Source organism: Pinus tabuliformis, chromosome Q (genome assembly GCF_031772625.1).
Source record: "Pinus tabuliformis cultivar Carrire ecotype Pingquan chromosome Q, CPIR1, whole genome shotgun sequence".
NCBI lineage: Eukaryota > Viridiplantae > Streptophyta > Pinopsida > Pinales > Pinaceae > Pinus > Pinus tabuliformis.
Window position 1 is genome coordinate 453,401,281 of NC_142296.1, and position 72,089 is coordinate 453,473,369.

General features: G+C 39.2%; 1 protein-coding gene and 1 pseudogene across 2 annotated transcripts; one reads left to right on the forward strand and one right to left on the reverse strand.

Annotated features, from left to right (window-relative positions):
- Positions 1-23,083: 23,083 nt before the first annotated feature.
- Positions 23,084-24,671, reverse strand: LOC149220158 (SWI/SNF complex component SNF12 homolog pseudogene; annotated as a pseudogene).
- LOC149220159 (uncharacterized) lies at positions 24,637-45,508 on the forward strand. 2 transcript variants are annotated; one of them, XM_089384683.1, is made up of 2 exons: positions 24,637-25,517; positions 45,247-45,508. In XM_089384683.1, exons 1-2 carry the CDS (start codon positions 24,679-24,681, stop codon positions 45,263-45,265), a joined length of 858 nt encoding a protein of 285 aa, XP_089240809.1. In that variant the 5' UTR covers positions 24,637-24,678; the 3' UTR covers positions 45,266-45,508. The 2 variants fall into 2 exon arrangements, with proteins under 2 accessions (XP_089240809.1, XP_089240810.1); XM_089384684.1 differs by lacking the exon at positions 45,247-45,508 and adding an exon at positions 25,639-25,955 and having other exon boundaries at positions 24,638-25,517.
- The last annotated feature ends 26,581 nt before the right edge of the window (positions 45,509-72,089 follow it).

Below are 72,089 nucleotides of genomic sequence, written 5' to 3' on the forward strand. Positions count from 1 at the left end.
ACATTGATTTTAAGCATGTTGATGAGACACACATGGGGCAAAGATATTATTAGGCCTGCCATCACTAAATTTGCAACTCATTTTTTGACATTGCAATCTATGCTTTCACAACATAGAAACTTGTAAAAGATGTTTTCCACTGATGATTGGAATCAAAGCCGGTGATGTCTCAAGTAAGAAGGAAAATAATTGAAAAATAAAGTTAATGAAGAAATATTTTGGAGAAAGACAACAGAGATTGCGAAGGTTTCCAAGCTACTAGTTAAGGTGTTGCGGTTGGTGGATGGGGAAAGATTGGCTATGGTCTTCATTTATGAGGCTATGGATCAAGAAAATGAGAAAATAAAGACGGCATACAAGGATAGAGTGGCTAAGTATGGGCCCATTTGGGCAATCATTGATGAAAGATGGAACAATCAACTGCATTACCCTATACATGCAACTAAGTATTTTTTGAACCCACGATATCATTATAAAGCTTCGGCGGCAGGAGCTTTGAGTGGGGAGGTTAGAGATGGATTGATTGATTGCATGATCCCATTGGAGTGTAATCAGCTAAAAATACACCGACATGTCACAACCTTCAACAAAGGCATAGGTACCTTTGGGAAGAACCTAGCAAAGATTGAAAGGGAAGTAGATGAGCCAGGTAAACAAAAATTTCAATTTTCAAATTCTTAATACTTATTTTGTTAATTTGTTGATAATTTGAAAGTTGGATATAATTTGTTGAAACTTGAGCTAACTCATTACACTACTATGGTTTTTACAGCACAATGGTGGGAGGCTTTTGGTAGCCATTGTCCTCAATTGCAGAAGTTTGCAATTCATATTTTGAGTCAAACTTGCAGTGCTACTAGGTGTGTGTGGAATCGGTTTGTCTTTGAGAGGATTCACACGAAGAAGAGAAACCATTTGGATAAAAAATGGTTAAATGATCTAGTTTATGTCCAATACAACCTCCGGTTCAAACACAACCAATTGCTGAACAAAAGACCTGATTCAGATCCCATTGTGTTGGAAGATGTTGATCCAACATCAGATTGGGTAGTGGAGAGTCATCCAACAGTGTTTGATTCTGATGAGGATCTTGATTTGGATTTACAAGTGGAGGCATCAGTCGAACATAATGTTCAGTTGAATGTAGATCCACTTGTACCAGCCTCAGGCCCAACCCCAAGTCCTCCAGTTGCAGGCACTTCCTCTACTCAAACATGACGGAAGCACATATCTCGTCTATCTTAACGTGCAACTGCTGCACAGCCTACTAGTGCTACCACCACTGCAGTTGCAATTGGAGATGATGTTGAGGAGGAGCCATTGTTTTCCTCATATGACTCTGATTCAGAGGTTGAGCCAGGTGATGTTGTCTCCTCTAGTAGTAGCCAGTAGTACTGGTCAGTGGTGACTAGTGATGTTTCACAGTTTACTTTTGTTAGAGAGGCCATTTAGAGTCTCCTTGGTTATGTGTTTTTATTTTGGTCTCTATATCATCATCATGTATGTATTGGACAACGCACTGGGTGCCATTTTTATATAATGGATATATTCATGAGCTGATTTTGATCATATGTTGTCTTTGGAAACATGAATCAAAATCTTTAAAATTATGTTTTTTTGTTTTTTGTTTTGTTTTTTGTTTTTTTTTGTTTTGTTTTGTTTTGTTTTTGTTTTTGTTTTTTTGTTGTTGTTGTTGTTGTTGTTTTTTTTTTTTTTTTTAAGAAATAAATATTTAATGTATCTTTTACAACAACCGAGTCATTGAAATAAAACCGGTCGAGTCGATACCGAGTTAGAGTTGGAATCGGAGCCAACCCTCGACCGTTTCCGAACCGGAGTCAGAGTTTTAAAACATTGGACTCACCTAATACCTTGACGATAAATTCCACCCTAGCTTTAGGGTGAGGCTGGAGGGAAAAGCTTTGTCGATCATCCGTGTTTAGAAACACAAATAAATTAGTGAGATGAAAAGCCTCCTAGGATGAAATTCATTGCCAAAATAATAGACTTATCTAGGTTGTTACATACATATATGGTCTTACTAGCATCATTTACATTAAAATTTTGTAGGATGGGTTTACAACTCTCATAAACTGATGACTGATGATGATGAATCTAGGATATTTGACTACTCGAACATGATGGAATCCTTTGCAAAAATGTGTATTGTTATAGGGTAGTTGACACGGAGTGGTCAACATGAGGCAATTCGACCTTGTTGAAGCAATATAAATAAAGACAACTCGACTCATTTGGAAGCACACACTCACAATTTCGATCTGCAATAGAAAGAAGTCAGAAAAGAGAAAGAATTGCAGGAGAAGAAGACCTAATTCAAGGAGAAAAGAAAATCATAGTTTGGAACATCTCTCTATCTCTCTCTTACGCGCAATATTTCTAAGGTTTTTGGGCAAGTTGCAAGGGCCGACATTTCTGTAGTAAGTGCAGGTCCGAATTTTTAAAGCTAAGGGGCCGAAATTTTGGATTGAAGTAATATTTGAGGAGCTAACACTTGAAAGATTTGGCAGAGTTTACCTACTTGCAGAAAGGGTTGGCTTGGTGACTGGAGGAGGTCATTGTTTAGGCCAAAAAGGTCTTGGATTGTCTCATTTTGGTTTGAATCTACTAGAGGAAGAGATTGATTGGGCTTTCCCCTTCATATGGGTTTTGCCCTGGCTGGGTGCCTACATCTTGTGTCCCTTGTTTTGTGATCTTCATGCATTTTTTATTATTATTGATAATTGCTTGATGAAAGATAATATAATAAAGAAGTAAAAGAAGCGAACACACATCATAGGTAATTATCAAGAAAGAGGAATCAAAACCCTATTTACTACAAGCATTGATTTATCAACAACATCCACTCGCTCTGCTCTGGTGGCATCCACCTTCCTCTAGTTTGTGACTAGATGCATGGTCATGGTCCTGCAATTTGACATATGATACCTCCTAAAGGTCTATGTAGTGTAATTCCCTTGTCCCAAGAAGATTTCCCCACTACCCTGGCATACTCCTAGCCTAAGGAAATAGTGCATAAGCCCTATATGCTTCATCTCAAACTCCCTTGCTAGGTCTGGCGTGCAATCCTGAATTAAGCTGTATGATCCAGTAAATATAAGATCATCAACATAGAGCACTAGAATGAGCGGAAGCCCTCCAACTGTGATGTAGTACAGGTTGGCATCCACCTCACTCTTAGTGAAGCCCAATCCTCGAAGGTAACTATCAATGCAAGTGTACCATGCTCTTGGTGCCTGCTTGAGCCCATAAAGAGCTCTCTTCGACAAACAAACATGTATGTGTATGCTGAAAGTCTCAAACCCCTTTGGTTGCTCCATATATATCTCCTCCTCAACCACTTCATTAAGGAATGTTTTCTTCACGTCCATCTGTTGGATCTTCCACCCCATCTATGTTGCAAGTGCCAAAATAGTCTTGATGGATGAATAACGTGTCGTTGGGGCAAACGTTTCATCATAGTCAACGCCCTCAACCCTGCGAGAATCCCTTGGCCATAAACCTGGCCGGGTACTTCTCCATACCCCCATCTGCTGCATGGTTCACCTTGTACACCTAACATGAGCCTACCACTGATTTGCACTCTAGGCGTGTTACAATCTCCAAGACATCATTCTTCATGATGGGGGAATATTCCTCCACCATGGCATCCTGCCAAACTTGCTGAGATGCTGACTTCTCATAACGATAAGGCTTTGTGTCCAATAACTTTGTCATCAATGCCATATACCCAATGTACCTATGTGGTTGCTTACTCTTCATGAACAGTACTAGGAGCCTCAACTCGCTCTTGGGGCTCTTGAATCAACTTGTTGTCCCATTTGGGTCTCTTGCTCCTTGTGTTGGGGGTCACTAATTTATTGATTACCTCCACTCATCCTAGTCTCTCCTCCTCATCCTGCAATGAATCTTGGTCATCCTGCTGTGTGGCCTGCTTGCCACCTAGTTGAGTCTCAATCTGTGACATTGGCTGACACTCCCGCTTGGGAGCGAGTAGCTACTCCCTCAAAGCTTTGTCCTCTTGAAATCTCACATATCGCCTAATTAATGTCTTCTTCAGTGATGGTATATACACCTTGTATGCCTAAGATGTCTCACCATAAGCCATGAAAATTCCCTTTTTAGTTGTGGGCTCCAAGTTCTTCTTGATCTCTTTGGACACATGGCAGTAAACTTGTGTTCCAAAGATGCGGAAGTGAGAAACATTAGGCTTCTTACCTATGAAAACCTCCTTTTGGAGTAACTCATTCAAGCACCCTATGTGGACTCATGTTCTACATAAATACTGCAGTGTTGCATGCCACTGCCCACAAGAACATAGGAAACCCTTGATCATGCAACATGGCCTTTACCACTCCAACTATGTTGTGGTTCTTCCTCTCATCCACCCCATTCTGTTGAGGATTATAGGTGTTGTCTCCTAATGCCCTCCTTGGCACACACGTCCCTAAAATCATTGGAGACATATTCCCCGCCATTGTCACTCCTCAATACTTTGATCTTCTCCCTGATCTAGTTTTCTACCAAGGCCTTAAACTCCATGAACTTGAAGAAGACCTCCTCCTTCTTCTTAAATAAGATCCACATTTTCTGAGAATAATCATCTATGAAAGTGACAAAGTACCTGTCTCATGAGTGATGGAGAAGAGAAGGGCCGAGATATGTCTCAATATACGAGCTCCAAAATCCTTTTGGCTCTAATGTCTCGACCATGAAAAGACGGCTTGGCATACTTGCCAAGTGTGCACCCCTTGCACACATAATGTTGATAAAATATGCACTGTGTTAGTCTTGTGGCTATCTGCTGAAGGATCATCACTGCCCCATGATGCAAGTGCCCCATGCATCTGTGCCAAAGTTCTCCCATGTCTCTGCTTTACGCACTTCATTCCTTATTGCTCAAGGCTACGCATGACAACTTGTAACTTGTAAAAGTTCTTCATTCTCACCCTTATCTGCTTCATGGATCCAAAAGCTAAGTGCTTCAAGTAAGTCTTACCTCTGCTGAAGATGACATCATAACCCTTGTCCTCTAGGCCTGGAACATAAAGGAAATCCCTAAGATGGAGAGAGCTACCAGACTACCTCTCAAAGCTGACAATACCAACTCCCCTAGTCAAGTACTTGTCATCATCCCCTAGCTCAATGTGAAAGTGCATGTCCTCCTTTAGCTGGTTGAAATTCTCCCTTTTTCCAGTCATGTGGAAGGATGCTCCAAAATCAATGTACCATACATTATTGCCTACTGATCTTGCCATGCAAGCTATCAATGAGAAATCTTTGTCGAACTAAGAAGAAAACTCATCTACCTCAATTGATGTAGCCACATGATCCTTACTAGATCCCTTCTTCCGATTAGAAGACTTAGTAGCAATGCAAGCACTTGATTTTGCTAAGATCTTTCTTCTTCTTCTCACCCTTCTAACTGGACACAACCTTTCCTTGGCCCTTCTTTCCCTTGGCTTTGCTATGTTTGCATGCGAGGGCAAAGTTCTCCTCGTCCTCTGTCTTCACTAATCTACTAACTCTTGTCCCTCTTCAGATTTCTTCTTGCACACAATCACTCCATATCCTTTCCCAACTAGGAAGATTCTCTTTGCCACTGATTTCATCTTGGAAATTCTCCCACGACTTATGAAGTCCCAGCGCGCAAGACTCACAAGGTCATTGTCCACTACAGTCTCGCCCACTCTAGCTAGCTCATCCCAGACTTTGTTGAACTTGGAAAGGTATGTGATGATGGGTTCTCGTTTTCTCATTCATATGTTTCTTAACTTGTCCTTCATAGCAAGCTTCCTGACATCATTAGAACCTTGATACAAATCTAAGATGGATTTCCACATCTCATATGTTATCTTCTTCCCATGGAGATGAGGGATATATGGTATTTGACCCCCTCAAGAATGATCATCCTAGCCTTGGCGTCATTCTTGTTATGTTGGATCAACTGTTGGGAATCTTGAAGTGGAGCTATTTGTTGCTTCAAAAATTGTCGCACCCCATTATCTTCCAACACCACTAAGATCCACTCCTTCCATGAGCAGAAGCTAGAGGCTCCCTCTAAACAGTGATATGCACTTAGTCCTTGGAACGATGTCTTGCTTATCCACAGAAATTATCTTCAAAATTCTAGCGCAAGCCTTCCTGACTGATCTACACTCTTCACTGATTAATCAATTTGATGTTGGTCTTTATGTTGAACTATGCTTTGATACCATGTTAAATTTCCTTGAAACTTTGCAACTTCTTCGATGAATTACTGAAAACTGAAGCCAAATTTACTTTCACCAAGATACGGAGTTCCTTAACAATTTATTAGCAATGGAAAAATAATCGAGATAAAAACACATGCACACAAATTGACACACATGTTTCTCCAGGAAACTCAAATGGGAAAACTTGCTTTATTTGTTGTGGTATTTTATTGATTTTTCTTGAGCAATTGTATCTATTATAAATCACATTTCTCCTGCAACTAGCAATCTGTCTCCGAGAACACACTTGTTCTTCGGTTGAATAGCCTTGACTTGCCCTTCCAATCCCTGATCCTTGCCCTTGTTTGCTTGTGCATTGGTATCCCTATTTCCTTGTGCACTTCCTCCTAATGGGACCAAATTGATTGCCATTGTTGAATTATTCAAAATCACGAGCCAATTTGAGTTGGAGAATCTAGATCTGTTGAGGTCATCGGCCAAGATGTTAGGGAAGGGAAGTTTTGGGTAAGGATCGTAGAGCAGAGAGAAATAGCGAACGGAAAGCGGGATGAGAAGGAGTATTGATCTATTCTATGAGGAAACCAAACATAGTAACCCGACGATAGGAAATCATACGAAAGCAGGCATGGCTTTCTGTGAGAAGTTGCAGAACAATGATAGGAACATCTTGATCTCTGATGGATGAAGACTCTTCTCAAAATTAAAGCATTAATGGTTGGTTTTCATTTTCATTTATCTTCAACTTTGGCACCACAAAGTCCAAGTATGCTACTTTCTCCTGGTCTTCCCTCAGGTTATCCTTCGTTTTGTCATCGAATCAATCATGCTACCAAAAGATCAAGCAATGAATATGAACCAATAACCGAAGCAAATTCTCAGTGGAAACCAAAATCTAAGCTAATCTTTAGAGTTTCGTTGGTGGAAAAGCATAATTGTACATTAAGAGACCGTTATGGTTAAAGAAGCTAATAGGATGCGATTGTTGGGACTTCGAAGAGAGATAGCAGGATTTTCATATGTCGAGAATCATGGGGTTACTACAGCAATGATTCGGATCCATACCTTGAATGCTTGTTCGTCGATGGACTATACTCTATCAAACATGCCCAAAGCCTCCGGTTGTCATGGCACCGATTTTCACCATTGTTGCCTCTGTGTACATCAAGCGGACTTAAAGACAACGGATCAAGGTTTCCATCCTCCACATTTGATACACTCACGCCGTTGTGGCCCTTGCTAAAGAATCCATTTATATCCGCAGGTCTTTCGGATTGAGAGAACTAGAATTTCCAAAAGAATTCGAACTTTCGTGAGAAGTAGAGAGACGTCTCCAATTCCAAATTCATCGTGTTAACACCTGGACTGTAAATGGTGTGAAGTTCTGCATTCAACAATGGTGTAATATATGTCTTCTCCCATTCCTCCATCACAAATGGATCATTCACACACTTATGCAGATAGTTTCATCGATCCCTTTTTCTTTTAGCTCCCCCGTCTTCTCAAAAAACCCCAGAACATGCTTCACACTGCAAGTGGGAGTGAAAGCCTACTTTTAGCAATGAAGGGTGTTGTCGCTACCTGAGAAGAGGATAAGCTGCACATCATTAGCATGATGAGCAGAAGTAGAGCCCATGCATGAATATTCACAACCCTTATCATCGCGATATTTTTCACAAGGATTTGATTTTAGAGGCTATTTTATAAGCATTTGCGCTTTGATTTTCCATCAATCTTTAGATGAGGGGACATTTCAATGCAACTGAATGAGAAGCACCCAACACCATGCATTATGCATCTTGGCATGCATTTCGATTCGATACAATAGGCGTTGAAGCTGAATCAAGTGTATTATATTAGTATCCAAAACTTAACCTCTTGATCTATCGCATTGTTTCAGTCATCGTGGTTGACGGGGAAGAGATAGATGAATGAATGTCCTTTTATGAGAATGATGAATAACATTGTTAGCCGAAGATAAGAACTCATACTGATCAGAAGGATTTCCAAACGACATTAGCGTGTGTTAGCCGATGAGACGAGAATGAATCACATGCTATTGGAGCCACAGTATTATAGAGAGCAATCAAATCAAGCACATAGAAATAAATCCACACAGTCCATGGAATCAAAACGGTAAGCATCGACATTGTTATAATCTTTGAAATTTTCCATTTTCATTGTGTAATCATTGATAATTCACCACATATTTGTTGGTAAGTTCTCTATGTTGTCATCGCAGGAGCAATCCAAATCTTGCACGATCTCTTCCATATTCTGCGAACAGAAGCCCGCCTTTCCTCATGGATTTTTGAGGATTTTGTTCCTGCTAAACTTAGCAAATGCACACAATTTTCGGCAACTGTCTGACATTAGAATCCTCTTCCTTGATTGCATTCTTAAATTCCGTTATCGAACTGATAAAATAATGGGGGTAGCAGTTGGGTTTTCCATCCTTGTATCTGGGCCACCAACCAATTTTAATTGCAAAGGTAGGACCACACCTACGCATCTAAATCCATACCCCATTGAATTCTAAATATATCGCTCATCCCAACTTATTCATGCTCTGGTTCGAGCAGATTCACTCGTTTTAGTCAGCATTTGGAGTTGAATCAGATCTTTGAATGAATAGTGGATTGGGGCAATCGAGATCCTCGAGAGAGAGCACACACTAAATCGTGTGAAGATAGGATAGCTTTTAATTCAAACAGAAAGGCCGACTTTTCATGGATTTCGAGGATTCCGAATTTAGCATATGCTGAGGAGTGAAGTTTGTTTTTAGATAAGAATTTTTTTTTATCATCGGGATTAGTGGTATTGGTGCACTTTTATCAGTAGCCAGGCCGGCTCTGCTTCCAGGCAAAAAGACTTGGGAAATGGTGGTGGAAGATCTGCACTCATGGACAGATGGGTGTTTCATCCTCGCATTTGGGCCCACTCACCAAGCAGTAAGAGCGCATAAAATACCTCTCCCCATTGTCCAACATTTTTCAGAAGGTAGTAGCTATAAATTGGCCACATTCAATCAGAAGGAGTGGCTCATATGATTGCGATAGTAGCAGGTTTATACAATAGTATTTGTTGAGAGTAGTGTGGCATCTTTATATGGCTTGGAGTAATATTGGTGATAGCGGTGTTGTGAGAGGTTTCTTTGGGTTATGTTTTCATTTTGAAAACTTTTTTTTTCATTAAAAACTAAAATTTTAAAAAGAAATTAAATTTTATTCTATCTCTAAATAAACTACAAAATTTATTGATTTAGGATGAAGTTTTTAGTTTTATTTTTTATTTTTTAGCAAATGGAGAAAAACTGATTTGCAGGTGAAATTGATTAAGTATATTGCAAATCCTTGATTTATTCATTCCTAAAAACGTTTATAGACATCCTACTTTCTGATCCTCGAGATCGTGCGAAAACGTGGGAGGAGAGCATACTTATTCAAAACTAAAAACAACATCCTATCTACTCTATGCTAATTGGAAATTACAAATCATTACGTGTAATTAAATTTCCAATGTAACCATTCACGCAATAGTAATAAAAATATATTCATTTCCAATTTCGCGAATTTAAAATGAAAATATACAAGAATAATTGAATTTAATTGTTGTGATTGTGATTTAGTGAAAAAATAAAAGAAAATAAAAAATAAAAATTGATCTAACCTATTATTTTCTTGAAACCATCGAAACCATCTTTCGATAAGGCTTTCATAGGGGTGATTTCCACTTTGTTTAAGATCATGCTGTAACTTCTATTTGTCCTCCTCAATCTCCTGTTCAAATAATTGTTCCCCATCAGATGTGCAGGATTCTTCGAATGTTGATTCGTTGTTTGCTTATGGAGGAGTAGTTAAGCTTTTGGCTGTCGTCAAGATTTCTTCTTCAAAAGAAGAGGAGATCCCAACTCTTGCTAGGATCTGAGTGAGTTGTTCCAAACTTATACTCATCGTTAAATCATCTTACTGATACACATATGGATTAGTTGGAGATGGGTTCTTACAACACCCAAAACTTAAAATCTGAATGTAAAACTAAATGAAAATAAACTGGTTGCGTAAACAACTCTTGCGAAAAATCACACTTTGCAAAAATTAAACACTCTTTGCAAGAAAAGTAAACATACTTGCGGTTATCAAGCAAGCAGACTATGAGAACTAGTAAGCAAGAGATTTAATGATAACTAAAGTGCAAATCTATTAGAAGCAAACTATGATAATCTAGAAAGCAGTAAATAACAACTAGTGATTCAGTTGTCAAGTAAGAAAACTAGGATAGCTGGTAAGCAAGCAGTTTAATGACAATCAAATCAAATCTAGGAAATGAAATCACTCTTGTAGAAAAGTAAACTAAACTTCAATTCATCGTGCCTCCCCAACAACGATGCCAAAATGTTGGGCGAAAATATTGTCGTTTAATAATTTCCCAATCATTAATTGTCAACCCGAGGATTTCGTAGACTTACGAGGCACATGCACAATATATGTAGAATTGAAGCCAAATTAACCTAATCTAATGCTTGAAATTGAAGCACACAATTGAAATTGAATTGCATAAATTAAATTGATTTAGAAATATGAAATTGCATGGAAGAAAAACAACAAAGGATAAATAACAAATAGCAAAAACAAACACATGTGAGCTCGCATTAACAATAAAGAAATTACATCATAATGACTTACAATCCTCTCCAACCATAACATAACATATTCAAATAGAGAGAGAGCACTCATATTTATACATGAGTTGCTTTGAAAAGGAGATAAGCAACTCATAAATACAACTCCACTTTTCTCTCAACCAATTTGACACATATCCCTTTATCCATGATTTTTCTCCCATGAGATATGTTTGACTCCTATCCCAAATCTTCTTCCAATCTTGAAGAGAATTCGAAATTGAACTTTGGAGGCCACATAAGAGTGTCTTGGAAGCTTCCAAATCACCTACACATGTCACCAAACTTATTCCACCTTTAGGTATAAGTAAATACATGTTATTTTTCTAACTTTTAATCATAAATTCACTTAAAATGCATGAAAATAAATAAATTGGAAAATAATAAGGGAGACCCATATTTAACATGAAAATGGTATGATAAATGGTGAATGGAGAAATATAATATGGATAACTTTGAGGAATAACAAAAGGAAAAGAGGATGAAAATACGACAATTCAAAGACTCAACAAGTGGCCAACCAAGGTCTCCCTAGGATGAGAGGGTAACCATTAAACTTGGTTTTGTGTTGGGGGACAAGGAAATATGTGGGATACTCCCAGGAATCGATAAATACCATCACATCCTCAATAACTCCTTCAGGGGATATTGTGGATCTATTTGCAAGATGCAACACTGTAATGGTCTTCCTCAAGGCTCCTTGGAGGTTGAGCTTTAACATGGTTTCCTTGGTCATAACATTGATTGCAGCCCCAAGGTCAATCAAGGTGTTAGGGACCACAATGTTATTAATGTGCATGTCCACTACTCAACTACCAAGATCCAAATACTTTAGGGGGATCACCCTCCCAAGCATTAGATCAGACAACTGCCCAACAACATTGATAGTGGGGGCATCTCTTTTTATCCTCCCAGGCCTCTTGAAACACTCTTCCCTGATAAGCTTGTTGTAAATAGGGACATCATTAATGGCACAAAGAAGGGGTATTTTAACACAAATTCTTCAATTCTCCTAGAATTTAGGCCTCTTATGGGGTGTGTTGTTTAGGTTGGGCCAACCTTTCAGGATAGGGAGGTACAATGGCTTGAGGGTTACTATCTTCCTTCTCTTCTTCAAGATCTTCTGGTGGAGAAGGTGGGTGAGAATCTATAAGTACTTTCCCAGACCGAAGGTTGATCTCCTAGATTTCTACAACATAAGTAGGATAGGATGTTTTCCCTTTGTAAACCTATTGTGCCTTCTTATTGTTTGGGTTCAGATTGGGTTGGGCAGGCATTTGAGGTTGCTTAGGTGGGTTATTGTGATCTAATTGTGGTTGAGGTTAAGGAGGATGCATTAAGGTAGAGGTTGGGCTTCTTGAGGCCACCATCATTGTGAAGGGTTTCTGCATTGAGGAGGATGAGGTTGATATGGCTAGAAAGGTGGGTTAACAGGTTGAGGAGGTACTAAGGTGTATAGGACCAAGGAGAGGGCATGGACTGTGATGGATGAGATGGAGGGTACCAAGGCTGGAAAGGTGAACTTTGATTTGGATTGTAAGGAGGATATTGTGCACCCTGCATGCCCTGTTGATATGGTCGAGGGCCTTGTGGCCTCCTTTGGTTGATGAAGTAGAGTTGCTCCAAGCCATTCTCTGCCCCTTGGTATACAACCTTTAGGCCTAGAAGAGAGGGACATTTGTATGTTGCATGGTTCTCCTTACAGAAAGAGCAAACCTATATGGTGTTCAATGGGCACTCATTTTTGGGATGCCTCTTAGTGCATCTAAGGCAAAAGATGGCTAGTGCCCTTTCTGCTTCCTCTTGCTTCCTTTTAATCTACATAGTATCCATCTACAAGGAAAAATTATGCAACATTTCACTCTTGAAGTCTTCCAACATACTCCCTATCTCATGTTTGATGGTCGAGGAGGAGGGAGAAGAGTTGACCAAGCCTTGACTGGACCTTCCTCTTTTCCTAACAACCCTAGAATGATTCTTGAATACTGTCTTGATGTCATCATAGGTTAGTTGGTAAATATCTCCCCCATATAACATATTGAGGGTCTCCATTACATCCTCCCTAATCCCTCAGAGAAGTACAAGCTTGAGTGATTCAGGGTCAAGGGTACAATTATCCCTCCTATAATTGAGTTGGAACCTTTCCTCATAGTCTTCTAAGGACTCATCTGGCCCTATGGTCATCCTAAAGATTTATTCTTTTGTCTCCTTAGACATAAAATAATCCCTGAACGTTTCATTACAAGCTTGTTGCATTTGTACCTAGGTAGTGATGCTGCCTTCGAGTAGGCTCATAAACCAGCACAAGGCTGCATCCTTGAGGGTGGAGGGAAACAACTTCAACTTTTGTCATTAGAGGTATAGTCATAGGTCCTACAAACTACAACAAACTCAAACATTAATGTGTTGGTATCCTCAAAGGCTAGGCCATGGAAATTGGGAAGGGCAGTGGGGTTGATATTCTTCATTTTGTTCTCCCCATTGGTATCTCGAATAGAAAAGAACTCATTCTGTCTATTTTCAACCATGTTTTAGATAGCTGAGAAAGGCTCTTCCTCCTCTATGGGTTCTTAAAAAATTTTAGGTTGCTCACCTAGAGGATTTTCTAACTCCCCTGTGGTCAAAGAGGGAAGCTCACAATCACCAAAGAAGAGTGATGGTTGACTGCTTGAAAGGGTGGGGGTTTTTGGTAGAAATTTCCCTTGATTATCCCTACTCCTACGAGGCATGAAAGAAATTGTTTTTTTGTGTTTTCCTCTTTCCTGTTTTTGAAATCAAACAATGTTGATGCAAAACAAAAGATGAAAAATAAAGGCAACTTCTAAGTAGAAACAACACCTACTTGGACACCTCCCCGACAACGGTGCCAAAAAGTGATGAGCCTCAATATCACAACAAGAATGTTGAGACTCCCAAGGCTACCAACTTTAATTATCAACCCAGGGTTCGTACAAACTTAAGAGGTGACAATGTTATATGCACAGTAGGTCAAGTTCTACTCATGCCACCTTCAAGCAATGGACCAAATTAAGGCATACAAAGACCACTTTTTTAGCTAGCTCAAGGAAGGAAATTGCATGAAAAGAGAGAGTTATATTCTAATTGCGGGAATGTAAACATTATTCTACTTGCAAAAATGAAAATGCTATTCATCTAAATGTAAACGCGGACCTTGGTTGCAAGAATGTAAAGGCTGTGCTATTTGCATAAATGGAAATGCTAGTCTACTTGCAGAATGTAAACTCTATGCTACTTGCAAGAATGTGAATCATTAGACTAATTGCAGAATGTGAAAAGTTGCTTTGAAAATGAAATTAACCTATGCAATAACAATGCTTGTAACTGAAACCCTAAGAGAGCATAAATTCAAGAAAACAAGCCTAATCTACTTTGCATCGATAAATCACCCTCTTAATCACTATTTTGAAAGAAACTTAGCTTTAGTGACAGAGTCCATGTGCATGCCATAATAAAATCATCATTATTGTTCAAATTTGGAAATCTGTCCTCTAACCCTAATTGCAGAATTGTAGTTGCAATGAAGAAAAGGCAGGTCTAAAGTGGTCTTTGGTCCTCCTCAATCATGGATTCAAAGCCTAAGGGTCATTATTCAAGCCTAAGAGACAAAAAGAAAGTTTTTGGAGAAAACTTGGTAAAGTTTACACAGTGCTACATGATGCTACAAGATTGCCATGTTTTGTTATAGGATTGGATCTATGAGCATCCTAAGGGTGGAAAATGTGTTTTGAAGGTGGGAAAGGGTAGATGAGGGTATATGAAGGTTGTATGAGGATTCTTCCAATCCTAACACCTCTCAAAGGCCCATCTTGCACAAAATCAAATGCACACAATGTCCTTTAATAACCCAGAAATATGGTTTCAGTGGCAGAGTTTTGAGTGCAATGTGAGATGAAAAGGAAGAGGTTGATGATGACAAGAGAAATGTAGGATGAGTGTGCCAACCTTGCAAGCCATTGGTAGTACATGCAAACCAAAAAACAATCCCTTTTTTCACTTGAAAAGAATGCCAAACTAATGATCAAATTGCAACAAAATGAACTAAACAAGAAATAATGAGTTGACTTTTATGAAGCCAAAAAACACAAAATGATGAGCTGAATTTTACTTCATCAAAAGTCAATCTATCTTGCAACATGCATTTGACCCACGTTCATGGAATCTTAACGAAGAATGTGAATTAACTCCTAAATATGCAAGAACAGAGTATGTAAAAGAGTAATAATCTAAGGTCTAACAATTTGCAAAGGAAAATAACCACATATTTTTGGCTTGCTACTACATACTCTTCAACCACACTTCCCACAAGATAGGTGGTAACTAGACCCACAACAACAATTTTTGTGAGCAAACTTCTACTAAGAGAGAAAGAGATGTTGCTACTAAAAGTGATGCATAGATAAGATACACAAAGAGAGACTGGAGCCTCTGGGTTGGTCCCTAACCGAAAGGGACTCAACCCTTTGAAACAAACTCATATGTGAGACAACAATAAACCTTCCATTGACATAAAATAAAGTTCAAGTACATCATGCAAAAGGAAAATGAAAATGATAGTCTCAAGCTCTTAGCTCTTAGTAGCTCTTCCCCTGCTCAAAAATTCAAATCCTATTGAGCCCTTAGGCTTGTTTATTTATACAAAGATGACTGAGGGGCAACCTCCTTGGAAAGAGGATTGCTTCCCTCCAAAATCTCGAAAAAAGTGGATCTAGCTCCCTTAGATCCTCACAATTACTTGAGTGCATTGGCTGCTAGTAGACTTTGAGTTGTAGATGAGTGATTTTAGGGATCAAGTCGAGTTGAAGGAGAGTAAATGCAGGGGACAAGCCTCCTACATCTCCTCTAGCTGCCTCCAACGTGCCTCTGCATAGTAAATGCACTAAAAAATGCTCTTTTTCTTGCACATTAACCACATTAGGCCATAAAGTATGACAAACATCCTTTAGTCTTCCTATTAAGCACATTATAGCCAAAAATATGTTAATTAATGTGAGAAAAGAAGAAATTATAGGTTGGAGGATAACAAAATGGGCCTTATTATTATTATTATTATCATCCAATTTTAAGGTCACAACGAAGCCAGAAACCAAATTGGTGTATGAGACCCCCTTGTTTGTGGGACAAGGGACCCACCTCCGCGCATCGATTTCATTGCTAAGTCTATGAAGGCATACATACTCTACCCCCCTCTGGTTTTGAACCCGTGACCTCTTAGGAGGAAACACATGCTCTTAACCATTAGGCCCACTCACGCTGTATAATGGGGCCCATCATGCACCAAATGAGGAACTACGATGGAAGATAGGGGAACTCCATATAAAAATGAGTAGATTGGAAAATTGTCAAATTGCGTCCTCTGGATCAAGGGCTCCATTATGAGATAAGTCATTAGATTTGAATGAGCTAACCCACCACATGGGCAACCTCATCTACATTTCTAATCACTAGGAAAATGATTTATAAATGTTGTGTCCTAGGGGGCCAATTCTTTAAAGTTTACACCTACAAAGAGCCATATTTTTGTTTACGTATGTAGATCGTGAAGAAACTATGCTAGCTAGGATAGATTAGAAGATCAAGTTAGAGGAATTAAATGAACAATGGTGTACTTTCGAGTGATCATCTATGATATCGACATAGATTTAATATAAAATTTTAATTCTGATTAAAAAAAAAGAATTAAGAAAAAATTACATAGTCAAACATAGTCACAAAATAACTAATACAAAAGTCACTCCCAAAAGAGCATCATGTTACAATGTGACTTGACTTAGATAGAGAGGTTATGATTAAAATCTCTCAAACACTTAACATACAATGAATTAAGCAATAAATCCAACACTATATAAGCTATTTTCGTTTTTTGTTTTCATTTTTAAAAATAATATTAATGTATTTGATTATTTCAATTTCAATTAAAATATTGTAATATCAACTAGCAATTGTCCCAAAAGGTACAAAGAGAGGCCGATAGGATTATTTAATTGGATTTTTTGAATTTTTCTAGAAGAGTTAATTGGTTTGTGGAAAACCTTGTTTTCTTGGACTGGATCATTGTGCAATTACTTTTCTTTAGATGTTTTGTTTATATCTATATTACAAGGAACACATTGAATGTCTTATTTCATTTCTGCTATCCTTACTAATATCCTGTCCGTGCTTTTTCTTGATCAATTTGATGAAATATTCCATTATCCTTTGGTCAAAGTCCTCACCTGCATATTAGTGTACATCCTGGTAAGTTCAAAGCTCGAAAGCCAACCAAAAAAGTCAATCATAACCACCGTGCACGTATTCAAATTCATAATGTAAAACTGTGCACGTATTCAAATTCATAATGTAAAACTGCCAGACAGAGTTCAGACAGAGTACCTCCAAGATGGTATCACCGTTTGTAGCCAAAACCTCAAAAGCTCTGTTGTCAATAGTCAGAACACTGACATCAAACGTGCCACCGCCAAGATCAAAAACAACAATATTTTCCTCTCCACCCTTCTTGTCCAAGCCATAAGCTATTGCTAAGGAAAAATATTTACAAAGCTAATAGTAAAACTGTACTTGCAGAGTGATAGTTCTACGTGACACAGAATGAAAGTTCTACATCATAAAAATTATGAAAGGCAAACCAAACTGCAAAAGGCCTGAGACCCAGTACTCTGAAAACCAACCAGATCGATACAACCTGAGACCAAGTACTCTCAATACCAACCAGATCGATACAACCTTTTGTATGAGCTGAATATCCATGTATAAGCAATGAAACAATAAAGCAAGAACTGTCCGACAAGGCTGCAATTTTTCTTATAAAAATATCTCCCACTGCAACGAGTTCATAACAAAAATTTAATGGCACTCCCCTGCACTAATAAATTGAGAGGTATGTGGTAAAAACGATACCCCTCATGATTTTTAATTTTTCATTATTAAACATATACAATACAATTAAATCTGGTACAACCTGCCCCATACAATGAAACTCTCTTCAAATAAAATTGATATGTTGTCCATCAAATTTCTACAATCTACAGACAAGTGAACCTTTCACAAAATTCTGCAGTTGCATTCACAAGTACACCCTCTAGTTATCCACAGAAATTTCCTAGCTCCTGAGCTCTGGGTAGTTACTATATTCATGGATAATATTTAGCTTCAGAATAAGTGGCAGGACATACCTGAGTTTAATCTGGCCTCAATCATTTGGGATATCTAATTTCTTTTCTAGTTTATAACAAGTGAAACCTCAACACCTGCCATACCAGACAAGTAGTAGCCAAAAACAGTAGTTGGAGTTGCTAGAATGCCTTAGTGTTCCATTTAAAGAATTAAAGGCTCAGTGAAGGCATTCGAGGTCATTGGTGTATGTGGGCTGGTCGATGTATGTATACAAATTAATCCCAATTCAACAAGTCCATTTTAACAAGTCGGTGTGCTATGCAAAAACACTGAAACCCAATAAAGAAATCCACAGAAGACCAAGCTAAATCACCACAATGAAATGTTAAAACTTCAAGCCTAGAAAAATACCAGAGTACTTTATTCAAATTCATAGCACCAGTATGCCTGATTCTATATATAAACCTAGCCCAGAGGAACAGAGTCTTCCATAGTCTCAAGTAGTAGAAAAAACTGCAAATTTGCAAAACAACCAAATCAAAACGTTGATAGTCATCATACACCCATACAGTAACGAATACAAGTGAATAACAACTCATTCCAGAAATCTTCAATCTAGAGCAACCCAACAAGTAAATTTTTGTTTCCATCATAACCCAATACAGGAATAAGCATAATTTTGTGATTTTTTTCTTTCACGTTTTACTGAAACAAGTTCAAATCAATGTTTGCGATGACCAAGAAAGCTCAAGCCAGACTTGGAGTGCAAGCTAAGGAAGAGGCAAGGGAAGAGGAATCATGTGGCGTGGGACAATGTCAAGGGGTAGCCGGGGAATGGCAGGATCAAAGGCTTTGGGCTTTCATCCAGGTATGGTTTCTGGTGATACTTATGGCTTTGACAGGATTGGAATGGGCCCTGTGGATGGGTTTGCAATGCTAGATATGTTTACTGCTCCAGCGAGTCAAGGCAGAGGATTTCCTCCTTATGGCCAACCAGGTCCCAGATTTGGCCCAGCTTCAGGGATCAATAAGAATTATCAATTCCCTACACCCTTGGAAAGCAAAGTGACATACAGAAGCTCGTTCCATGTATCAAGGACGCCTGGTAAACACCAATGGCTACAATCTGCAAACTGCTCAGGATGCTGCTTCTCATCACTAGTAACGGTACTACTGTAAATTGAAGGGTGACCATCTTTGCGAAATTGGGATAGTCCTGTGATATCCAGCAGAGTAACAGGAAAAATCATAGTCCCTATAACTTCCTTCACTATGGGCACCTGAGGAATCACTGGAGGCGAGTATCCTTCAAATTGCACTGGTTCAGTCTGACCATAGCATTTCTGCCCGTTCTTCTGATTACAATAAATTGGGCTGCACATTTACATCAATTTTATGAGGAAAACCATTTCGTATACCTAAAATAAGAGCCATAGCTACTTGAATAGATTTCATGAATATCTTGGAATTTGATCTATCATAAGAACAATTATATTTTTTTAAAGCTTAAACTTCCAATTCCAAAATATTCATGAAAACTGCAATCCACATCAAAAATTCCCTATAATATATACAATGTGTGTTTGTATAAAGATTTACCTGTAATGTGTAGGGGACGAGGTGCTAAAGAAGACAAGTGATTTTTTGGGATCGATATTTGCAGGTATCCAGTTTGCCCACGTCGTCAATGCCCTCTTGTAAGCCACAAGTGGATCCATGTTTGTGTAAAGCTGATTGTTAGCCATGATTAGGTCCCATCTGTCCAACCACATTCCAAACTATTACACTTTTAATATCATTTACAACACTAAATTTGGCTGCCCCTTGTTGAAAATTTTAATCAGAAAGTTCAGAGTTTTGATACTTCCCACCTTTGATCTTGCCACCAATGGGATGACTCAAAAACCAATACATCAACTCCTTTCCAGTAAACACCATTATCCGCAAGAGTGTCCAGATTGAGAATTCTCTGGTTCTGACTGTTAGGAGTATCTATTCGTACGATGGTTTGTTGTGTACTTGCAATATCTATTACTAGGGTGACATGTTCCCCTGCAGAATCGCGGAAACATGACGATATCTTCAGACCTAATTTACCCCAGAGCCCATTTCTACCTTAAAATCTGCCTCCTTAAATTTCAGTTAATCTCATCCTCTGAATTTTCAAGCTACACTTATTAAGTTTTACTAGGGTGATACATTCCCTTGCAGAATCTTGGCAACATCATGATATACTGGAAACAATTTTACTCCAGAATCTACTACTTTAAAAGCTGCCTTCGTCATAAATTTCAGTTAATACGATACTCTAAGTTTTCAAGCTAAACTTCTTAAGTTTTCCTTACATGGACAATCTGAGAAATTTCATTTTTACGTTCAGCTTCTAATAGGTTTACACTTTGAATGTACCGACAGTTTTTCGGAAAACAAAAGACAGGTTCGTCTGAATATCAAATGCTATGAGGTGAAGAGGTTTGAAAGCTTGCCTGGAGTGATCACCTCTGTCACGGCTAAACTTGCAGCTAAAAATAGGCTGATGAACTTTTCCTTGCGCTTGCAAAATCTGAGGACTGTCTTCAGGGCCTCAGGCTGTCCAACAAACTGGAAAACAAACCGTGGATCAGGTTCTGCTCTAACATCCAAATGCAATTCCCCTGCCTTAGATTTGCCAATGCAAACCCACCCATTATGAACCTCTACAGAACTTGAACCCATCCACTTAACATCAAGTCCAATTCGAAACTTCCCAAGCTGTTTATCACTCCCAATACCACAATTTCTCCCTTTTCCGGAATAAATTGCGACCTCCGGGCAAGGGTTTGCAGTCTTTGTTCTCCCCAACCATGAAACTGCAAGTTGCCTTTGAAAAGCAGTTTCATCAAGGTAAAAGGTGGCAACAATTCTGTGAGAATCCGGAGCAGAGGAATCTTGCAGAAGCAAAGGAAGTGGAATAGGCTTTGTTGGATTATTGGGAAGCTTAATTTCACAAAAGCAAGGGGGACATGCGGAGTGAATACGTGAAGTTGCTGGTTTCGATGCTACAGGCAGCCTCAAAGCCAATGCACTAATAGAAATCTTCACAAAGGTGCAGGGATCCATGATAAAAAAAAATTGTCCGTGTATAAAAAAATGTTACCAAATTGTGTATCTTTTACGAAAATGTGAACATATGTTCTTCTGGAAAGAAGGGAAATAAACAGGAACAATAATCATTTGATGAGTGGGCAACAATTTTACACAGTGATTACAAGAAATAGTACTGGAACCACTAGAGACATTGACAAAGGACTCATCCGATCACCTCAGATGTAAGAACAAATGCAAACATACAAAACATTGCAGTCTCTCTGAAATTAAGAGCCACTGTAAACCTTGAAACCAGACCAAGGAGTCACCTTGGGACTAATTCTTGCAAACTAGAAAACCTCCATAAATGAGGAGAGGCATATAAGGACATGGATCAGAGCTTTCAAAAATTAGATGGGCAAGAAAACCTTTGGTTGAGTGTTTAAATTCCTCCACAGAGCTCAATTATCAGAAAAGGTTTTGAAAATCAAATATTGGAAAGAGTCTAGTATGCCGAAGAGTTGAAAACGCAAACTGAAATCCTTGACAAAGTTCAAATCGTGGCAACAGCTTTAGAGAACTTAAAAAGAGGGAAATTATCCCACCAGAAGTCCTGATTTCCTGCAAGAATTGAAGAGGAAAATTGAAATCCCTCAAAGAGTTCAAGACATGGAAATAACTTTAAGGACCTCAGAAAGAAAGACACTATCCACAAATGACTACACTCAAAAGCACATTAAACAATATCGTCAATGCAGAAGTGCCTAACATATCTCAGGAAGTTGCAGGCATGAACAGTAGAAGTTTAAGCGAGTCAGAGCATAAACAATGAGAAGTCTAAGGAACTCAGGACGCTAAAGGCATAAGAACACTGAATCCGTTCCAAGAACTTAAGAAGAAACTCTTCCCAGACTCTCAGTAAGGGCTGAACATAAATATTTGAATGATGAAGTACTAAAAAATCAACTATCAGCAAAACACAATGATTTACTTCTGAAAAATACAATTTAAAATACCCTAACAAGCCCTTGGGTCAACATTTGAGTTGAATCAGTACTAATAAGAGATATTCAAGAAGAATGCCCTGTGTTAGTACTAGTATTGTTACCTCTCAGAGTTCTGCTGTTTCTGGGACACTTCATAATTAGGTTCTACTCAGACTGTATCTGTTAACCTTGCATATTCTATACATTTCTATAATACATCAATGAATTAATGTTAAAGAACAAAGTAGAATTCACGAAATCTATTAATCCATCCAATGACAAAAAATAATATATGGGATTGTATTTCACTATATCAGAATCTAGTGGAGAAGCCAAGACATTCAATGCTTGGGAATATAAAAGATTTTCATGTTAAGAGGAAGCTTCTACGAGGCTACGAGCTCGTCACACGTTTAACCGAAGCATTAGTACGTCGCTGAAAAGGCTAGCGCAACAAGTTACCCTGTTTTCACGGGAAAAAACGCCTGAGAAGTGAATCACACAATTCTTTTCATTTCATTTTCATTTCTTTACGAATGAAATACAAACCCATCAATGCTCCATCATTTTTACTACTAAACATAGAGCCCTAAAATTTGATAAAGAGACATACAAATATTAAACAGCTCGTCATGCCATTTGATCACATGCTTGTCTATATAATATACATCAAACAAATAATACAGAATTAATGGCGATTTACTAGGCAACAACAGTCGATTAATGGAACAACTTACCATTCACTGGTCCATGACAGTTGAATTTAAGTAGAGGATGCCATTTGATCATATGGTTGTGTATATAATATACATCAAACAAATTAATACAAATTGAGTGGCAATTTTCCAAGCCAGAACAGTCATTTATTGGAACAACTTTTACTATTAACTAGAGGGGGCATAAATGCATATAACTACTATTAAAAGTCATTATGCTCATTTGACACATTGGAAAAGCAACATATTGCTGACTCCAAGTTCTATAAGCTCTCCCCTTTCTAATCTCAAGAATCAAGCTCTTACGTAGTTCCAGGAGGTTCATTCCCTGCTCCTGGCTTGCGGTTGAGATAACGAATGATTGCATCTTCAACCCATGGTTGATTGTAGAAGTCAGACCTGCCCTCCTTCTCAACATTCCAGCTTGCTTCCCCGGCAACAAGCTTTAAATCCCTGCTCTGTGAGGCTATCAACGCATTTATAAACTCCACAGGAGATTGACTAAAGCCCAGATAAAATGCTCTTCTGCGACGATGCTCATGAATCTTTTTAATTGCTCCACAAATTGCTTCATCGCAGGCATCAATGTCCTTGTGCTTCTCAATATTAGCCAAAAACGCACTCATTTCCTTCTGCAATGGGAAAGGAACATCCACTAAAACATCATATCAAGCATGGCCAACAGGACTATTTCCTGACAATCTTATCTTGTGCTCTAAGTGGATGGGCTGCAGAGGATAGAGATGCTGAAAAAGCTTCTGGGATATAAAAGAAAACTTAATCTTCTCGCCCCCGAAAATCCTCTGCAATGGTGGGTCACAGTTAATGACCGATGGATCAGAAGGATGTTGAAGCTTCTTAGCTTTCACATACTGCCAAAGTGCAGCAATGATTCTCGGTCTTGTATCCACCTCAATGCCGAGAAGTTCAGTCAAGGAAGGCGAGAGCTTGAATTTCTCCAGAACATAATTCATTTCCAATCGAATAGATGCAGTGAATTCTTTGCTACTCCGGCTTCATGTAGTGGGTGAAGATTCGAGACCGCCATCATTATGGAGAAAGGAGTTGGCATAACAGTTTTCCGTTGAGGTTTTGCGAGACCCGGGCAATAGAACTCGCGCAAGCTTCAAAGGTTCTCGGTTGAGACCATGACAAGTAATTGAAGGAGATGCTGAATGCCCGCTGAAAAATATTAAAAAGAGGCTTGATACGAAAACTGTTTGCCGCTGAATATGGACGACACGTGTCGACACGTGTCAACTGTAGAGACAAAAAGACGACGAAAGTCCCTTTCAAAGGAAGGCCTATCGGCCTAAATATAATGCAAAACCAAACACTCGTTATTTTCGATCCAAAAAATGTATTAATGTAATTGTTCATAATGCTAATCGGATCAACTTTGATAAAAACAATGAAGATATCTTGTTATTTTCGGTCCAAAAAATGTATTAATATAATGGTTCATAATGTTAATCAGATCAACTTTGATAAACACAACGAAGATATTAAGCGAAATATTAAAATATAAAGAGATAAATGGTTTTTGTAAAAAATAAAAATAAAACATTGAAACGGAGTTGTCTATAATGCGACTTTTTGGAGATTTCGGTGACGGAATCCGGTGGAAGAAATTGAGGTTAAATCTTGATTTGTTGCAGTTAAAATGGTTTCGTAACTGCATATTTGGATTCAGCACACTGAAAAACCCCTGGAACGTTTTCATTGTGCAGAAACTAGCTATCAAACTTGCGATTCCAATAAATTCCTGCCGGATTTCGACCGGAAAAACTCGCCGGAAAAGCTTTCAAAAAGTAGCGTTATAGACAACTGCGTTCAACCCTCACCTATTAAACCCTAACATACTGTCAATGTTTAAAGCGTGGGTGGTGTCTTTGTTCTTCGATTGGATTTTCACTCTTCGCACACATCTGCGATTCAATCCAATGGCCATGTTGTCTTCTAAGCATTTGCTTTCATCACTTATATCTCCTCATCTTCCCCGCTTGTCTGCTCCAACATTTCCACACATTACTTTCTTCAAACTATCACAGCTTTTTATCTCTGATGCTGCTAATAATGACACGCCCACAGCTACAAGCAAACTACAGCCAAAGATTTCAGAATTCTTACTCAAAGAATGTGGGTTGTGCCAATCTGATCTGTCAGCTATGACCAGAAAAACGAAGTTGTTAGCTAACGCATCCATTGACATAGCCCGAGAAGCTGTTCAGTTATTGAGAGATTCAGGATTCACAGAAGAGCAGGTAAGTAAGACCATTACCAGAAACCCAGTTGTCCTCGTTCTCAAAACTGACCGACAGCTGAAGCCCAAGATTGACCTCTTTCAAAAATTGGGCATTACTGGAAAGGACTTGGGAAACATCATATCAAAAGGACCCAGGTTACTCGGCTGCAATATAAACAAAACTCTGAATCCCAATATCCAGTATCTTCAAAACCTGTTCGGATCAATTGACACCGTCTGCACGGATTTGGGAAGGGCATCCAGGATTTTGCTTTGCAGGGACGGGCCTGAAATCTGGGAAATGAAATTGAAGTACTTGGCAAGTTTTGGCCTCCACGAGGATGAGATCAAGGGGCTCGTTAGGAGGTTTCCAGCGGTACTGGAAATTACGATGGATAAGATGGGGGAGAACATGGACTTCTTGATTCACACTGCTCAGCTTCCAGCGAATATTATTTTGAGGTATCCCGTGCTTCTCTTTTACAGTGTAGAGGGTAGGCTCAAGCTTCGTCTCCGAGTCCTCAAGTCTAAAAGTGCAATGCAACCTTTCAAACGTCCTCCTAATCTAGCTTCTGTCTTTCAGCTAAGCAATCAAAACTTCCTTGACAAGTATGTGAAGTGCAGTCCTGATGCCATAAAGTTATTTGAAATTCACAGTGGTAAGTCTGTCCATCTTGACATGACATCATAATTAGATAAGACCTTTCATGTCCTTGAACTATGCTGATGTAACTTGTAAGGAATTTTAGGACCTCCTATGCCATTTTCAAGAAGATTAAAAACTTGAAGAAAGTTGTCCAGGGTTCTAATACACTCAGGTTTATATTGCGGTGCTTTTATTCGTCGAAAGAGATTCCATTACATCAATCAAAGCCATGTATCTTGTTTTCGCCAGTTTACTATTTCACGTTACATTCACAATCAATGGAAGTATAGTCATTTGTAGTACAACCGTGGAAAAATAGCCTCTTGAATGCACTAATGTTGCAGGGATACCCCGCACATACCCACAGTGTGCATAAACATACATAAACACAACTGTCCCAGGTAATTAACTCTCAAAGGAGTCAAATCTTCAAACCATAAATGATTAAGGCCTTTTTATCATCGGTTCCTTTGTATCGGAACTCAATCACCCCGCTTAAATCTCCTATCGGGACTATTTAACCCTTAGTAACCTTCATATAAGACTTTATTAAAGCCTTCCTTCTAATTCCTTCTATCGGGAATTAAAACCCTCTTCAGTCCTTTATAAAACCCATAAGCCGCATATATATCAACCTTTCCCTCTTAAATACATTGGTTAATATATATATTTACACATAAAACCTTTATTCGGCGCTTTTTCCTTATAAAACCATTTACAAAGGAAAATACTCACAAAACATACATTTCCGCCTTTAGTACGGTCTTTGCACACTTCTCGAGGTTCCACCTTTATCGTTGATTGCAATTGGCTACTCCGCGGTTCACCTTAATACCCATTCTTCCGCTTTACTAATATGCGATTATATTACTTCCCGGAATACACTATTGGCGCTTAATTCTTACTATCCCGTTTACAAAGGAAACATACCCAAACAAAGGGAAAACCCGTCGGAACACAGAGTCGGACTTCAAATATCATAAGCCCGCATCTATAGTTATTGTCAAGTCCGTCTTTCGCTTTCCTTTCCAGAACACTCACCTCCGAACTTCGATAAGTCCGATCTCTGATCTCCGCTTATCGGCTATCGACTCCTCTGTTGTTCTTTAACACATGTATATCTCATCATCCTCCGATTCCGATATGCGACTATCGGAAGCCTTTAAACACTCGGCGCAACACTTTAACATAATACAAAGGAAATACATTAAACTTCCGCCCCGAACCATATAAGGTGGACTTCAAAGTTTATATAGTGTAGCTCTAAGTAACGTCGGGTCCGCTCATCCATCGGCCCTTCGTATTATCGCAAGTCTCTTCCATACGTCGATCCCCGATCGGACAACCTACCTTTTAATCTCCGCCGTTGATCTTTACTTTGTAGATCCGACAGTTCACATTTGGCTTTGGGTTGATAATACCCATGGGATTTAATCGCCCGATGAAGTGGTTTCTCCACTCCGCTTCGCTGCTACGTGGCACACACTCAGTGGAATTGGGTGCGTCGCACTCAATACCACTTACGATTTTGAGGCTGCCCAAAATCCACTTTCACTATTACAAAACCGCGTTCCTTTGTTAAAGTTCGCCGATGCGATCTTTCTCCATCTCCTTGGCGATTGGATCCTGGCCATTGATCTATAAGATCTAATAGTTGCTGTTCATTCTTTCTTCACTTCACTAATCTTCCTTCCACTTGCGTTTTTACGCTATTTCTTCAATTTTCCTTTGCGGTTCAGTTTTCTTCAAAGATTCTCGTCCTCTGCTATTTCGCTGCGCACTCTTCCTCTTGGCTTAACTTCGTATGCTCCTTTGATCACTGTCCTCTTAGATCCTTCGAATGGATTCAATGATCCATTACAAATCTCTGTATCATTTTCTTCCTCTGCGTGTTCTGCAGAACTCTGCCTGCAACCCTTGTTACAGAACCTACGAATTCACCTACAATTCAACACTCGAAACACGCATTCCAACTTGAAATTAAGTTGATTGTATTAATAAATATCAACAATGATTACAGAATGAGACCTCTATCTCTCACAGGCCTGTTCTTCAAAATCGTGGCCTCCTCTTGAGCTCTGCCCGTAGGCTTACATTTATACCAGAAAGGTTCGTTGAACTAATTCTGGTTCGACTCCTAAATCTACTAAACCGAGTCCTAAATCCTCTATCCTCTACATCCACTTCTAATCTCCATTTAATTCCTAAGAGCTCTCCTTAGTTCCAAAATCATGGAAAATCATGGAACTGCTTAAAGAGTTCTAATTGACTTTAGACTCTTTTGTCATTATTGCCCACTCATGTTCTCATTTATTTAAGAGCATTTACAAACATTTCACATTATCTAATTAATGACTATTTTATGCACTCAAAAGCCTAATATTACATCAATTTATCACTTAGGAATCCAACTTCCTAAAAATACATGACCCCCTACGTCTACTTAATTACAATGATTTTCTCTTGGGTTGAATGCTCCTGCATCAACTATAGTAATACTTTTGAACCATGGAAAAAAAAAAGTTCTTTATAGCAGAAAGTTTGTTGTTTGCAATAATTTTGTAGTTATTGCGATGACCACTGGATAAGGATAGTTAGCTATTTAACTTATTTGATATCACATGGAGGTTTGAAGAAGGATGATTAGAGCAGTTAAGATTTTGTCATTATTTTATTATAGGATGACTTGGTGATGGACCAGCTTTTATATAAACAAGACCCCCTAATACTATATAGCTATAGAATAGCCATTTGTGATATAACCACAGGAAAATAACCCCTTGAATGCATAGTTAGCTATTTTATTTAATGAATTTCACGTGGAGGTTTGAAGAAGGCTGATTAGAATAGTTAACGTTTTGTTATTATTTAAATATTATATATTATAAGGTGGTCCCTTGATGGATCAGCTTTTCTATAAGTAAGTTCTCAGAGTTCCATATATAAATATTGCTAATTTCTATAAATAAGACCCCTGAGTTCCGTATAGATACCACTAATTGTTTTATATTACACCTTATTGGAACTTGCTGAACCAAGTGACGTTGTCTTAATATCTGTGCCTTTCTTTTCTGTGCACCCTTGCCCTTTTATGCTATGACGGTACATATCTCCATTATCCTTATCAACTTTTATGCATTGCTCCCAGGCTTACAAAGGAACAAGGATAGGTGCAAAAGTTTTACTTTGTTTAAATCATGGATAACTTATAAAAGTCAATACTCAAATGCCATGAGCATATGTAGGGCACTTTTTAAATTCTTATCTTTTGTATAATAATATCAGTAGTTTGTTTGCCTTGTTCAAATAGGATCAGTGGAGCAGAGAAAATTCACTGAAGGAAGAATAATAACAAATTAAACTCGAATTTCAAGCTTACAGTCTTTTCCATTTCTCATTACGAATCTTATGCTCGCAGCTCAATATATAGAGCTACACAATGACACAACTTGCCCAATATGTCTCCTCTTCCTATGAGCATTTCTTCGCTGATATGTATCAAGTCGATTCATGACCAGATACATGAACAGATCAGAACATGCCACAGGTAAGGTTATTTCATTACTTCAGTAAGCTGCTCTAACAAGTGATCTGTAAACCACCATGACTACCTCATAATTTTAGTAACTTGCTCTAACAAGTGATATCCATTGGACAGTTTGTCACAGCAAATCTAAAATGCTATTGAAAAATGTCATGAGATATTATCCTGTATTATGTAGTGTTAAGTGTATGACTAAAATATTATATTGTAAGCATACCACTCAAAATATTGAAATGAACTAAGAATATAAGATAGAAGTTGCAATGGTAAAATAAGCATACCATCAACACGATGAACACAAGATGTACACTAGAAAATCCAATGTAGGAAAACCCAACAAGAAAATCAGGACCAACAACAAAATCAGGACCATCACTTGCTCCTTTCTTCTCAGATATCTAATGCAAGGTACAATGAAAGATGGGCTCATTATGGTGTTATAGTAGATAGTGTGGCCCATGAATGGCTGCCACAAAGTCTTCATGTATTTAAAAATCCTACTTCTTTACATTGCTTAGCTATGGAATAGTAAATAATTACAATAGGAACAAAATCCATTCCTTTCCTTGCACATCATTTTTTAACATGTCCTAATAGTTGTTTAAGGGTTAGGGATTTTACATGCTCTAACTCTTGATTAGGGTTTAGGTTTTGGACAATCTAGAATCTTCTTGAGAGTCTACATGTGTGATTGATGAGCATTGATGTGATATTCATTTGGAATTGTGGTGATCAAGAATAGTAACTTGTAGGTGGCATTGCTTCCTCATAGAAACTTTAATTGAGGTACTCTTTGGATTTTTGGAAAACTTCGATGAGTTTAGTAGCAGTGGGGGTTTGGGAAGTTCTTTTGTCAAAACATTGACCCAAAAAGCAAATGTTTAATGCTTGAAATCGGCTCCAAAAGTTTTGGGACCTCAAATCACCAAAACAAGATTTGCCCCTAAGATAGTCTTGACTCTTGACAAGGCTATGGCTAATATATTTAAGGTTCCTGTGGGATGAATGGTTTGATTGCAGGTTTCTTGAAGAATTTACCACAGTGTTCATCTCCAAAATTGGTCAACGTTTCAAATCCTCATCTAGCTCTAGTTCTAATATTACATGCCACAAAGTACCAAAATAGATGACAAATAATTTAGCGATTCATTTTGGATTTATTACAACAAAATCTAGTACGCCCAAATTATGTAAAGTCCCAAGCATGAGCAGGCTAGGCTTGTGCAACTAAGAAGGCTACGGATTGTCAACTTAGTAGCTTTTCCTCTCTCTTTTGGTTGTCTTCTCCAATGGAAGGCATAGGTTTATCAAGGCTATGGAGTGGAGGCTGAAGGTGAAAATAAAGATTAAGCCTCGATAAAACAAAGCAATTGTAGTATGTGGAAGTGAAGTGGAAACGGGAAAGGTGGGAGAGGAAGAATTATGAAAAACAGGGGAATGAAATGATGGGAGACCAATGCCTATCAATCTAATGGCTAATGGAATCATGAGACATCGCAAAATGAGTGGACTATTTTATCACCGTCAACCATTTTGAGGTAGGCTATGACATAGAAAGACTAATTTGACACCTTCCACCCACTTAGATGAAAGATCTAGTTTGAAATCTTCATCAATTAGTTTTTAACTAAGGAAAAGTGAACTTGTTAGTTAACTTAAACCTTGAGGTGCTTAGTGGAAATTATGATGTGGAAATTAATTTTTGAGTGCCCACTTTGCCACACATCAAATTAACATAAAGGTGTTGTTTTACTGGCTGGATTACTATCCACTCAACAATTAGATATTATAAAAGAAAGGAAACAGAGCAGAGATAAGACATCAAATAAAACAAGAGGGATAACCTCCTCACATTGCTTATTCCTAGATAACTAGTGCTCCCATGGGCCATAACTAGGACTTGATGTTAGAAAGAAACAAAAAGTTTCTACAACAGATTTACAACAAATGATATCATAGAAAATAACCATACTCCAAAATAGCAATATCTCATTTTTTCATTAATCTTCAAATTTGCTACACAAGGGATCCTAACACCATCATCTCCCAGCTCTGTTCTTCAATCACTACACTCCCTCCAAAATTTTCCAATTGCCAATTACACTTGAAATGGAGAGAAGCTCCTCTTCATATAGTGAGGAGTTAATTTCTCTTACAATAAAATACAATAGTTGCTAACTACATGATAAGTCAAACAGTAATAAGTAGTTGACCATGTCAATACTCCATCAAATAGTAAATTAATGCCTCAGTATTGGCCCCCCAAGATGCATGCATGCAAATACGATAAAATAGTTTTGACATGGGAAAGTGCTCCACAACCACCATCCCAAAATAGCTAGTGGTCCATGTTATTGATCGGATTAGTAGGGTTGCAAAGGTTTGTGCAACTTGCTAAGATGGGCATGCACAAGGTAAGGGCCCATTATCGCCTCGGCCTAAAGCCCCACTCTTTAAGCCCAATTTCTTCTGAAAAGGCTAAGGGAGGATTGCCAGTTAGTATCTCAACCAAGTGAAGACTAATGCCTTTGTTTGGGGTCAAAGGATGAGGTGGAGGAGTTAATTATAGGTTGTTCTACTGGATTTCTATATGTAAATCTACAACAGAAACTCAAAACCAGCAAGATGATACACGCACAAGATATAGCACATGAATAGTTAAAATGAGTATATAAAAAATATTCTAACCAGATCTAAAGTTATTTTCTCAATTGGATCACTGGTTGGAGGAGTTCTAGTGTTAATTTACTTGCTTCCCCGTGATTGCAAATTGTAAAATCTGTAGAAAAATACCAGGGGCAGCGACCAAATCCCATTGAAAAGAGCACCCAATTAGTGCCTTAGCACTCTAGGTAAAAAATCTAGGGGTGGGAAGGCTATGAGGTGTTAGATTGACATTGATACATCACTCTCAATCCTTTTGACAGCAGCATATTGCAATTCCCAGCAAGCTGTAAATTGAATGTTTGAAGTCCTGGGATCAAATCTGACTGGGTACTATGCTTAAAAAAATTCCAGCAAAAAATTTAATTAAGGAAAAACTGGAAAGACTTATTATTTGGCTCTATAACAACAAGATAAACAAAATATTTCAGCATAGAGCCAATATATGCAATCCCAAATGAAATTACTTATTTGTAGGGTGCTGGAACCTTTAAAATATTGTAGATCTGCTGTATAACAACAGGGAAAAATGCAGATCTGCAGGATAAAACTTGATACAAAGTGTAAAGTATATGCAATGATAACTCAAAAACCAATGTATTAAACCTTGGTTATGATATAACTTTATTCTGAACAACTCCAAGGTAAATAGACTAGTTTTGTTATGATGTAATTTTGAAAATCAGCTAGATAATTTTCTTAAACTAAAACAAAAATAAAATATTTTGGTTTTAAAATATATAAATTAGTTGTTGTAACTTTATTTATTATTACCTCGTGCCACAACAAATTTACCTCATAAACCGGGTTCTGTAACAAACGTGTCTCTAAGTCAGCCTTGCACTTGATCAGGGAAGTGAGATTGGTCTCTAAAGAGAAGTCACCCTCATGTTTGACTTAATTTTTTTTCCACCTTTTAGATCCAGCTGGGAGCGATCCCTACCGTGGCATTCCCTGAACTTTGGTTTGACTACGCAGTGAAATACAATCTCTTGTCTTGGTTGAAGCTCCCTATTGGAATGGTCCAGCCTTTCTCTGAGTGAACCGCCTGCAACAAGGAAATAAAGCGGACTAGTACCCTAGTTTATCTCTTCCATGTGGCTATATAGCCCCTCAGTGGATCGATCCTCCAACTGTTATATAATCTTACTTAATAAATTATTTTAGATTTAAGCTCGGTTACCACAATTAGCGAAGAAAAAGCAAGATAGTAAAATCCAACCTACACAATGTAAAAAATACATAGGTTTGCAAAATGAGTTTTTTTATTATTACATATAATCTCACAAAACAACAACGACCCTTCTCTAGAGGGAGGCTAGCCTTCTATAAATTTTTTCTAATAGCTAGATAATGGCTAGTTGATTCCTCCAGAAAATATTTTTTACTAGTCATCCAAATGTTGAAGGCTTAGTATTTTTGTAGAAAATCCATGAAATTCTGCAACTGCTCTAATGAACAATCTGAAAGCTAGTTTCTTTTCATTAAGACACAAAATTTCTCTACTTATTTGCAGCGGAATAGGAACATAAATAAACACAGTCACAGAATAAACAAGACACAAAATTTTCTAGGGAACCCAACTGGGAAAACCCTTCAATTTCTTGAGAATTTTATTGATAGAAGAATGAACAATAGATCTCTTACAATACAATATTTTCTCAATAGAAAACACAATGGTTTTCCCTGCCTGAACTAGGCTTGAAACACCTGCAAGTACCCTGATCCTGCCTCCCCAAATCCTTGTGCACCTCTGAGGCCTATTTCCTTGTGCATAAATCCCTATTTCTATGTGCATAGGCTGCTCCTATTTTATAGGGGATTCTCCCTAAATCCTTGTGCAAATCCCAAGGGAAATTCCTCCTCAAATCTGCGCACAAACTTCTCTTGCACACTTTTCCTCTCACAAGCTCTCACACACAAACCTATGCTCTCTATTGCTTTGTCTCACCAACTCGTGCTCACAAAGCAACTGATCAATTCTGTGCCTTCATCCTCCTTATAAGCTTTTCGAATAGGCTAAATCTGGCAAGTTTTATTTTTTTGGAAGTCGAGCTAGTGATTGATTAGTTAACTGAGTGAAACTGAATCTTGCAACTCATCTAGTCTCAAATTAGAACTGAGACTCTTCGCATGTCAATTTTCCAAAACTAACTTGCACTAGGAGACAACAAATTGAGCCTCCCACTCCAGCACATTAGTCAAGCTGCTTCATTATCTGCCCTAACTTTTAGTAACTTGCGCATGTTAAGGAAAACGTGGTTGTGGTCTCTTTGACTAAGGCACAAGTCAAAGAAGGACCTTTCTTGCTACTATTTTCAACAATTTTTAATAAAATATTACATTACATCATAAGCTTGTCCACTAAGGGGTTGAATTAGTTCAAGATTCCCTTGGAGGACCACTGTTCCCTTTGCTTGTGGCCTAGAAGTTGAAGAATGATCCAAAGATACCCCAATGTTCCATCTTGACTCTCTAATGGCTACCTTATCCACTCAAGCAACTAATTAATTTGAATTTTATTGGATGGTAAACTCGACTTGGCCACCTTTTTCCTTGATCTCCTATGCCTTGATGAATTTGACCATTTTGTAACCTGGGTTCGCTGTAATCTGGCCTAATTTTGCCCATTTTGACTACTATTTGCCTTGATTTAACCTGCAATGAGTTCCATTGGCTCCCAAAGTCTACTATGCTGCCACGTCACTCCAATCATTGCCACATCATCACTCCCAAGTGGTGAATTTGTATCACCATGAGGAATCTATAAATTCAAGACTCGGGTTTTCTTCCTCCTCTTGTAGATCACTTTTGACATAATGCATGCCAATAACTGCCCAATACTACCCCTGATCTGCTACCTAGAAACTTGTAGTACTTGTTGACCAACTTTGACTAGCTGTAACTTGACAATGTCTTCACTATCTGGAAAAATTCTACATGGCATGTCATCCTCTTATCAAATTGAACAATTTGGGACCAAGTTGACCTTTTTACTTTTGGGACCACTTGCATTGGGAAATGTGAATTGCCTTGGGATATGTCAAAAGTTGACTTTGTGACACTGCTATGTATGAGAACTATCTGAGGGATACAACACCAAGGTCAAAGGCCACATACAAACTAAATAGACATATAACCATGTGGTAAGATAGGTGCACCCTGATGTAGGTTGGGTTGGCCTATACATTAGTGATCACCTTGACATAAGTAGGCTCCGTTGAAACCATAAGTCCTCAAGTAAGCTCGTCCAAATCCCTCCAATCCTATACAGGATGAAAGAACCAGAGATGAACCCAAAAGGAATGGCCATAGTTGACGAAACACAAGTTCTAGGACACCTAATACAAGGCCACACATGGTTGTTACAAGGCTTTACCTTGGGACCTTGGGCTTATAGTGGTGTGAAATGTGTTGCAAAAATATGTGTACCCTTGTTGTAGGAGGGGTAACAATTGGCTTCAACTGTGGGACACATGCTCTACTCAAGAGGATGTGAGAACGCCAGAATCTTCCACTTGTCACTTCAAACAAGCTTAAAAAATGGGCATAAAACCCTGGGAGAGAGTTGGATCGAAGTTCTATCCCATCCTATGATGGGAAAAAATCAAAATGAAATAGCAACTACTAAAACAAAAATTCATAACTAATATAAATGACATAAGGAAAAATACATAACATCACATCATGAAATCACACAAGCAAAAAATTAAAACTATGCTAGAGGGAAATTCAATGAATAAAAACAAAACGTCTAAACTAATCTAATGCTCATGCTAAGGAGCTTCATCCTATCCTACTCAAATCTAAGAAAGTTGAAGTATGTTAGGTGAAGTCATAGAACAATGTAACCAACAAGTAAATTTATCATTACCATTGATTTTACCTTTGTTCTTGGTTGTTAACCAAAATAGTGAAATATCAAACTTGCAGAAGGTATATGTTGAAACCTTGTTTAGGGCTTGAGCAATGCCTGCTGTGGGATGATCATCATGTGGAAGAAAATCAAAGAAGTACCAAGGTTCACTTGTGTCACTACAAGCTTCTTTAATCCACAAATCAATTGGATTGATATAATGATTCTTCTCATTGTAGGCATAAGACCACTCAACATTGTTGTTTGTCAAATTGGGAGGCAAGAGAGGTTTTTGTTGGAAAATCAAGGTATTTGTAATATTATGTTGATTCCCCTTTACTTGATAATTATTTGTGATGTTTGTTGGTTCTTATTTTTAATTTTACTTTTTTAATAAGCAATTACTAAACACGAAGATCATAGAGACACAAAGAACACAAAATATAGGCTCCAAGCCAGGGCAAAACCCCACAACTGGGGAAAACTCGCACAATCTTCTTCGTATAGAATCTGATCAAAATGAGACCTCCAAGACCTAAAGACCAAGACCTCCTCCAAGCACCAAGTCAACCCTCCAAAAGATTTCTTCAATCAATTCAAAGTTCACCAAGTCAAAGATGGTCAATCTGCAACAAGTCAAAATTTTCGGTCCTGCAACTTCAAGTCTGCAACTCGACTCGCAATCTTCGGTCCTGCAACAATTGCAAAAACCCTGGCCTTTTCCCACATGTGAGCAAAATAGGTCAATAATCAAGTCTCCGTCTTCTTCCTTGAGTTTCTCTGCTTTCCTAGGCCTTCGCTATGTTATTCTTCTTGTCTTATGGATAGATCAAACTTTCTTGTCACTTTTTCCGAATGAGGACGAAGTCTGCCCTATATATAGTGATCTAGGAGATTGAAAAGGTGCTCCACCAGGGCCGACTTATCATGGTAGGGCCGACATGTGTTTGGAGGACAAAATTACATTTCTTGACTCAAAAATGATAATTTTCTTTTGTTACAAAGAGTCCAAATGGGACTATGACAACAATTCTTCTTTGACTCAACAAGCCCTATAAGCATGAAGAACATGCTTTGACCTAGATTTTGAGCATGAAACCCATGCTGGAATAAATAAAATTCTTTTTCTCTTTTATATAAAATATAAAATATACAATATCATGATTACAAAAATCATCATGAAGACCGAATCTAGTTACATTCTCTAACACTCCCTCTTAACTAGGGAGTTATCCATAATGACTCAACAAGTCTGTCTCAATTTGAAATATTCTCATAAGAAGGGATCCAAATTGATAAGCATCACTTATCATCATAGCCAATATTGTCACATTACCAAGGCCTTGACAGGTACACTATATCTTTTCACAAGATCAGAGCACAATGCTGGGAGGCATTCCATGGGACACCACACTGCCACATTGATTTACATACTTACCCAGAGTATTTCCTCTACTGGACCATTTCCCTCAAGGAAATGTCTGTCCATCAGACCATTATTTATCCGAGTCCATGTACTTGACTTAGGATCTCCACCCTAATCTATCACAGTACATGACTCAATAATGTCTGTCCAAGATGCTTATCCAATCCATCGTTCTTCTTATCCATGCCTATGCACTTGACTTAGGATATCATTCTTAATCCGTCACAGTACTTGACGTAAGGAGAACCATGCTTTATTCAATCCATTCTCCCTATCGATGATGCATGCACTAGACTTGCAGTGGTTAGTCCTGGCCCAGTACATGACACAAGGAGACCTAGTCCAATCTTACTCCCTCTCAAATTGAGAGGAGAAATCCATGCTCACTCTCTCTCAAACAGGGAGAATTCATCAACAAGCCTCAACTTGTGTCGGAAGTACTCATACTTCCCTTACATTAGGTACCAGTTATAGTTGTAACTTTCTCAACTAACCCTCTTATCACTGAGTTTGCTCATCTTGCAACTTCTTGAACTAGGGCTCCAATTCTCCCTCCTAACAGTCCATGATCCTGTACTTGAGGTCTTCACCAACTGCATTCTGAACTATGTCCAACAATACTTCCTGCACTGTCTCATGCTTTGAAGATAGTCCATTACACAGTTCCTTCAACTCACTGACTATTGCAGTACACGGTTAACCAATTAACACAACTTCATTACAGTGAGTCAACCTTGAACACAGCTTGGATGACCTTTCCAATTAGTTTCTATCAGTCAACACAACTTCATAGACACAAATAATTTTGCCCTCTAGTTGCTATTATCATCTTTCCAAAATAGCCAACTCTCAGGGTCTTCAAATAATCTTTCTTGTCAATCTTTTAGCTACTTCTTAGATGATTGTCCTTAGCCCTCTAACTGTTCTATTGTTGCTTCAAATTGACAATCCTTAGGGCACCAATCAAACTTCCTTTCGATAGATCCAAGATTTCTATCACAAGATCTTCCAAACACAGCCCACTTGATAGTGAATGTCCACCGCTTCACTGTCCTTTGAGTTTTCACAAATCTAACCACACAATAGTGAACCAAGTCAACCTTCTAAACCATTTCAGATCTAAGTCTACACAATTCAACCCTCTCTAGGGCTTCTTTGTACTTGTAAAGCAAAACAAAAAACCCTCACCCAAGGATCTTCTTCCTGTGTAGTTGCCACAAAGAGAAGTGACCTAGTTTTACTAGGCAATTCAACCTCCAAAATAGGCCATTCCTATAACCTGCAATTACATGGAAGTTTTGTCCCTTGTAGACTGTGAGAATCTTCTTTCCTTTGCTCAAAACCAATCTTCTAGACTTTGGCCAAATGTTCTTCAAAGATTAGATCCTGAAACTCAAATCCTAGCCTCTCCTAGTAGACCTATAGTCCTCGATAGGTCTACAATTAGGGCTTCCAAGATCACCTACTTGCTGCCCTCTAACAACCTCAAGATGACCTTCAATTCTGTCCTAGACTAGGACCTCCAACCTAGTAATCCTCCTTCATAGACTTTGAACCCTTGCAACCCTATTTTTTGCCTTCCTATAGACTTTCGGCCCTCTCTGAAATTCTGTGATACCATTGGTCCGAACCTCAAATTGTGGCTACCCTAACACGTCAAACAAAACCTTCTTTTCCTCCACGTTTCACCCGCTCTTCCCAAGGATATACTCGGCCTACTAACTCATATTTATTCCAAGTGCTAGAGCCCTACAACCAACCCTGTTTTGTCTCGATCCTGCACAAGGTATCTTTAGATTTTCGGCCCAATTGTCACTCAAGGAACAGAGATAACAATGGTCTAAAACTTGGCCTTGGAATATTTTCCATTACTTTAGAAGAGAGGTACAAAACTCGGCTTCTACTCTAGTTTTTAGGCTCTCAAAACTTGACTATTTCTCCTCCAATTTACCTCTGCCAAACCAAACCACAAACAAAGACAAAAATCGTCCCATTCTTCTGCTCCTGCTCAGCTCGACTATCTGAGGTTTGTGAGGTCTTTCTTTGAGAGAAGATTGTGTTGAGAAATCTAGGGGGTAACAAGTGTTGGTAATTTCTCTTACTTCGATAACTGCTTGTGATGTATTTTTACTTTACTTGATTAACTTCTTCCTTCTTTTATTATAATTAGTGGTCTCTATCATCAAACAACTACCAAATCATAAAGAACAATGAGACAATAACACACAAGATATAGGTGATCAACCAGGGCCAACACCTCTCCAACTGAGAGGAAAAACCACCAGAATCCTTCTCTTCTTATAGAACTTCAATTTACGAATTCCAAGACTTATGACCCTTGACCAAGATCCTCCAAGACCAAGTCATCCTTCCTTTTTGATGAGCTTTCCTTACACAGCTTCCAGCAACAAACTTCGACCTTCCAACAACTTCTCCAACAACTTCGACCCCAACAACAATTTTTGCAACTTCGACGTGCAGCGTCAACAACCTCGACCTAGCAGCTTCACAGCTTCGACCTTGATGCAACTTCAACAACTTCGACCTTGCAACTTCAAGAACTTTGACCTAGCAACTTCACAACTTCGATCTAGAGGCAACCTCATAGCTTCGACCTTGCAACCTCATAGCTTTGACCTTGCAGCTTCACAACTTCGATGCAACTTCAGAATTCCGTCTAGCCCAGAAACTATAGAAACCCTAATGAAAGAGAGAGGGAGGCCCAAAAACTTCGATCCTATCTTCTTCTTTTTCGTCCTTTTCTAGCTTCTATCTTGAGGAGATCGAACTTGCTTGAGTGAGTGTACAAACGAGGTTGAATTCCTTCTTATTTATAGGCTTGTGAGGGGTACAAATTGCTATCGTGAGGCCGACTTGTCCCTTCATGTAGGTCAGCTTGATCTTTGTGCCATGACAACGTCTTGGAGGGTCTTTTGACTCTATTTTGACTTAATAAAATTTTCTTTACAATATGCAATATGCCCAAATGGGTCTCCAATACATGACAATGACTCAATTGACTTTATGACAAACCTAGAAGCTCTCAATGGGTGCTTGACCTAAAAATAAATTTCCCTTGAGCATGAAACCCATGCCTCAAGAACACAAATAATAAATTTATTTTTCTCTTTTCATTAAATACATAAATCACAATTACATATGCCATTATGAAGGCCTAACCCAGTTACATATTTCAACACTCCCTCTTAACTACGGAGGTATTCATAATCCATACAAGGTACTTGGACATTCTCAATCTGAAGAATTCTCATAAGAAGAGTCGGATTGGTAACCCATCTGTATAACATCATATCTTCCAACATTGTCACATAGCAAGGCCTTGACTAACAACTCTATCTCTCCTCAAGATTAGAGCACAATGTTGGCGAGACCAATGCTTTATAGACACCCGCATCATTGTCTCTCTTGGAACGTACCCCACCCGGGTTTTCTCAGAGTATGTTCCGCTAGGACTATTCTTATCTTGGATTCCCAGTGCTCAAAGAATATCGGTCTTCTACGACTACTCTTTTCTTGGATGCCCTACCACATCCTCAAAGGGTATCAGATGCTAGATGCTTACCCAATCCTCCATTCTTTCTTCCCAAGTGAAGACAAGAATGATGTGTCTACTTTTCCCTCCCAACTAGGGAGGATATACCCATTACAATGAAGGAATGCACCCATTCCTATAAAAGGAATGTACCCGAGCTCCCTCTTAACTAGGGACTTGACCAAACCCTCCCTTAACCAAGGACTTGCTTCTGGCAACTCTCTAGGTGGATATCATGCGACAACCAACTGCTTGTAGGACTCCCTCTTTCGATGTCATGAATTTCTTATTTGTTATGGAGCCTACATCTTTTGGGACTTCTTCGTAGGGCATCAACCATCCATCACTTTCATTAATGAATCATGTCAGTCATGTCATCCTTTCTTTCATCGGAAAGTGATTCATTAATCCATATCTGGCTTTCCTTCATACAACTACCTTCTCCACATCATGTTTTCTTCAGGATCTTATCATCCCACCACATGAGTACCAATTGTAGATGACATCTACAACTCTTCCTTTGGTAGCCCTACATTAGCCCATCCAAATAATGTTAAAAAATATGAATATCAAATTACCTTTTTGATGGTCTTACATCATGACATCTGCTTGTTGTATCAACATCCTGCATTCATATTGACACATCTCCAAAAATATATTAATGTCAAGGGTCATCTTCCTTTCCAGACTTCTTCGGAGTCTTCATACCTTTTCCCTGGAGATGTCACGGTCAATTCTTCTAGTTATCAGATGTTGATTTCCTTTTCTATGTGACAATGGTTGCATTTTTCATGATCTCTCCTTACTTTCTTCACATATTGCTTCTCAGGAACTTCCATTCATAGTTCTTTCATTTTTATCAACCACCTCATATTCCATATGAGGACTTATTATGTTGATTTCATCTAGTTGATATGTGAAACATGCCTTTATACATCCTTCCAAAGGAGGAGATCCCTTTCTCTTGATCATGCTCATGAGGTAGAACATTATCCATGCTATCTGCAACTTTTTGACATGACTCAATTTTATCAAATACAAGCATACATACCTCATCTCTTCCTTTTGGTCATCTAGACTTCCTTGATTGAAAGAACTTCAATCACCTTGACCTGCTTCACTTCTTTTGACATCATACCATCATTCCATGAATCCCATACAAGGTGGAATTCTTAGCGAGACACTTGCTTCTTCCAGTAGGTGAACCTTCCAATGAAGATTCCAATGAGGATCTTGATCATCCTCATCTTGCAAATGCTCCTTTTTGAATGATGTATGATGAGCTCTATACTAGATGACTTTCTTTTTCCCATAAGTACTACTTATGCTTCTAATGAGGTTACCAAGAGCTACATCCTTCTATAGGTGACAACCATAGACTTCTATTTCAGCTATCTTTCATGCTTCTTTATGATGATGTCACGAGCTCTTGCTTTCAATCGTATGCTTCTATGATGCCATCTCCTAACATGATGCATCCTATCATGCTTCTAATGATTCCTACCATGATAGTTATACTTTACAACAGAAAACTTGAAACAAAAACTTGAAAAGAACTAGGTGAGGAAGACTATCTCAATCATAGTAGAGATCTTTTACTTCCTCCTTCTTGGATTTCTTCTTTTCAACTTCTTCCACTTCTTCAGTGATATGGGCTTCTTCTCTTCCTCTTTTTTTGTTGTACTTCTTGATCTTTGGACAATCTCTCTTGTAGTGCCCATATTCATGACAACCATAGTGTAGGGACTAACCCTATAATATTTTTTTTTAAATGCTAAAAATACAACGGCCTCTGCGTGTCTCTGTGATCCACTTGACCTCCAAGCGATCCTCGACAACCTTCCAACGACCTTGTTGCAGCTTTGCTGCTTTTCAATCACACTCTCAGGCTTTCTTGCCCGTTCAGCTCTTTGTGTTGCCTGCTTATGCCTCCCCATCGTGCTCTCAGACTCAGCAACCCCTTTGTCTCTGTCATTGAACGATTTTTAAGCCTATCGGCGCTTGTCTGTTCGTTTCGGCTCTCGTGCTCTCTGGCTCCCGGTTGCTGTCCCTTCATCTTCCTTCTAGAGCGTTTAACATTCATTGCTAATGTCCCAAGGTATGGTGGCCACCTGTTCTGTAACGGAATGGGTCATCGGGCCTTTGAAATCCCCAGAAACAGCATTTTCTGTTTACACAGAGGAATACATTCAAACACGGGAAAAATCTGCCAAAACACTATTCATCGGACTTCCAATATCCATAATTCTGCCCTATACTTCTATCGGGTCCGCCTTTTAATTGCTTATCACATCTCCACCGTTGATCTGAGAGATCTAGATCCAACGACTGAGATCCATTTCAGATTGCTCATTCGTACGGGGGTTAACTGCCTGAAAAGGGTGGTTTTCTCTCTCCAGGGCCTGGCCATGTGGCAGCCAGTGTACGGGCTTGGGCAGAGCCCGACCAAAACCACTTAACGCCTACAAGCCGCCCGAAATCCCGCTTGTTTCCTTTGTATTAAAAAAATACATTAAACACTGAAAATATCGTAAAAGGGCTTTATGGTGGACTTGAAATGTTATACATATACATTCATAAACCCTTTCGGGTCCGGTTTTATTGCATCGACGCTTTTCCTTCGCATTTCGTTTATTTAACGAAAAACCCAAATACAAAGGAAAACCCTATTTTCCAGGTTCAAAATATATCAAATATCGTTCATACTTTTATCGGGTCCGGCTATATCGCATCGCATATGGTATTAGCCCCGCTCCTTTGAATAGCTCCAATGCGATAATGCGATGTGATTAATCGCAATCGCATATCGCAGAGACTCGGGTTCCCGCCTTAAGCCTCATGCCATCGTCGATTGTGATTCGCCGATATCGGTGATCACAATATCGCATCGGCCCGGTCCTTTCCTTATGTTATATGCATATTCCCGCCTCCGATCCGATATGTCGGGGATCGATAATCGTGGGTGCTTCCCCTCTCCGCTTAAATCTGCCTTGGACCTCCTCCGATGCGATTTTTCTTCATAAAGCCTTTTAGGCCATTTTTTTGAAGATTTGCCTTTTTTTTCCAAAGAACAAAGGGCATCTTCTTTCTGCCATAACTTTTGCATCCTAAGTCCATTTTTGTGCATTCAAGTTGCAGTAGATTCAGAATGAGACGATCTCTGCGATGGACCTAATTCTAGGAACTTCCTTAGACTTTCATTTTTCTTCTCTGAGGAACACTTAGACTTAGGAGTCTATCCAAAATCCATTTTGGATCATGCGTGAAGGTCAAGGACACAAGATGTAGGCTCTCAGTCAGGTTAAAACCCTTCCTTTAGGGGAAAACCCAAAAATATCTTCTCTTCTTCAAGAACCAAATCAAATGAGACAACCAAGGCCCTTTGACCAAGACCAAAAATTTTCTCCATCCATCAAGCCACCCTCCCATGAAGACAAGTCAACTTGTGTCTCATTTTTTCATAAGTCAACATCTATCAGCTTCTTCATGATCAAGTGTGAACTAGGGTCTCGACCCTTTTTGTAGTCCTGTACTTTCGGCCCTGCAGCTGGTTTGTACCTTTGGCCCTATAACAAATCTGTACCCTCGGTCCTGCAACAAATGTGTATCTTCACATGTGTAGCAAAAAAGAAGAATTTCAGTGTTCTTGTGATTAGACAAGAATCCCCTCTCTTTCGATAGAACCTTCCTTCAGCTTTAGGCTCCATCGCATTCCTTTCCTTCGCTAGGTAATTGCAAATCGAAGCTTGCTTTCACTCCCTCCAAATTGGGTCGAATGCATGGGTATAAATAGTAGTTTGAGTGTCCTATTTTAGGCAGACATGAACAGAGGGTAGGCCGACTTGATGGAGGTGGAGAAAATGACGAAAAATACATAAAAATGTTTTTCTTTCTTTGATACAATGAGCCCAAGAGGGTTTATAACATGATGACATGGACAATGACTCATGACTCAATCCTAGAAGCCTTCAATGGAACCTAGACTTAGAAACAAAAATAATAAAGCATAAACCCATGCCTAAATAATTTTTCTTTTACAGTAAAATTTATTTTTCTTTCTTTTTGACAAATACATTACATCATGACTTAAATACAATTATGAAGACTGATACAAGTTACATTTTTTTCAACAAATATAACTTCCAACCATTCAGATTATACAATCAACAACCCAATATTCTTACTCTTGCTTCAATAAAGAAAACGATTTCACTCCTCAGATTTGGACCCAACTTGATCAATCAGTCAATACCCAAAATTTAATTTAGATTGCTCAATATAGAGAAATTTCAATAAATCGACCCCCTTACTGAATACAAATCGACAATTCCAAAATTTACAAGTTGACTTCGTTTTGGTCAAGGCCTGGTTTCCTTCTCACAATTTATACCAAAATTCTATTTCATCTTGTATTTACACTATTATTCAATTGAAGAGCAATTTCTATTACCCGAGAGTGATTAAACAATATCATTTGATTTGAAACATATTTACTTTTCCAGGGATCGAATTCATAGGTGAAATGAACTGAAGCCATCGAGTATTCCTACAAGAATCACGTTTTCCATTTATCTTCAACGCTATTTACTCTTTGGCGATTGGAATTTGGCTCAAAGAATGGAAATTTAATTTCTTCCTTTTCGTTGGAGCACTTTCCTTCTTCCACTACGTTCAAAGACTAGATCTATTCAAGTAATATTGAGCTGTATTTACCTTGTTGCTCAACAAACACAAAGATTAAGTCTCTGCACATCATTTCACGCAATATAGAGGTAGGGTATGTCCTTTTCTAGTTAATGCAGAGATTCTTAATTCATACTTAATGAGTTCTACAATATGCACACATACACACACAAATTGTGAGCACAAAAACTCCTCCATTCATAAAGTGTACATACATACTTATTTAGTCTAATTCTTCCTCGATTGGCCAAATTTTGCATTAGTTAGCCATTTTTCACACACATATGCTCTGCTTTATGCAGACAGTCTTTTATTAATGTGGCTGCAACAATATTTCGTTTCAGATCCACAAAAGTAGGATCTAATAAAAAATAGAAAAGAAATCCTTATAATTAATACAACAGGTAACTTCCAACCTCCGGATAATTGCAAGCTACATTTGGCTAATAGGCCATTTAATGAAACACACCTCACTATTCACTCAACAAACTTAGACTTTCTAGAAATTACATAGGAAATAAAAAGTTTTCATGATGCTCTTGCATCAGACACTCAGACTTCAAATTGCTCATGGACTCTTGTCCATGAGATCCCCTTCCACTGTTTTTCTGTAACAATGTACCCAAGGTTTCTTCCTTGGGCGGTTTCCCCATTTAAGCAATCATTTCATCCATTCTTTCTAGCGTAGGTTCATTGGTTGTACTTGAGCTTTCCTCCTTTTAGCTTGACATGGTACATGAGTTTCCTGAACCACTCATGGAGGCTTTGTTGTCTCATGCTGGCTTCGTCCTCAAGTTACTCTATTCCTTTGTCATTTGCAACACTATTTCCAAACTTCTCCTGCCCATTGTTCTGCTGCTCATTAATTCAAATCTCCTCTGTCATAGCCATTTTTGCTAATGAAAACTCTATTTGTTTTTCACTTTCTATTGGCACCTGTTCACTAAACATTTCATCTTCAAAATTGAATAAATTTTGGGTTGTTGAAGGAAAATTAATTACCTTCAAATCTTTTGCCGCAACCTTGGTCTTATCTGATTGCCCCTGCTTCCTAAATTGTGCATCCCTGGTCACCAATTGTTTCTCATTAATTAACAGTATGCTTGGATCCACTGTCTCTCTGGTTCCTTGAGTTTTTATAGGCAGTAGTAAGACATGCTTCTGTCCATCTTTTTCAAAAGTGTAGGTGTTCATTCTTCCATCATAACTCACTCTCCTGTTATATTGCCAGGGTCTTCCAAGCAAGACGCGACAAGTATCCATCTGCATAATATCATAGAGAACTTGTCCTTTATATTTTCCAATTTGAAACTCCACTTGGCATTGTTCATTCACCAACATTTGTTGTCCCTTCTGCAACCATGAAACTTTGTATGGTGCAAAATGTGGTATTCTGTCCAACTACAGTTTCTCGACCATCTTTGTAGAAACCAAATTGTCAGTACTCCCATTATCAGTAATTGATTTGTAGCATTTGCTTTTTGCTTTGCAGGTTTTCCTAAATAATCTTCTCCTCTGCACTAATTCATCTACATCTGGCACTTACTTCAGCAATAAGGCCTCTCCCTCTTCTGGCGAATTTACACATTCATCCACTACCTTTGGAGGTTCAATTTCTGGGTCAGTTTGTGTTAATTGTAACCCTTTTCGTTTTCCAACTCTCTCTGGACATTCATATGAATAATGGCCCAATTGTCCACAAGTGAAGCATCTCACCCGATCTCTACCTCTGCGTCGTCCTCTTGAAGAAGTCCTTCTCCCTCTAGAATCACCAGTCTTCTCTCACTGTGGTTGCTGGTTTGAACTACTAGCTTCTCCCTTTTGCTGCTACTCTTTTGTTCCAACACCTCTTGTTCTCGTCCTCTGACTCTGCTTCCTCATCAACTTCTCTTGATCTTTTAATGTAACCTGCTATGCTTCCTCAACAGATCTCAAGGACATTAGACTTAATTAAACTTGAATATCAAACCTCAACCCATTGATATACCTAGAAACTCTCTCAGGTGTATCTTCTGTGTGTCCTAATCTAATGTTCACTTTATAAAATTCCTCCGTATAGTCCCTAACATTCATCGTCCTTTGCTTAAGATTCTGCATATTTCTAAATAAAAATAACTGATAATACTTGGGAAGAAATTTACCTTTTAATTTAGCAGTCATCCTGCTCTAGCTCTTGATCTTTGCTTTGTTCTTCAAGGCCCTTTCTTCCTGCACTAAGTTCCATCATAAATCTGCATGTCCTATCAGCTTTGTGACGACGAACTTAACTTTCTTGTCTTATAATATCTCTACATATTCAAAATGCTTGTTCATGGAATTTTCCAGTCTACCAATTGTTCTGGATCCAAACTTCCACTCTATGTAGGTACTTCTTCCTTTGACCTGAAACTTGGACCAAAAACTGAGTTTAGAAATTTGACCTCTGGGGGTTCGGTTCAACAACTGTCTCCTCTTCCTCCACTGGAAGTTCTTCATCACTTGTATTGCCTATATGATCATAATGCATGGTAGCCTCCATGGCTTCCAACATTTGCCTAAGAGTTCTCACCTCTTCCCTCAATTTTGCATTTGCAATTGGTCGACCTCTTCCTCGACCTCTACCTCTTCCAACTCTAAATGCCATCCTTGACAGAATAGATCAAATACAGACACAACTTACAGTCAATTAATCCAAATTTTAATTTTTTTTCCAGAGAGTTTACTGCTTTGATACCACTTGATGCCGGAGCACTCACTATGTCTCGCTCATTCACTGCCTTACAAAATTACTACAGTTTAAAACCAAACTGTATCTCTTTGTGAACTCATGCACATGCTCATCACAAATACCGATAACCCTGATATAACTTTCAACCATTCAGATTATACAATCAACAACCCAATATTCTTATTCTTGCTTCAGTAAAGAAAACAATTTCACTCCTCAGATTTGGAGCCAGCTTGATCAATGAGTCAATACCAAGAATTTAATTTAGATTGCTCAATATAGAGAAATTTCAATAAATTGACTCCCATACTGAATACAAATCAACAATTCCAGAATTTACAAGTTGACTTCATTTTGGTGAAGGCCTGGTTTCCTTCTCACAATTTATACCAAAATTCTATTTCATCTTGTATTTATAGTAATATTCAAACACAAAACAATTTCTAGTACTTGAGATTGATTAAACAATATCATTTGATTTGAAACAAATTTACTTTTACAGGGATTGAATTCATAGGTGAAATGAAGTGAAGCCATCGAGTATTCCTATAGGAATCATGTATTCCATTTATCTTCAATGCTATTTACTCTTTGGTGATTTCACTTAGATTGAAATTTGACTCAGAGAATGGAAATTTAATTTCTTCAACTGACATCTTCCTTTTAGCTGGAGCACTTTCCTTCTTCCACTATACTTAAAGACCAGATCGATTTAGGTAATGCAAAACTGGATTTAACTTGTTGCTTGGCAAACGCAAAGATTAAGTCCTTGTACATCCTTTCAGACAATAAAGAGGCAGGGTATGTCCTTTTCCAAGTAACGCGGAGATTCTTAATTCATACTCAATAAGTTCTACAGTATGCACACATACAAAAATACAAATTATGAGTACAAAAACACCTTCATTCATAATCTGTACATACATACTTATTTAGTCTAATTCTTTCTCGATTGGCTAGATTTTACATTAGTTGGCCATTTTTCACAAACAAGCTCTCCTCAGCTCTACTTTACACAGACAATCTTTTATTAATGTGTCCACAACAATATTTTGTTTTAGATGTGGATCTAATAAAAAATAGAAAATAAATCCTAATAATTAATATAACAAGTATCTTCCAACCTCCAGATAATTGCAAGCTACATTTGGCTAATAGGCCATTTATTGAAACACACCTCACTATTCACTCAAAAAACTTAGACTTTCTAGAAATTACATAGGAAATAAAAAGTTTTCATGATGCCCCTGCATCATTGGGGTTTTTCCCCTTGGTATCCCCATCTCCTCATTTGGTAGGAGGCCTTCTTGGATAACTAGTCACTAACTCATTTCTTTTTCTTTTTCTAGCTTAGTCCTTGGATCTAATCACTAACTTGTTGATTGTGCATTGTTAGTCTAGTTCATTGCATTATCTAATTTTTAGATCTAGTTTATAAATATTCATTTGCAAGTAGTTCTAAATCACTCATCATTTAATTAGCTTGCTTTGCTTCATTGAGTAATTTTTGCTTGCTTCATTAATCATTGGCACAAGCTAATGTCACATTAATACCATAACTTGTGCTCAAAGAGTTAATTGCCTATCAAAGTGAAATGGTATTTTTCTATTGACATATCTTAAGATATTTCACTTTCGAAACAGCTCATTTCTAATTGAAGCATTTGCTTAATTGTCAAATTTGCATCTCATTGAAGCACTCGTTATAGCTTTAGATCTCATTTCTAGATTGCGTTAAATATCTCTCTAAAATTAACCTCCAAGCATAAGGTCAGTGGATAGACATCTAGGACACACATCTCTAACTATCATTTAGTTTCTTGAATTTGAGTTTGGAGCAAAGGTTAAAACGTGTGACCTTGCAGTTCTCTTGCGGCCAAGTCCCTTGTAGGAACGAAGGCACACGGGTTGTACTTAAGTCCTAAGGGGGTATCGTTAATGAGGTCTTAGCCTCCTCACTTAGCTTTCATGCAACTACCTCATTCCTTACCAAGTTGAAGGAGTTGAGGGGAAGTCAATCTTTAGATTACGAATATAATAAAACTTACCAATACCACTTGTTTCACACATCATTAATAACATTTTTTTCATATCAATTGGTTATTGGACAATTTAGATTGTGGGCTTATCATTCACTTGTAAACATTGCATATTCTTGTACTTGCTTATTTCATTTTCATGTGCTCATGATAATCGTTTCTTGATGCTATATCTTACTTGAGCATTTCTTTTAAAGTAAAAGCTTTCTTCTCTTGCAAGTTCCATTTTAACTCTTATTGCTCATATCTCTAAGTTGTATATAATCTATTGTGGTTTTGATTCACTAACAATTGTCTTGCAGCTTTGCTATTATTGTAACTTGAAAGATCGTTTTTCATTTGCAAGTATCATAATTTACCTTTGAGCATATATTTCCTGCAAGCATACATTTGGCATTGGTCTAATCGTAATTTTACTTGAAGGATATCTTATGAACATAATTGATTTATCTAAATTGTTGATTCTTGTATGCTCATAAACATTCATACTTGCTAATTAACCTCTAAATTCAAGTTATATTGACTGGTGATTTCCTTGCCTATTATCTCCTATGCCTTGTGATTCATAACAAGTTTTCCTTAGCTTAGCTAGGAGAGAGCTTAAAAGGAGAGAGTTGGGACTAGGTGACAATCCCTTCTCTTAGCATTGCCACAAAACACACCTTGTGGGGTTGGAGACTTTTCCCACATTCCTAGGTGTGAAAATCGGTGGTCACTAGACCCTATATGATCAACACATAACATGATACCAGGATCTTCCACTTCTTGCACCGGTCAGATTTCTCTCTCCCATCCGACATTCCTCCTTGAAGGAAGACAGGTCATCCATCAACATCTACTTTAATAATTTTTGCAATCATGTGCTTTCACTTAACATTATGGGTATAGTAATATGGATCAAGTGGCAGACTAGATAATTAACCGATCTTGACTGTATTATTGTTTCCTCACTTCACCTGGGAGGTTAGTCTTCCACACTAGACCAATGGAACAGTTGAAAAATGTAACTAGGTTTGGTATTCATAACGACATGTGTACTTGTGATTTTATGTAATTGATGAAAAGAAAAAAATAAAATTATTATTGTAATGCTTGTCTCATGGGTTTCATGAGCAAGGAATTTTATTTTAGTGATGACTCCCATTGTGAGCCTTTAGGATTTGTCATCTAGTCATAAAAGTCAAATTGAGTCTATGTCATGTATGAAGAACCCTTCTTGGGTATGTTACATTGTGTATGAGTCATTAAATCAACCCTCCAAGACCAAGCACAAACAACTCCTTCATGTCAGCTACAAAATAGAGTAAACAACCTACTCTAAGAGACATGTCGGCTCAAGCTCTTTCATGTCAGCTAATTACAAAGGCAAACCATTATAAATAGGCAGGTCGACCTAAGTTCAGACACAGAATTTCAGAGACACAATTCAATCAAGATCTGAAGTGTGAGGGTCATCAAGGGAGCCTAATTACCAGCAAGAAAGTAGGTGCATTGAGGTATCTAAATGTTGATTTGGCACTGTTTTGTGGGCCAACTAACCTCGACACGCACACGAGATCTCTGCTGTCCATTGCCAGAAGAAGGCCGAAATATTAGTCACTATAAGAAAAGTATTTTGGGTGAAGAACAAGGGTGACATCAAGCCAAGTTGACAAACAAGCAATCTCCACCTAAAGCAAGGGGTATCAAGGACTCAAAGGTGACAATTCACACATGTTAGGTGTTGACAATGATGGAACCACCAACATGTCATGGATCTCCTCGATAAAAAGTCCCAACTAGACCTCAGACCATTTGGAGTAGGAGTCCAAGTAGTGGGTAGTACAATTATGCCTTGACTGTGATAGCACGCAGAGGTAAGTGTGATATCTTTGTTGGAAGCAAGTGTGTGAACTTGCAGCAAGTGAAGAGAGATGCATGGGGAGGTTCTAACACACGGAGGGGGAAAAGAAGTGTATCCCTTAGAAGCCTGTAATAGTACGCAGCCTGAAAGGAACACATGCGCTGAATGACATCACACGCTGGAAAACAGAATAATCGATTATCCAAAGTGATGGGTTAAACCAACAACACGACTTCAACAAGATTCATACAATCGTATACAAAATAGTTCATACACAAATGCGTAAGTTAAATAAAATACATTGCTAAAGTAACCAGAATAGTCAAACTACAATAACATATGCATGAAGATGTGATGGTTCTGTTATATTATATAAAGTGAAAGTTCCATCCATACATACACCATTGATAGCCACTAGCCCCAATAGTGGAACGTTACAGTCAACACCATGTACTCCTCCAAAGAGATGTACTCGCTTTACACTATGGAGAAGCCAAGGCTCATCACAATACTCTCTAAGCCCTCTTTAGGCAATGCCTAGCAAAAATTTGGCTCCCCAAAAGCCTGTTCTATGAGTTATGATGTTCTATTTATAACAAGGGTGGGGTGACCCTTGACATTCCCCTTTGTGACTCTTGGACTACCCTCATGACTCTTCAACTTCATTACATATAACTCTTTACATTACATATGACTGTTTGCATTCCACTAATGACACTTGGAATTTCACTTTACATCATGTTTACAATAATAATACATTTTCCACATATACCCATGTGGGACAAAAATAGGCTTGAGTTAGCCAGATAAGACAACACTAAGACGACGGCTGTGGAAAGACCAACTCGTCAACATCCTCTCTGTGATCTTCGGTGACGAACTGATGCCAAGCTTGGTAGTGTGCAATGGTGTCCGTGTACTGTTTGATGATGTCTTTCTGGAAACGAACTCTTGCCTCCATCGCTTCTGGGTATACTGATCTGGAACCTCTATCCAACTCATCCTGTAACATGCGCAGCTTAGTCCTGAGCATGGCCAAACCGATGACTAATGGCCATGTGCATCAACTGATCAAAGTATGTATCGAGCTCCAGTCGGACTTGGTTCTTTTCTTTCGCTTCGGTGAGTGTTCCAATTGACGAGGTGCCATAATTTCTCACCACGATATCCAAACTCTTGAACAATCGTGCATACGAAGTCTCAACATTGGTGATGAGCGGCAGGAGTTCCTCATAGTTCCGGAACAGACTCTGGATGCGTGCTTTGTCCAACTCTACCCGCGACTTCATCATTTGGGCAAGTGAAGTGGGGCCACGTCTATACATGATCAACAACGACATGCATGTCGGTGAGTGTGTGCGCTATCTTGATGCGGTGTTGCTGATGACCATGTAGATGGACAACTGCGTTGTGAACGGTGACGAACCTATCATACAGTTTCTGCATGACTATCTCGAGAGCCGATACTTCAACAAGTATCGTTTTCTTCATGTCTGCTCTGGCGGATCCTGTTGATTGTTCCTCTCTCTGCATGGCTGCTTGCAATTCCTTAGCCATGCGCTCATTTTCTACTATCAAGAACTTCACACTTGAGCTCGTGGCTTCAACATAAGCCTTTGTAGCATTGGCCAAGGCAGTTGGATGTCTTCGCACATTTGACAGAATCACCCATTCTTCAAAATGCGCAGGTGATGCATGCTCATCCGGGATGTGTACTCTGCGTGCCTGTACAACTCTATTCTGTGACTCATCAAAGGCTATATGTTGTACACATTTGTTCCCGAATCATCTTCAAGGAGAATGGTATCCCCTTGTTCACTTGGGACTTGCTCTACTGCTGGAGCTAGTGAAGCCTGTGGGGTGAACTCGATTTCTTTTGGCATGAGGTCAGTGTTGTGATCCTGTTCCCACTGTTCCATATCCTTGTCCCTCTGTTCTACTATCAGTTCATTTTGCTGAGCGAGTTCCTGTTCCTGCGGCTGCTCACCTTGTTCATCATCTGTTGCTGGTGGATTTGAGTCTTCAACCTGCATCGGTGCGGTTTGCGTTGTCTGTGCGCCTTGCACTTCCTCCTGTTCCTGTTCCTGCAACGCTTGCTTCTCTCTCTATTCCTGCGGCTGCTCACCTGTTCATCATTTTCTAGTGGTGGATTTGAGGGATTTGAGTCTTCAACCTATATTGGTGCGGTTTGGTTGTCTGTGTGCCTTGCACTTCCTCTTGTTCCTGTTCCCGCAACGCTTGCTTCTCTCTTCTTCTCAACTCTTGTTCTTCTTTGAGCTTCTGCTCTACTTCCCACAACATCCTCTCTGTCTCTTCCAATCTTTGCTTATCTCTCCTTTTTTGTGCTCCTCTCCAGTCGCGCTATCGCCTCTTTGCTTCTATCTACGAATCTACTCTCTCAACAAGTGGATCTTCCTTAAACTTGTAGGTTTTCTCCACCTCTGTGCTTTCGACAATCTTCCTCTTGCCATTATCTTGCACAAGTTTGTTGCTTGCTGCTGCTGTTGTTGCTGCTCCCTTTGGTGCTGCTAGCCACTCTATTGCCACGCTCACTGGTTCATTGAGCCTAGATGAGTTATAACAATATATCCAATGGTCTTCCTATGGCCAATGACATGCCCTGTGGATCCAAGGATAATACACTCTCATACAGTGGTCCCTGCATAAGCCATGCAGATCGGACGAATTGAAACTCTCGGTGTTGAACTTAAACTTCTTGAAGTCCTCAACCTCGACATCTGCCAGTGAGGCCTATTGCTGATTGGAACTGTATGATGCACAGTCTAGAGAGGCTGACTGTGGACTAGAATTGCACAATGCGCAGTTCAGTCTAGCTAGGTTGCTGGCTGGAACTGCAGATTGCACAGTCCCAATGGGTAGGACTGGGCACTGTCTCCTAGGATTGCGCGGAGCACAGCTGGGAGCCAGTGTCAGGCAACCTCTGCACAATTCCGGGAGGTAAGGCAGAGCCTTGACTTCTGGGAATATGCAGTGCATGCCGGGAGAAGCAAGATCTGGGCCAAGGAAGCCTTGATCTGCCTAAGGGAAACTTGAAAATGAGAGGGACTGAATGAGTGTGCAAAGATGGTGCAGATCTGAGTGAATAGACATGCATGCAATCCAAGCAAGTGCATAAATTAGTCAAATGGAAAAACAATGAAGATCATGAAGAGAGTCGTCGCAATGATGATTGTAAGTACAAAAACAGGGTCATGCATGCCTCACTAAGGAAATGAAATGCAAAACTTGAAACAACACTTCTACAAGTTAAAATACATTGAAATGCCAACGGTCGTTCACTAAAATAAGGAAAACAACACTCACACAAGCCAAGGAATCAAAAGCGATAGAAAAAGCAGCAAAAGACATGAAAAACAAAACTTACCCGGAAAAGCTACACCGACTGTGCTGAAGGTTCCTAGATGCCTCGGGAATGCTAGAGCTCTAAGATCGAATGTGAAGAATTAGCTCTGGGGTGTCATTTAAATAGATTTAGAAGTTTTAGGGTTTATGACGTGCATGCCACAAATCTAGAAAAAAGCGACACTTGGCGGGAAGTTTCTAAAATTGACTTTGCATGTAACTCCTAGCTGTTAAAAATAGATCCCTAAAATCTAGGGATGCTTTTTCGCTTTTTGGGAAAAGCTACCATGCATGCAAGGAAGAATTGCGTTGTTTTGGAGGGAACCGGGCAACTTACGGACACATGCAACATACAACCACTGAGGGGATGCTTTTGCGCTATTTCTGGGCTAAGTGGCCCCAAATGTCTCACCAATTCTGTGCAATTTTCCAGAGCAAGACCGCTGGCTTGCCTTGCCCAAATTTCCTGAGCAAGGCAGTGTGACTGCTCTGCGGATTTATGGAGAGCAGTGCTGACAAACTGCTCTGTGCAATTTTCCAGAGCAAGGTTGGCTAGCCTGCTTTGCACAATTTTCTAGAGCAAGGCTGGCTAGCGTGCTCTGCGCAATTTCCGAGTGTAGGGCAGCTACTGGGATGCTCTGCGCAATTCCTGAATGCAAGGCAGCTGCCCTCTAGGATGGCGTAGTTTTCCCAGATAGCACAAGGCAGGTTGTGAACCAAGTGTCGCATCAGCTTGTGGTTAGTCAACAAAACGAGTAAGCGAACATAAGCCGTTAAGTGAAAGATAAAATCGAAAGAAACACAAGTACTTGAGCAGTGTAAGATGGTTGCTAAGATTTCAAGGAGGGAGGCTCCAAAATGCAGTGAAGGCAAAATTTTGGAGGTTGGTTGTAGCCGCTACGACATTGGCAACACATTGGTAGAACTCCAGCTCTTTGTATGAACCTTGTTTCGTGAAAACCGAGTCTAACTGCTCCGGAAGTATTGTTTGATTCTTTGATCGTCATGGCTTCAACACTAGCTTGTGTTAAAGATATAGTCCCTGCCATTCTCTTGATCAGTCAGCACACATACAAAGACAAGTCAACTAAGTTGTTGCGATTGGGGATGAAGAGTAATATTGGTGCACAAGTAATATAAATGTCAGAGTCTTAGTTTCATCTCTGGTGTTGCTCTGCTGCCAGCAGGCCTGAACAGTACCCCAACAGAGTCACGCAGGAACACAAGCATCACTCTGTTGCCAGTGAGTTTGGTCAGTACCCCAGCGGAGTTATTTGCATCACCTCTCTGCACAGGAAGCCTTTCTCTTCTTTCGCCTTATTTGTTTTTTCTTTTTCCATCTTTTCATTTTCAAAGAACTATGCATAGGCACTTATTTATTTCTGAGGTGGAAGAGGGATCCCGACTTATTGAGAGCAGAAGAGGTTGTCCCCCTCACCTTACTTTACCAGATTGAGCTGACAAGGGTTAACCCAAAAAACCGATTAGAGTAGCTGCTCAACACCAACTCTATCGACAACTTGATCGTGGTGAACAACAAGTGTGGAGTCTGGAGCGAGAGAACACAACACAGTACAATACGGAGATCAACAAAACAAGGGGATGGAGGTTGAGAAAACGAGACATCGTGACAACCAACAGTCTTGTAAGCTGAATCTGTGTAGATATCCGAAGCAGGTGGGGTGGGAGGATGTGACAGTTCAACAGATGGGTGTGCACCTTCTCCCACCTCGCGCTGCAGAGCTAGCGCTGTTTGATGAGAAGCAGATGACGGGTCACTTGTGACAACAACCTTGTCCGTCTGAGATTTTTCAGCTCTAACATTGAGGTATGCTGGGAGGGGTTCAAATGATTCTAAAATATGCGGATTTTCAGATATCTGAAGAAGACACTGAAATCTTTCGTCGAGAAACTTCCAATCAATTTCATCTTCAAGAATTTGAAATGCAAGATTACGAAAGCGTTTGTGAAATTTCTCAACGTATTCATCAGGTGCTTTCTGTAAATTCAGAATTTTCTTGTTGAGTGCTCTACGATTGTATCGATAGAAAGCACATGCCAACTCTCCAATCAATTGATCAAAAGAGTGAATAGATGTTGCGGGCAATGTGACACACCATTGTAGTGTGTGCCCTCGGAAGGTGAATGCGAAGAACGAGCAGGGAATGTGATCTTCATGGATTTCATTTATTTCACAAAAATCCATGAAGGCAACACCGTGACTAAGAAAATATGCTTCACCTTCACCATCATATGTGAAACATGACAAGTCATTCCAGAGACCCTCTGACACTTCAAAATCACGTCCATGAGACAAACATGTCAGAGATTGAATTGTAATGTTAGTCATGAAATATGTGTAGAGATTCAAAATAGACTTTGAGGACTCAGCTTGTCATCTGGCCCTCTTAGCACCAGAAATGTTGACGGTGCTGGACTCACCAACATATCAGGGGATATCCTCAGGAAGAAGTCCCAACTAGACCTTAGACCGTTTGGATTAAGAGTCCCAACAGTGGATAGTACGACTATGCCTTGACTGCGATAGCGCGCAAAGGTAAGCATGATATCTTTGTTGGAAGCAAGTGTGTGACCTTGCATCGAGTCAAGAGAGATGCATGGGGAGGTTCTAACACACGGAGGGGGAAAAGAAGTGTATCCCTTAAAAGCCTATAATAGTACACAACCTGAAAGGAACACACGAGTTGAATGACATCACAAGCTGGAAAAAAGAATAGTCGACAATCCAAAGTGATGGGTTAAACCAACAACATGACTTCAACAAGATTCATACAATCATATACAAAATAGTTCATATACAAATGCGTAAGTTAAACAACATACATTGCTAAAGTAATCAGAATAGTTGAAATATAATAACAACATATGCATGAAGACGTGTTGGCTCTGTTACATTATATAAGTGAAAGTTCCATCCATACATATGCCATTGACAGCCACTAGCCCCAATAGTGGAACGTTACAGTCAACACCGTCTGCTCCTCCAAAGAGATGTACTCGCTCTGCACTGTGGAGAAGCCAAGGCTCATCACAATACTCTCCAAGCCCTCTCTAAGCAATGCCTAACAAAAGCTTGGCTCCCCAAAAGCCTGTTCTATGAGTTATGATGTTCTATTTATAACAAAGGGTGGGGTGATCCTTGACATTCCCTTTTGTGACTCTTGGACTACCCTCATGGCTCTTCAACTTCATTACATATAACTCTTTACATTACATATGACTGTTTGCATTCCACTAATGACACTTGGAATTTCACTTTACATCATGTTTACAATAATAATACATTTTCCACATATACCCATGTGGGACAAAAAATAGGCTTGAGTTAGCCAGATAAGAAAACACTAAGACTCAAACGGTTGTGGAAAGACCAACTTGTCAACATCCTCTCTGATCTTTGGTGACAAACTGATGCTAAGCTTGGTAGTGCGAAATGGTGCCCGTGTATTGTTTGATGACGTCTTTTAGGAAACAAACTCTTGTCTCCATCGCTTCTAGGTATACTGAACAGGAACCTCTGTCCAACTTGTCTTGTAACATGCACAACTTAGTTCTGAGCATGACTAGACCGTTGACATCTCTGCATGTTTTCTGTGTTGATTTGCAAATCTGTGCTAGTGGCCATGTGCATCAACTGATCAAAGTACGTGTCAAGCTCCAATCGGACTTGGTTCTTTTCTTTGGCTTCGGTGACTGTTCCAATTGATGGGTTGCCGAAATTTCTCAACACAACATCCAAACTCCCAAACAACCATGCGTACGAAGCCTCAACATTGTTGATGAGCCACGGGAGTTCCTCATAGTTCCGGATCAGACTCCAGATGTGTGCTTTGTCCAACTCTACCTGCAACGTCATCATCTTGTGCAGGTGAAGCGGGGCTCCCTTGTACCTCATTGTCCAAGTCTGTACATGATAAAAAATGGCATGTATGTCAGTGAGTGTGAGCGCTATCTTGATGCCGTGCTGCTGACAACCATGTAGATCGACAACTGCCTTGTGCACAGTGATGAACCTGTCATACAGTCTCCACATGTCTGTCTCAAGAGACGATACTTCAACAAGTATCTCTTTCTTCATCTCTGCTCCGGCGGATCCTGTTGATTGTTCGTCTCTCTGCATGGCTGCTTGCAATTCCTTAGCCATGCGCTCATTTTCTGCTATCAAGAACTTCACACTTGAGCTTGTAGATTCGACATAAGCCTTTGTAGCATCGGCCAAGACAGCTGGATGTCTTCGCACATCTGGCACAATCACCCATTCTTCAAAATGCGAAGGTGATGCATGCTCATCCGGATTTGCGCTCTGCGTGCTTGTCCAACTCTGTGCTGTGACTCATCAAAGGCTATGTTGTACACATCTGTTCATAGATGATCTTCAAGGAGAATGGTATCCCCTTGTTCACTGGGACTTGCTCTGCTGCTGGAGTTGGTGAAGCCCGTGGGGTGACCTCGGTTGCTTTTTGCATGAGATCAGTATCCAGACCATGTTCTGGCTGATCCATCTTCATGTCCATCTATTCTACTATCGGTTCATCCTGCTGAGCAAGTTCCTATTCTTGTGGCTGCTCACTGTGTTCATCATCTACTGCTGGTGGATTTGAGTCTTCAACCTGTATCGGTGCGGTTTGAACTGTCTGTGCGGCTTGCACTTCCTCCTGTTCTTGTTTCTGCAGCGCTTGCTTCTCTCTTCTGCGCAACTCTTGTTCTTCTTTGAGCTTCTGCCCTCCTTCCCGCAACTTCCTCTCTGTCTCTTCCAGCCTTTGCTTATCTCTCCTTTTCTACGCTCCTCTCCAGTCGCGCTATCGCCTCTCTACTTCTATCTCCAAAGCTACTCTCTCAACAAGTGGATCTTCCTTAAACTTGTAGCTTTGCTCCACCTCTGTGCTTTAGACAATCTTTCTCTTGCCATTTTCTTGCGCAGGTTTGCTGTTGCTGTTGTTGTTGTTCCCTATGGTGCTGCTAGTCACTCTACTGCCATTATGACCAATGCATTGAGCCTAGAGGAGTTATAGAAATATCTCTAAGGGTCTTGCTTTGGCCAATGACACGCCCCGTGGATCCAAGGATAAAACATTCTCGTACAGTGGTCCCTGCATAAGCCATGCGGATCATATAGATTGAAACTGTTGGTGCCGAACTTAAACTTCTTGAAGTCCTCGACCTCGGCATCCGCTTCTTTCAAACTTCAGATCGTGTACAACCCAATTCGCAAAGGAAGCATAGGCCATGGTGCCTTCTTCTCCTTGTGAAGTCCAGTTGAAAACCCTGTCGAGATGTGGTATGCAACCTCATGCATTACCAACTTGTCCGTGGCAAAGTTCGGCAACAAATTCAAAGCCTTCTCCGTGCTTTACATCTTGATGAAGGTGCCATCGGGTTAGGTGTACCAATCTGCAATGTTCAACAACGCCTCCATTGCTACATGGGACATGCAAGGGGGATCTTGTTCAAAGATCATCATGTACATAGGTGCAATGAAGTGGTCAAATAGTTTAGCCATGACTCCTCGGTAACTGCACTCTGGGAGAACTTGCAATATACGTTCACAACATTCTCTAAAGGTGTCCATGCCCAACCCATGCCAGGAAATTGTTGACAACACGGATTGCATCGAGTAGGTAGGCGGACATGAAGAATCTTGCTTGCTGGTCCTTGGCAGACTTTGGGCATTTGATATGTGCACTTTTAGCTGAAGAGCCAACATGTCAGACTAGTTGAAAGGTTTTCCTTCACTTGCCAGCTGATCCAACATAACAAACCAACTCTGGGGGAAGGTTTTTTTACTCTCTTGGCCATACAGGTGATGTGCAAAGATGACCAAGGGTTGGTAAGCCTTCCTGAGTGTCTTTGTCTTGTAGATCTTGTTGGGTGCCGTCCTGAACTTTGATGGCTCCCTTACCCAACGTTTCAAGATGTCCCTTGTGTTCGCGTTGCTGTTGGGAGTATAGAACGATGCATCCATCCCGTTCACCAGCTGCGACAAATGATACATCTGCTGATAATCCTTTCTCCTGAAGGTAGCAAGCTCTACTCCACTGACACTACTCAATGTCATTGTCTCAGGATCAGTGTGTGAGACAATCCGTTATCATGTATGTGAATGGGAAGGTGGGATACCTGCATGCAACCTTGTACAATCTTGACTTATGAATGTTAACATAGACATTCCGGTCCTCCAGATTCTCCTCGAAGTTACCAGCAAATATAGAATTGATGTCTTGTCATGTGATTTTGATGTCTTTCTCAATGAACAGATGCGCGTCTGCGTAAACGGGAAAGCTCATAAACACCTGTTCAACCACATCTCCAGTACTGCTTTCAACTGTGTCCTTTGATCCAACTCTCTTGGAGGCCATGTTACCTATATTTCCGAGAAGCTGCTCAACATCTGTTGTACCTGGAGAGGAGAAGACACGCACGACAAGCCAATGTCAGCTAAAAAACCTAAAGCAACTCAAGAATCAATCATGCATCAAACTAGGTGACTGCTGGGCGAGATTGCGCAACATTGACTCTGAGAGGCTGGGAGACTATTAGTTAGAACTGTGCATTGCATAGTCCCAGCTGCCAGTGAGGCCTGCTGTTGACTGGAACTGTGCAATGCGCAGTCCAGAGAGGCTGACTGTGGACTGGAACTACGCAATGTGCAGTTCAATCGAGCTTGGTTTCTGGATGGAATTGCGCATTGCGTAGTCCCAGTGGGCAGGACAAGGCACTGTCTCCTAGGATTGCGCAGAGCACACCTGGGAGCCAGTGTCAGGCAGCGTCTGTACAATTCTGGGAGGCAAGGTAGAGCCTTGACTTCTGGGAATGCGCAGTGCATGCTGGGAGAAGCAAGATCTGGGCCAAGGCAGCCCAGATCTACCCAAGGGAAACTTGAAAACAAGAGGGACTAAATGAGTGTGCAAAGCTGGTGCAAATTTGAGTGAATAGACATGCATGCAATCGAAGCAAGTGCATAAATCAGTCAAATAGAAAAATAATGAAGCTCATGAAGAGAGTCACCGCAACAACAACTGTCAGTGTATAAACAAGGTCATGCACGTGACACTAAGGAAATGCAATGCAAAACTTGAAACAACACTTCTACAAGTTAAAATACATTGAATGCTAGTGGCCATTCACTAAAACAAGGAAAACAACACTCACACAAGCCAAGAAATGAAAAGAAATAGAAAAAGTAGCAAAAAACATGAAAAACAAAACTTGAAACAACATTTGAAACCAAAAAAACTCTGCCGACTGTGCCAAAGGTTCCTAGATGCCTCTAGAATGCCAAAGCTCCAAGATCAAATGTGAAGAATGAGCTCTGGGGATCATTTAAATAGATTTAGAAGTTTTAGGTTTTATGACATGCATGCCACAAATCTAGGAAAAAGCGACACCTGGTGGGAAGTTTCTAAAATTGACTTTTCATGTAACTCCCAACTACTAAAAATAGATCCCTAAAATCTAGGGATGTTTTTTCGATTTTTTGCTTTTTCGTTTTTCTTCGAAAAGCTGCCATGCATGCAAGGAAGAATTGAGCTGTTTTGGAGGGAACCAGTTAACCTACCGGCACATGCAACAGACAGCCATTAAGGGGAAGCTTGTGCGATGTTTTTGGGCTGAGTGGCCCCAACTGTGTCACCAGTTCTGCACAATTTTCTAGAGCAAGGTCGCTGGGCTGCTCTGTGCAAATTTCCTGAGCAAGGTAGTGTGACTACTCTATGCATTTCTGGGGAGCAGTGCTGACAGACTACTTTGCGCAATTTTCTAGAGCAAGGCTAGCTGGCCTGCTCTACGCAATTTCCAGAGCAAGACTGGCTGGCCTGCTCTACGCAATTTCCGAGTGCAGGGCAACTGCTGGGCTGCTTTGCACATTTCCTAAGTGCAAGGCAACTGCCCTCTATGATGGCACAATTTTCCTAGACATCACAAGGCCAGTTATGAACCAAGTGCTGGATCAACTTGTTGTTAGTCGACAGAACGAGTAAGTGAACACAAGCTATTAAGTGAAAGATAAAATCGAAAGAAACACAAGTACCTAAGCAGTGCAAGATGGCTGCTAAGATTTCAAGGAGGGAGGCTCCGAAACGCAGTGAAGGCAAAATTTTGGAGGGTGGTTATAGCCACTAGAACAATAGGATTTCTGAAGGAAGCTAAGAAGTTGCAGATCTGAAACAGAGAAGAGGAAGCCAAGGTTTGGAAGGCAACAGTAAAGGAGGGCAAAGTTTGACTTCCGTTGAAGGAAGAAGAAGCTTTGTGGCTTGGTCTTGGAGTGGAAAATAGGTCAAGGGTTTTGGTCTTGGTATTCGTTAATTGGAATCTCTATAAGAAGAAGAATTTGTTCAGGTTTTCTTCTCAAAGAGTGAGAGGTTTTGGCTCTGGCTGATAGCCTATATTTTGTGTCCCTTGTCTCTTTATCGTTTATGCATTGGTAGTTGTTTGATGAAGAAGAACACTAATAACCTAAGTAAAGGAAGATCCTAATCTAAACAAGTAAAAAACACTCACAAGCATTTACCAATAGATGAGAAATCACATAATTACTATGCCCTAGATCTCTCAACATGAACCTCCTTTGAGGCCTTAGGGTTTTAGGAAGAGCACTATTAGGCAAGCACTGATTGAATTAGTCTGTCCAAGATATTTCCCACCTTTTACCATTTATTCATCTCCATTCTTTGGATTGGTGGTTATTGGTCATTGGGTTTATAAACTTTCATCCTCGTCCTTGAGTGCTCGAAAAACTTAGCCCCAGAGGTTGATGCAACTAAAATAAAGATAAAAGCTTAAAAAAGACACAGTGAAATGAAAAGATAAAATGCAAAATATGGCTACGGCATTTGTTTAGTGCGTGGAAAAAATCCTATCATGAGCTCTAGCCCTCTCATTAGTCATTACCTAATTCCTTCAGCACATTATGCTTCATCTATAAAAGGAACTCTTGTATTGTCCCAACCCCGATGATTGATAAATTGACTCATATTTAAGGGGTAATGGAAAATCTCGAAAGCAAGTGTGGGCTCTTGAGCTATGCACCCAAATAAAGACAAATCATAAAGAAGAAAAAGACATACCGAAGGGGTGGAAAAAACAGGCCAAGGAAAGGGGTGACTCGTGCTTCCACATTTGATCCCTCCTTACATCTATACACTTTGGATGTGATGGTCACTTGGCTATTGCACCTTGTCGTGAAGTCATTCCCACTCCACATCCACCATTTGTCACACACACCTATGGATTGATGGCCTAACTTGGGACATGTCTCTTCCCCTTTTGGGTTAGAAAGACCTAAATAGGGGCATGGACCTAACCATCACCAACATAAGGAGGTAACTTGTTTATGGGACTTGATCTAGTTAGACATTTGAAGGTGAGCTTTGTGTGAAGTATTCTTGTGCCCCTAACATTAGGTATGGTCCACTATGATGCATTTATGGTTATTGTACCTAATGATTGTTGATTTCACTTGATCTTGAGAGGGTTTTGTTAGGTGGTGTCATCACAACATGAAAGGCCCCTTGGGAGACAATTTTCATCCTGTGTAGCAACATTCTAGAGGTTGTTTTACCCATTCCAAAGAGAAAATATGACCTTGTTGATGTAGAATTTCCTACCCAGAGCAGAGAATTGGGATATATCATTGTTCCACATGGTACCTGAAAATCTGAAGTACCCCCAGATGCTGAAACACTGATCCATTGAGGATTGGTGTTGGATTTATTGATGATGTGCCCAGTTGGACCCAAGACACTCCCAGGTTGGCCTTGACACTATTTGATGGGTGTTACTTGTTCTAGACCTCGGATGATGATGGTTATCTTTGAGATGATTGGGGAGGGCTTGCACATCACTAATGTACCCCAATGTTTGGGCATAATGATGCCATATCATCCCTTTTTCCCTTAGAAGGGTGACACAGGGCAATTTGGTGATGACATCATGGTTTGGAGGCATACTCATGGACATTCAACTACAATTTGGAGTATGAATCACTCATTAGCCCGATTGTCACTTGTCACATTTTTAGCTCCTTTGGAGGATGATGTTATAGTGGAGGAGGATTTCTCCCACATATGCAGTCTATTTTGTCATTATTTGTTATGTTTTGAGCTATTATGAGGTTGGCTTGTAACCTCCATTTGTTGAACACTCAAGTAAACTTGTAATAGGGCTTTTACTTGTAATTTTGTAAAAATAAGGGTGGTAAGACTCATATAAATAGAGTCTCCCCTTATTTCATTTTCATCATCTCACATTTCATTACTCTTCTCTAGAAAAACATGTGAATTAGTCTGTTTTTGCTACCTGATCAAGATGTGACTTTTCTATGGTGCAAATTTCTCTTGAAGATGGTATTTTGCATGGAAATGTTTTTTTGGATTGAAAGAAGTTCCTTTTTTGTATAATTTTGCAAGTTTCATGCTTTATATTGTATATTTTGCATATTGTATGCGTGAAGTAGGATTTCTATTTTATGCCTTGACTAAATGCTAAATCTATGTTGAAATCTTGCTTCATTATTACATGCAAAATTGTTCTCTTTGAAACCTATAAGGAAACTCTGATTGTGCATTCTTTATATTTAATTTCTCCCCTCACAAGGAAAATAGTTAGGGTTTTAAAAGTGGATGCCCTAGTAACCCCATTTCTCCATCAAAACAATTCTTATTGAATTTAAACCTAGAAGCCTCCACAAAGCCCATTTAGGAAAAGGCACTAATCATTATTGTATTGATCATTCATAAAACTAACTAATTTTCTTCTTCTCTACCTTTTTCCTAGACATCTAGGGTTAGTGGCTAGGGTTTCTATGTGGAAAATTGCGTAAAAGTGAATTTGTGTTCGATGTTTGCGGTTCATAAATTAGTAATTGCATCGATAAATCATATAAAAGCAAAATCTAGCATTGTTGCATGGTTAAACCTGCTTCTGTAGGGTTAAGGCTATCCATTTTTGTTGTTTATGAATACTTTTCAATCACAAAATTCCATTAGTAAACCCTAAATCCTAGTGCCTATTGGAAGGCCTTGCTTCTCTTATGTTTATTGTCCTTGAGAGGCCTTTTCCTTTGTTGTTATATGGCATCGTGCACCCTATCATTGAAGATTAGTAAAACCCTAACTTATAACAACCAACCTTTTGGTCTTGGAGTAAGGTACTTGAGCATTGGCATAGAATATCTAGGCCCTTTGTCGGTACATATTCTATTCATTAGACCTAATATATATCATCTTGAGCCATGGTAATTGAATATTATTTTGGTAATTTAGGGAAGCCTCTCTTGTGGTCAAATACCACTAAACAGTAGGAGAAAGGTTGTTGAGGTGACAGTGGCAACCCTTTCTCATGTTGCCTTAAGGTTTGGTTCCTCCTAGTGGGGCTTTGCACTAGGCCTGCTAGATTTTCCAGCAACAAGTAGTACGTTGAGAAAAAGTTTTAGCAAAGGATTTAATTAAGGAACAACGAGAAATACTTATTATTTGGCTCTATAACGACAAGATACACAAAATATTTCAATATAGAACCACACAATGCCAATTGAATTACTTGTAGGGGGTTGGGAACTTTTAAAAGATTGCAGATCTGATGTATTACAATAAGGAAAAATACAGAAATGCACAATAAAACTTGATACAAAGTGTTCAATATATGCAAAGATAGCCCATAAATAATGTATTAAACCCTAGTTAAGATATAACTTTATTTTGAACAACCCCAAGGTAAATAGAGTAGCGTTCTTATGATGCAACTTTAAAAGTCAGCTAGATAATGTTCCTAAACTAAAATAGAAATAAAATGTTTTGGTTTTTAAATATATAAATTGGTTGTTGTAACTTTTTTACCTTGCGCCACAACAAATTTACCTCATAAGCGAAGTTGTGAAACACACTTGCGTCTAAGTCATCCTTGTACTTGATCAGGGAAGTGAGATTGGTCTCTAAAGAGAAATCATTCCCACCTTTGACTTAATTCTTTTCCAACTTTCAGATATAGCTAGGAGTAGCCCGTAGTGTCGCATTCTCCGATTTTTGGTTTGACTGTGTAGTGAAATATGAACACTTCTCCTAGTTGAAACTCTCTATTGAATGGTCCAACTTTTGTCCGAGTGACTCACCTGCAACAAGGAAATAAAGCAGACTAGTGCCTCGGTTTATCTCGTCCATGTGGCTATGTAGCCCCTCAATGGATCGATCATCCAACTGTTGTGTAATCTTTAATGAACATTATTTTAGATTTAAGCCTGATTACCAAATTAGCCATGAAAAGTAAGATAGTAAAATCCAAGCAATCTATCTCCAATGTGCAAATCTATCATAGACCATCTCCCATGTGCAAAAACATCTCAGATCATGCAGTGGTTGAAGATACATCATGTACCCCAAATATCATGAAGCACCTCCAAATTTGGTGTTAACACTTACAAAGTATTGCAAAAGCTGACACCCTCTTTATGAGGAAAGTGCTTACGTTGACACTCATTGACTCCCTCCACAACTTCACCACTTTTGTTACTTGCAAATTGGCACTTGTTACAGTCCCAAAATCAATCATTGTTGGTTGTAAAAAAATTGTCACCCATGCTATCACAACATCTTCATCCTCCAAAGGATAATGACAACCTATGAATATAAAGGAATATAACGTGAAACATAAGTGACTTTCCTAACTCCATCATACCTCAAGTCAACATCACCAACCAAAGTCCCCAAAAACCACATTATGAGCTATCTAGGACATCCTGTAAAGATAATGCATCTCTAGACAAGATCAAGACAAATGGATCACACTCTATCAAAGTCACGAGGATATAAATTTGCACAAGGCAACTCAATCTTGAACTATCAAGCTTGTGGTATGGGTAACAATGTATGCTAGGCTACCAACACCCTGTGAACATGAAAATATCTCTTGAGTTCCTAAAAAATCCTCACAACTAAACCAATCATAACTGGGTGAACTCCGACGTCCATAAAGTGTTGAATTTTGTAGCTATGGTTGGTCTTCATAATATTATTTTGTACTTGTAATATTGAAATATGAATTATATTTGCAAAAGAGAATCTATATGAAGCATGTTCTTTATGCTTGCAAGAAAAAGGAGTTATTTATTTGTATGCTCTTCAAGAGTGGGAAAAAACAAAATTCAAATTGTTGTATTTTCCACTACAAGTGACCAACTCAGCCTGCCCAAGAGACACACCCTTTTGCATGGACTAATCACTATAAATAGAGCATATTCACTCTCCTCCAAAGACACAATTCAGATGAACTAATCTGAGGTATATGTGAAGGGTCTTAGGCACATCTTCTATAGAATGCGAAATTTGAGGCTAATATACTGTATGGAACAGTGCAACTATAAGGCTTATATACTCTGTGGAACTGTGCGACTCTGAGGCTAATATGCTTTGTGGAACAGTCTGGCTTTGAGGCTAATATGCTTTGTGGAACAGTGCGGTTCTGAGGCTAATATGCTTTGTGGAACAGTGTGGCTCTGAGGCTATTATACTATGTGGAATGATGTGTCTCTGAGGCTAATATACTTTGTGGAACAGTGCAACTCTGAAGCTAACGCACTTTGTGGAACAATGCGCATTTTCTAAGGCACATCCGAGGCTAATACTCTGTGAAGTAGTGCACAAGTCTGAGGCTATATCTCCGTGGTTAAGATCTAATCTTAGTAGCATAATGCAAGATCTGAAGTGGAGTTGAAATACGTCTTCTTGACCTTGTTGCAAATATCTTGGAGGGATGACTTGGTCTTTGGTGGTTGGTCATCTTGCTAGTTAGTTGACAATGTATCTCTTGTGGCATTGATTCTCTAAGGAAAAGAGTGGATACTGGCTAGGTTTCTCCCCATGGTGGGTTTTCCTAGGGTAAAACTTTGTGTTCTTTGTGTGGCTGCCTCTTTACTATATGGTTGATGTATTTTACGTAATTATTGAATGATGGAACTAATGGATAAGAATGTTAAAGATCATAATCATCAAAGATAATTATCAATTAAGAAGACTTCTAAAAATTCAACATTGTATTAGAGGGTATGGTATAGAAGCATCCTTGAAGGAGAAGTTGTTCTCCTCACTATTCTCTAAGACTTCATTATGTTACAAGACCAGAAGCAGAAATAAATTCTAGAGTCAATGATGAGGCTGAGTAGAATATGTCAGTTTGATACTCTAGGGATACTATTTTCTTTTTCAAAGTGGTCTGAGAACCCTAAGTCATAGATCTTTATGATTTTTTTTAAAGACTTACATAAGATCCGAATCTTAGTAAGTATGGAGATTATTCCTGTTTGCAAGAAATAATGATCTCACGTCCAAAAATCTCAAGTAAGCTATAGGTGATTTGAAAATATCAGAAAGGCACATGAAGGTTGAAACTTGAAGTATTATGGTTCATCAAGCCTGAGAACATTTGTGATATTAGACAATGAAAAAGAATATGTCTCTTAATATTATGAAGGTCGAAGTTTTTCTCTGCTAGTTTAAGTACATCAAAGTCCTACCTTAGGAGATCTGAAGATCACAGACCATACCCTAAAGTCTATCTAATGCTACCTTGAAAAGATATCGACCATAAAAGAAGTTCTGTGGTGCATTGCGAGGAACCAATTTGGTATCTCTTTGTAGAAAGAAGCTCATAAAAATCTAAGGAGATCTCTGTAATCCTTTTTCTTATTTGTGATTGATTTGATGTCTTGGTAGTAGTGACAAGTGTAAATGTGTTTCATGAATACAATATTGTCTAATACTAAATGACTTTGTTTTTCTAGGTGAATGATGGCCAAACGAGTACGAGGACCAAGATGCCAGAGATCTTGTTAAGTTATGGTATGTTCTATGCTTATAACAGTTTACTTCTTTTTCTTATTATATTCCACAGATTAGCAATCACATGTACATAAAGTAAAGTGCAGATAGAACATTCAACGATCGACAGAAAACAAGCCAAGACAAGAGACACAAGATGTGGCGGCTAGCCAGGGACAAACCCCACAATGTGTGGGGAAACCCTTTGATCAAATCTTCTTTTATCTTTAATAATTTAGCAGAGAGAAATAGTACAATAAATCTGATTTATATCAACAGTAGCAAACCCTAGATCAGCAGCATCAGCATTAGCGGCTTCATCATCAAACTAGGGAAGACGATATCTCACAAATCAATCGTCGGATCGGCTTGATTCCACCACCAAAAGTTGCGGCTTTCAGAGGAGGTTCAGATGAACCTACAGTGCAGTTCAGATGAGGATATCTTCTAGTCCACGCAGGTCAAACTTCACTTCTGCAGTTGCAGCTTCAGTTTCAGCAGCTTCCTTCAAACTAGGGCAGTCGATATCTTGCAAACCGTTCGTCGGATTGACTTGATTCCACCACCAAAAGTTGCGGCTTTCAGAGGAGGTTCAAATGAACCTACAACACAGTTCAGATGAGGAGATCTTTTAGTCCACGCAGGTCAAACTTTACTTCTGCAGTTGCAGCTTCAGTTTCAGCAGCTTCCGGCTTCACATGTGTGAGGGAGAGACCCTTTTCTGCGTAGTAGAAAAGAGACTCTTTTCTGCGCAGTAGAAAGAGAGATGTGATGAGATGAGTGAGTCCAAATGAGGAAAATTCCGCCTATATTTATACACAACGTTGGTGTTTGAATAGATGCGACTGTTGGGCTTCTGAGCCTACATGAGTTGTAGGTCGGCTTGATAATAATTCCATAATCAAAATAAATTCATATCTCCATGAATACTTATCGGAATCGGATGATCTTTATATCAATCCTACATCTTATTCATGGCTGATAAAAATATTATCAGCCATGAATAAGATGACCCACGTGAAGTTTGGCCCTAGTTGCCAATTTTAACAGATCCAGATTGCAATAAAGTTTGCAAGGTATGTACCATTAGGTCACATTTCAAATTTTGGTCAAAGGATCAGGGATGAGTCTAATTAAAAAGATCTACAGTGATACTTGTGGTTCACCTTGAAACTATTAGCAACGCTACATTTGAGTAGTATACTCAAAGAAACTTTCAAGGTAAATCATGATAAATGAAGGATTCCCTTCACTCACAAGGAGTCTCAATCATATGATATATGTCCTTGAAGACAACACCATGTGATACCATCATAATCTGCGCAAGACAAATTGAATGTTTGTAACTAACTTGTTTTTTCACTTGAAAAATGTTGCATTGTGTCTAGAAGCAAGGCATGGAAAGGTGCATTGTATGTGCTTGTGATATGACATATTATGAATGATTGAGTTCAAGATGAGAAGAAGGATCATTGTAAAAGACGCTGAGTCCCTCTTCAGTGTCTCTCTTGACAAGGTCAAATTATTTGCAACAAGACAAAGACAAATGATATAATAGAAGTTCTTGATATGTGCTGCTTGCACGAGTACTTGGATTCATTTCTCGCATGAAGATATTGTTATACTACAATAATTATAAGAAAGCAAAGGCTCTCGGATCATCATTGGACATCCTTGATTGATTGATGACAATAATGAGATGTGTATAGAGTGTTATGAAACTAGCTCACAAAAAGATAGAAAAGATAGATCAATGCCTTAGAATTCAACCTCTTTGAGGGGGAAACCTCCTTTACATTACATAAATGAACAATTCTTTGATGATTCAAATGACAAAACCTCATTTCTATATATAGGAGTCTAAGGAGTCACAATATAACCCAAC

Coding starts and splice junctions, on each gene's coding strand:
- LOC149220159 (XM_089384683.1), top strand. CDS start 24,679: ATGTTTAAAGCGTGGGTGGTGTCTTTGTTCTTCGATTGGATTTTCACT.